General features: G+C 47.2%; 4 protein-coding genes across 11 annotated transcripts; 3 read left to right on the forward strand and 1 right to left on the reverse strand.

Annotated features, from left to right (window-relative positions):
- Nucleotides 1-15,460: 15,460 nt before the first annotated feature.
- LOC128595587 (galectin-10-like) lies at nucleotides 15,461-22,320 on the forward strand. The gene is made up of 4 exons (XM_053604341.1): nucleotides 15,461-15,581; nucleotides 18,268-18,344; nucleotides 18,807-19,017; nucleotides 20,887-22,320. The coding sequence occupies exons 1-4, from the start codon at nucleotides 15,567-15,569 to the stop codon at nucleotides 20,998-21,000; spliced, it is 417 nt and encodes a 138-aa protein (XP_053460316.1). The 5' UTR covers nucleotides 15,461-15,566; the 3' UTR covers nucleotides 21,001-22,320.
- A 3,246-nt stretch (nucleotides 22,321-25,566) lies between these two features.
- On the forward strand, nucleotides 25,567-27,576 carry EID2 (EP300 interacting inhibitor of differentiation 2). The gene has a single exon (XM_053608111.1). It carries the CDS (start codon nucleotides 25,578-25,580, stop codon nucleotides 27,168-27,170), a length of 1,593 nt encoding a protein of 530 aa, XP_053464086.1. The 5' UTR covers nucleotides 25,567-25,577; the 3' UTR covers nucleotides 27,171-27,576.
- A 9,539-nt stretch (nucleotides 27,577-37,115) lies between these two features.
- EID2B (EP300 interacting inhibitor of differentiation 2B) lies at nucleotides 37,116-41,354 on the forward strand. Its single transcript, XM_053604826.1, has one exon. The coding sequence runs from the start codon at nucleotides 37,339-37,341 to the stop codon at nucleotides 37,846-37,848; it is 510 nt and encodes a 169-aa protein (XP_053460801.1). The 5' UTR covers nucleotides 37,116-37,338; the 3' UTR covers nucleotides 37,849-41,354.
- A 10,646-nt stretch (nucleotides 41,355-52,000) lies between these two features.
- On the reverse strand, nucleotides 52,001-66,238 carry SELENOV (selenoprotein V). 8 transcript variants are annotated; one of them, XM_053604821.1, is made up of 6 exons: nucleotides 61,071-66,238; nucleotides 59,360-59,384; nucleotides 59,187-59,240; nucleotides 58,989-59,063; nucleotides 58,798-58,897; nucleotides 52,001-53,221 (listed from the first exon to the last, which is right to left on the reverse strand). In XM_053604821.1, exons 1-6 carry the CDS (start codon nucleotides 62,516-62,518, stop codon nucleotides 53,205-53,207), a joined length of 1,719 nt encoding a protein of 572 aa, XP_053460796.1. In that variant the 5' UTR covers nucleotides 62,519-66,238; the 3' UTR covers nucleotides 52,001-53,204. The 8 variants fall into 8 exon arrangements, 4 of the variants coding, with proteins under 4 accessions (XP_053460796.1, XP_053460797.1, XP_053460799.1 ...); XM_053604822.1 differs by lacking the exon at nucleotides 58,989-59,063; XM_053604824.1 differs by lacking the exons at nucleotides 58,989-59,063; nucleotides 59,187-59,240.
- Nucleotides 66,239-70,140: the final 3,902 nt, after the last annotated feature.

Consider the following 70,140-nt stretch of genomic DNA (forward strand, 5'->3'; position numbering starts at 1 on the left):
TCTATTTTTTTTTTTCTACTTTTAGTAGAAACAGAGTCTCACACTTGCTCAGGCTGGTCTCGAACTCCTGGGCTTAAGCAATCCACCCACTTCAGCCTCCCAGAGCGTTGGGATTACAGGCATGAGCCACCGAGCCCAGCCAAATCCCACTTATCCTTATAATCAGAGTTGAGCCTGACCTCTCTCCCCTCCTGCAGAACCCTCATTGTAGTTGTTTCTCCTGAATGAGGTCTTTCTTACCGTCTTTAACACGTGTCAGGAAAATTTTTTCTTTAACAGTGAGAGGAACAGAACAGAAAGTTACTGAAGATACTCACACACTCCCAGGGCTTAGAGATAAAGCACACAGCATCAAGTTCCAGAGATGAAGGACAGTGGCTTCTAGAGGCAGTTTGGTTTTGGGACACCATACCTCAGTATCAGCAAGTCTGTGGCAAAATGGAAGCTTCGAAACTCCACCCAGAGGAGGGACCTGAACAGCAGAGAAGGGCAGTGGGATTCAGGGATGCTGCATACATATGCTAAGGAGGATTAAGTGCAGAGGTCCTGGAGTGTGCATCCCAGCGGAGAAAGGGCACTTTGTTGCAACTAATCGGCGCAGAAAAGGCATCATTTAGCAATTCGCCCACCTGAAGTGTGCCTTGCTGAATTTCACAGAGGTACCATTTGCACCAGCAACCCTTCCCTCCCTGCTATTTGCCCAGCTCTGCTAATGAAATATCTAAGCAGGGGGAGAGGGAACCTGGTTTGGAACTAATCTTCCATAGCTCAGTAGAAGAAAAGAAAGCGGGGCACAGTAGCTCACACCTGTATCCCCAGCACTCTGGGAGCCTGAGGCAGGAGGATCCCTTGAGTTCAGGAATTTGAAATCAGCCCAAGCAAGAGTGAGACTCCATCTCTACTAAAGACAGAAAAACTAGCTGGGCATTGGGGTGGCTAGTCCAGCTACTTGGGAGGCTGAGGCAAAAGGATCTCTTGAACTTGGGAGTTTGAGGTTGCTGTTGAGATATGACGCCATAGCACTCTAGCCCGGGCAACAGAGTAAGACTCTGTCAAAAAAAAAAAAAAAAAAAAAAGCTCTCCACACACAGAGTCTCTCTCTCTCTCTCTCTCTCTCTCTCTCTCTCTCTCTATATATATATATATATATATATCTGCCATATAAGAATAGAGTAAAAAGCAGTCACCTGAAAGTCAAGAAGAGGGCCTACACCAGAACCCAACCACACTGGTAACCTGATCTCAGATTTCTAGCCTCCAGATCTATGAAAAATAAATGTCTGTTGTTTAAGTGACCCAGATTGGTATATTGGTATTTTATTATAGCAGCCTACACTGACTAAGAAAGTATGCTTTGGGGCGGCGCCTGTGGCTCAGTGGGTAGGGCGCCGGCCCCATATACCAAGGGTGGTGGGTTTGAACATGGCCCCAGCTAAACTGCAACAAAAAATAGCCAGGCCTTGTGGCAGGCGCCTGTAGTTCCAGCTACTCTGGAGGCTGAGGCAAGAGAATCCCCTAAACCCAAGAGTTGGGGGTTGCTGTGAGCTGTGACTCCACAGCACTCTACCTAGGGTGACAAAGTGAGACCCTGTCTCTAAAAAAAAAAGAAAGAAAAGAAAGTATGCTTTGAAGGAAAACAATAAACCGTGTTAAGAGTGTTGCAAGAGAAATACACACTATTTAAAACTAACAATGAAGAAAAGAATGCTAAGAAAGATTTAAGGCGCTGGTTTTGATCAGCTGAAAATGACAAATACAGAATTAGCTAGATTGAGAGGAGGATTTGTTTTTTTTTGTTTGTTTTTTTTTTTGTAGAGACAAAGTCTCACTTTATAGTCCTGGGCAGAGTGCCATGGTCTCACACAGCTCACAGCAACCTCCAACTCCTGGGCTTAAGCGATTCTCTTGCCTCAGCCTCCCGAGTAGCTGGGACTACAGGCGCCTGCCACAACGCCCAGCTATGAGAGGAGGATTTGTTTATCTTACAAAATCCAGTCAGAGGCAAAAAAAAAATGGTTGTAAATATTTCAACTTTAGGCAAGCTTATCTACAAAAGAAATATATATGACTATCACGGAATACTCCATGAATTTTGTTGGGAGTCACACAGTTCAGTCTTTGGTTCTATTCTCTCTCTATGCTCACTTGCCTGGTAATCTCATCCAATCTCATGGCTTTAGGGGTGGCACCTGCAGCTCAAAGGAGTAGGGCGCCAACCCCATATGCTGGAGGTGGCGGGTTCAAACCCAGCCCCAGCCAAAAACTGCAAAAAAAACAAAAACAATCTCATGGCTTTTATGTACAATTGATGGTTTCCAATTTAGTTGTTTTTTTTTTTGTTTTTGTTTTTTTGAGACAGAGCCTCAAGCTGTCGCCCTGGGTAGAGTGCAGTGGCATCACAGCTCACAGCAACCTCCAACTCCTGGGCTCAAGCAATTCTCTTGCCTCCACCTCCCAAGTAGCTGGGACTACAGGCTCCTGCTACAACGCCTGGCTATTTTTTGGTTGCAGCCAATATTGTTGTTTGGCGAACCCGCCAGCTCAGGTGTATGTGGCTAGCACCTTAGCTGCTTGAGCCACAGGCGCCGAGCCTCCAACTTAATATTTTCAAGCCAATCACCTCCAACATATATCTATTAGTACAGATGCTCCACCATTTCCAGACCCATATATTATATTCAACTGCCTCCTCAGTATCTCCTTTTGTTTTTTCTTTAGAGACAGAGTCTCACTTTATCACCCTCGGTAGAGTGCTCTGGCATCACAGCTCACAGCAACATCCAACTCCTGGGCTTAGGTGATTCTCTTGCCTCAGACTCCCAAGTAGCTGGGACTACAGATGCCTGCCACAACACCCAGCTATTTTTTTGTTGCAGTTTGGCCGGGGTTGGGGTTGAATCCGCCACTTTCAGTATATGGGGCCAGCGCCCTACCCACTGAGCCACAGGTGCCACCCAGTATCTTCTTTTTGATGTCTAAAAGATACCTCAAGACAGGCACAGTGGCTCATGCCTGTAATCTTAGCACTTCAAGAGTCTGAGGCAGGAAGATGACTCCAGCCAAGGAGTTTAACACCAGCCTGGGCAATATCAAGACTCTGTCTCTACAAAAATGAAAAAATTAGCCAGGCATGATATTGTGTCCCAGCTACTCAGGAGGCTAAGGCAGGAAAACTGATTAAGCCCAAGAGTTAGAGGCTGCAGTGAGTTATGATGATACCACTGTACTCTGAGCAGCAGAATGAGACCCTTTCTCAAAAAAACAAAAAATCTCAAATTTGACATACCAAAATAAATCTTCCTCGTAAAATTTTCTTCATCTTAGTTGATAACAACTCCATCTTCCCATTTGCTCAAACCAAAACTCTTAAAGTTATCTGTGATCCTCCTTTCTGTCATCTCCACAAAGAATCCATCAGCAACTCCCATTTACTCTAAATTACATGGGGGGGAAGGGCAGAGCAAGATGGCAAACTATAAACATCTCACTACTAGCCACATGGGAGGGGGGGAGCAAGGAAGCAAGGGAGGGAGGAGGGATAGAAAAGAGAAGAAGAAAAGAAGCAAGCAGACCCGGGTCTTAAGAGTAGATTCTGAACCAGGCACAGTGGCTCACACCTGTAATCCCAGCACTCATGGAGGCCAAGGCAAGTGGATGGCCAGAGTTCCGGAGTTCAAGACCAGCCTGAGCAAGAGCAAGACCCCGTCTCTACTGAAAATGGAAAAACTAGCCAGGCATCATGGTGGGTGCCCATAGCCCCAGCTACTCAGGAAGCCCAGGAGTTAGAGGTTGCTGTGAGCTATGATGCCACAGCACTCTACTGAGGGTGACAGACTGAGACTGTCTTTAAAAAAAAAAAAAAAAAAGAGTTGATTCTGACTTATTTGCCTTAGATGGGAGATGGCATTCTGGGCAACTCTTTGAGGGAGGTGGGTGTTTTTGACAAGGAAAAGGAGGGCATTCACTTTCACTGTACTTTCTCCTCCTTATACCCTTGATTGCGTATCAATCAGGGCAGGCCCATCGTTAAGGAATGAACAAGCATCATCTCTAGGGGTTTTGTTTGTTTGTTTGTTTGAGACAGAGTCTCACTATGTCACCCTCGGTAGAGGGCCATGGTGTCACAGCTCACAGCAACCTCAAACTCTTAGGCTTAAGTGATTCTCTTGCCTCAGCCTCCCAAGTAGCTGGGACTCCAGGCGCCCGGCTATTTTTTGTTGCAGTTGTCATTGTTGTTCAGCTGACCCAGGCTGGGTTTGAACCCACCAGCCTCGGTATATGTGGCTGGCATCATAGCCACTGTGCTACGGGCGCCAAGCCTCATCTCTAGCTTTCATGGAGTTGTTTCTCTGCCACCGATTTTCCTGGTACATTCACCTACGTGTTCTGCCTTCATGGGAACTCTATGAGCAATAGCAGTGTTGACTGATTCTTCAAAGTGCCCTCCAAAGCGTGCTGTATAGATTTTTTTTCTCCCATCAATATTATTCAATGGTCCCAATTTTTCAATATTAATCAATTGCCTCCACCATGGCATGGGATTCACCTTTTTATCTTTTACCTTCGTGTTAGGTGAAATTACTCTAAGCCTCGATATTGTTTACATGTTCCTCATTTCTGGTGAGTTAGCACACGCTCTCAGCCACTTAACGTTTTAATTTCTTCTATGATTTGGCCTATTCCAGTCTGATTCGAACATTTCAGGACCGGGCATCATTTTGTGGTGTTTTGGGTGTGTTGCAAATATTATCATTCATGTTTGAATTGTGGGTTGCAAAATTTTCTCGTAATTTGTCATCAGAACAGCTCGGCTACTAGACTTCATTAGACTCACAATGACTGCCTGCTTGCACTAGGCATTCCTTCTCCAGAACGTTCCTTTCCTTATTTTTTTTTTTCTTTTTTTTTTTTTTTTGGCCGGGGCTGGGTTTGAACCCGCCACCTCCGGCATATGGGACCGGCGCCCTACTCCTTGAGCCACAGGCGCCGCCCTCCTTTCCTTATTATACTGACTAAACTTTTCAGCCTAGTTGAAAATCTCTTCTTGTTTCATTTTCTCTTCTGGTCATAAAACCATTAATAGATTCTGAAGAAATGCCCAGGTCAAATATATTTCTCCCTCTCAATCACCTGATGATTTCCAAGAAATGCCATCAGGTTTATATTCCAGAAAGAAGTTATAGGAAAAGATACATATTTATTGGATAAAGATTTATCAAGCATCAGGTAGCGCCTGTGGTTCAGTGAGTAGGGCACCAGCCCCATATGCCAAGGGTGGCAGGTTCAAACCCAGCCCCGGCCAAACTGCAACAAAAAATAGCCGGGTGTTGTGGCGGGCGCCTGTAGTCCCAGCTGCTGGGGAGGCTGAGGCAAGAGAATTGAGTAAGCCCAAGAGTTAGAGGTTGCTGTGAGCCAGTGTGATGTCATGGCACTCTACGGAGGGCGGTACAGTGAGACTCTGTCTCTACAAAAAAAAAAAAAAAGATTTATCAAGCATCTACTACAAGCAAGTCATTCAGTCATAAACACGATGGATAAACTGCCTGCTATCTATGAACTAGCACAGCTTAAGAAGTGATTTTTTATTTATTTATTTATTTTTTGTGGTTTTTGGCCAGGGCTGGGCTTGAACCCACCACCTCCAGCATATAGGACTATCATATATGGGACTACAGGCACCCACCACAACGCCTGGCTAGTTTTTCTATTTTTTAGTAGAGATGGGGTCTTGCTTTTGCTCAGGCTGATCTCAAAACTCCTAAGCTCAAGCAAAACTCCTGCCTTGGCCTCCCAGAGTGCTGAGATTACAGGCGTGAGCCACCAGCCTGGCTAAGAAACGTTCTAATTAGAGAAAAATCAAGTGAAATACTCCCATGTCATTGCAGCACGAGTCGCAATGTTCGGGATATGGAAACACCCTAAGTGTTCATCAAAGAATGAATGAATGGATAAAGAAAATCTGGTTGACATCTAATGAAATTCTATTCATTATTAAAAAACGAAATCCTTAGGGCGGCACCTGTGGCTCAAAGGCATAGGGCGCTGGCCCCATATACCGGAGGTGGTGGGTTCAAACCCAGCCCTGGCGAAAAACTGCAAAAATACGAAATCCTTGCCCGGGGGGCAGCACCTGTGGTTCAAAGGAGTAGGGCGCTGGCCCCCTTTGCTGGAGGTGGAGGGTTCAAACCCAGCCCTGACCAAAAAAAGAAAAAGAAAGAAAAAGAAATCCTTAGCCATAGACCTTCTGGTCTATTAAGAAAAAAAAAAAAAAAATGAGGGCCAGCGCCAAGGCTGCGAGGTGCTGAGGGAAGAGGCGCCGCCGCAGCGACCCGTTAGAGCGGAAGCGTTGCAGCCGCTGCCGCTCTCTTAGCTGTCCGGGCCCGGCAGGTGGGAGGCGGGAGCCGGAGTAGCGAGGTGTGCGCTGACTGCAACCGGCAGGATCCTTCCTGGGCATCAGTAAACAGGGGAACTTTTATGTGACGAGTGCTGCAGTCTCCATCGGAGCCTAGGGCGCCATATCTCCCAAGTAAGACATCTTAAAGACACACCTTGGCCTCCCACAGTGCTTCAGATGGTTGAAACCTTGTATAATAATGGTGCTAATTCTATATGGGAGCATTCTTTGCTGGACCCCGCCTCTATTAGGAGCAGAAGACGTAAAGCTAATCCACAGGATCAAGTACCCAACTACCTTCAGGCGTGAGAACCGGGAATCTTGAAACCTGTTTGAGACTGTTATCTTTAGGAGCACAAGCCAACTTCTTCCATCCTGAAAGAAAACATGAATTGATTAAGATATTAAATTAAAACTGAGTTATGTTCAAGAAGACTTAAAAAAAACAAAAGAAAGAAAAGAAAACGAAATCCTAGGGCAGCGCCTGTGGCTCAGTCGGTAAGGCGCCGGCCCCATATGCCAAGGGTGGCGCGTTCAAACCCGGCCCCGGCTAAACTGCAACCAAAAAATAGCCAGGCATTGTGGCGGGCGCCTGTAGTCCCAGCTACTCAGGAGGCTGAGGCAAGAGAATCGCTTAAGCCCAGGAGTTGGAGGTTGCTGTGAGCTGTGTGATGCCATGGCACTCTACCGAGGGCCATAAAGTGGGACTCTGTCTCTACGAAAAAAAAAAAAAGAAAACGAAATCCTAGTCTTGGCGCCTGTAGCTTAGTGAGTACGGTGCCAGCCACATACACTGAGGCTGGCAGGGTCAAGACCTGCCCAGGCCTGCTAAACAACAATGACAATGCAGCCAAAAAATAGCTGGGCATTGTGGTGGGTACCTATAGTTCCAGCTACTTGGGAGGCTGAGGCAAGAGAATCACTTGAGCCCAAGAGTTCGAGGTTGCTGTGAGCTGTGACGCCACAGCTCTCTACCCAGGGTGACGAAGTGAGACTCTGTTTCAAAAAAAAAAAAAAAAAGATTAGCCAGGCGTTGTGGTGGGTGCCTGTAGTCCCAGTTACTTGGGAGGCTGAGGCAAGAGAATCGCTTAAATCCAAGAATTTGAGGTTGCTGTGAGCTGTGATGCCATGGCACTCTACCAAGGGCAACAGCTTGAGACTCTATCTCAAAAAATAAAGAACAAAGTAAACCAAACAAAGTAGAAGGAAAGATATTAGAAAATACGCTAGTAAAATGCAATGAAATTAAATATTTTCTATTAGGATTCATGTTATTAAAAAACTGCTGAGACCCACTAACATTTTTTTTTTTGAGACACCCTCTATAGAGTGCTGTAGTGTCACAGCTCACAGCAACCTTAAACTCTCCGGCTTAAGCAATTCTCTTGCGTCAGCCTCCCAAGTAGCTGGGACTACAGGTGCCTGCCACAACACCTGGCTATTTTTGTTGTTGTTGTTTAGGAAGCCAGGGCCATGTTTGTACCCGCCAGCCCCAGTGCATATGAATGGCGCCCTAATTACTGAGCTTACAGGCACTGAGCCTTTTTTTTTTTTTTTACACAGAGTCACTCTGTAACTATTGGTAAAGTGCGGAACCATCATAGCTCACAGCAACCTCAAACTCTTGGGCTCAAGCTATCTATCCTCTTGCCTCAGGCTCCAGAGTAGTTAGGACTACAGGTGCCCACCACAATGCCTAGCTAGCTTTTCTATTTTTTTTTTAGTAGAGACAGGGCCTCACTCTAGCTCAAGCTGGTCTCCAACTCCTAAGCTTAGGTGATGCACCTGCCTCAGCCTCCCAGAGTGCTAGGAAAACAAGCGTGAGCCACCATACCCAGCTAAGACCCACTAACTTGTAATTGCCCGTTAATGGGTTACAACTCAGTTTGGAACATTGACCTTTTTTACATTTTTTTCTCTTCCTCTTTTTTTTTTTTTTTTTGGCTGGGGCTGGGTTTGAAGCCGCCACCTCTGGCATATGGGGCCCCTGCCCTACTCCTTTAAGCTACAGGCACTACCCTTTTTTTCATTTTTTAAAATGTCAGATTATTATGAGGGTACAAACCATTAGGTTACATAATTCCCACATGACAGATAAAAGTCAGAGCAGTAGTTGTATCCTACACCCGGGGGGGGGTATCATATATCCATGCAGTCATTGTGCCCATTGGGTGGAAAGCTATTACATCCCTTCTTCCCCCTTCTTGAGTTTAATTGAGATCTTCCTTTATAGCTGGGCTCGGTGGCACACGCCTGTAATCCTAGACCCTGGGAGGCCAAGGCGGATGGATTACTTGAGCTCAGGAGTTCGAGAACAGCCTAAGCAAGATTGAGACCCTGTTTCTACTGAAACAGAAAAACTAGCCAGGCGTTGTGGTGGGTGCCTGTAGTCCCAGCTACTCTGGAGGCTCAGGCAAGAGAATCGTCAAAGCCCAGGAGTTGGAGGTTGCTGTGAGCTATGACATCATAGCACTCAACCCTGAGGCAACTGAGTGAGACTCTGTCTCAAAAAAGAAAAAAAGAAAAAGAGAGATCTTCCTTTGTGTGTCTACCACATTTTCTTAATCCACTCATCAATCGATGGGAACTTAGGTTGATTCCATACCTTTGGGATCGCGAATTATGATGCAATAAACATAATGAGTGCAGGTGTCTTTTTGATATAATAATTTCTTTTCCTCTGGGTAGATACTCAGTAGTGGAGTTGAGGATCAAATGGTATACCTACTTTTAGTTGTCTAAGAAATCTCCACACTGCTCTCCATAGAAGTTGTGCTAATTTACATTCCCATCAACAGTGTACAAATGTTCCCTATTCACCACATCCATGCTGGATGCTGAGTAGGTCTATTGCAATTATGCATTCTGGAACTATTGTTTTTTGACTTTTAATAGTGGCCATTCCGGGGTGGTACCTGTGGCTCAAGGAGTAGGGTGCTGGTCCCATATGCCAGAGGTGGAGGGTTCAAACCCAGCCCCGGCCAAGAACCAAAAAAAAATAGTGGCCATTCCAACTGGAGTAAGATGATATTTCATTGTGGTTTTAACTCTGATTTCCCCGATGATTAGTGATGTTGAGCATTTCTTCATGTTTGTTAGCCTTTTGTGTATCTTCTTTTTTTTTTTTTTTTGGCCAGGGCTGGGTTTGAACCCACCACCTCCGGCATATGGGACTGGCGCCCTACTCCTTGAGCCACAGACACTACCCTGTGTATCTTCTTTTGATAAATGCCTGTTAATGTCATTTGCCCACTTTTTTTTTTTTTTTGAGACAGAGTCTCACTATGTTGCCCTCCATAGAGTGCTGTGATGTCACAGCTCACAGCAATCTCAAACTCTTGGACATAAGCGATTCTCTTGCCTCAGCCTCTTAAGTAGCTGGAACTACAGGCGCCTGCCGCAATGCCCAGCTATTTTTTTGTTGCAGTTATTATTGTTTAGCAGGCCCAGGCTGGGTTCAAACCGGTGTGGCCGACACGCTAGCTGCTGAGCTACGGGCACTGAGCCGTATTTGCCCACTTTTTAATGAAGTTGTTTGTTTCCTTCTTGCTGAGTTGTTTGAGTTCCTTATAGATTCTGGATATTAGTCCTTTCTGGGTCACATAGTTTGCCAGTATGTTCTCATAGTCTGTAGGTTATCTATTTACTGTTTTATTTCTTTTTTATTTTTATTTTTATTTTTTTTTGTGGTTTTTGGCCGGGGCTGGGTTTGAACCCACCACCTCCAGCATATGGGACCGGTGCCCTACTCCTTGAGCCACAGGTGCCGCCCTGTTTTATTTCTTTTATTGTGAAGAAGCTTTTTTGTTTTTGTGACAGAGTTTCACTCTGTCATTCTGGGTTGACTGCTATGGCACACTCTTGGGCTCACATGATCCTCCTGCCTCAGGCTCTGAAATAGCTGGGACTATAGGCACACACCACAATGCCTGGCTAGTTTTTCTATTTTTAGTAGAGAAGGTGTCTCACTCTTGCTTAGACTGATTTTGAACTCCTGAGCTAAAGCGTTCTACCCACCTAGACCTCCCAGAGTGCTAGGATTACAGGCTAGAGCCACCACACCCAGCCACGTTATGCAGAAGCTTTTTCATTTAATTAAGTCCTATTGGTCTACTTTTGTTTTTATTGCACTTGCCTTTGGAGTCTTAGCCATAAATTTTTTGCCTATGCCAACGTGTAGAATAGGCATTGGAGGATTAATATCCTCTGAGGTAAGTAATGTTGGTGGCCCTGTCAGCCAAAAGCAAATCGCTTCTAGTTGCTTTTACTAACAAGTACAAGGGGGGAGGAGGACCACGCACATACACGTTTTCCAGTTCAACAGATGCATACCATGTACCAGGGGATGTGTTAATTTGCTCAAGCAATGAGATCCCATCTGGTATAGTAGCTGCAATTGGAGTTGCTATCTGGCGAAACTTATGATAACCCACTGTCATCCTCCAGGAGTTAGTAGTTTTCTACACAGGCCAAATCTGTGAGTGAAGGGGAATGGGGTGATGATCACTACTGCTGCACCTTTCAAGTTCTAATGGTTGCATTAATCTCCCCAAGTCCTCCAGGAATGGGAGATTCCTTTTGGTTTACTCCTTCTGTAGGGAGAGGCAGCTCTAATGGCTTCTATTAGACCTTTCTTACTATAAAAGCCCTCATTCCAAGAACCACTGTGGGATTCTGCTAGGTGCTGAGTTTGTCTACTGCAATCATGCATTCTGGAACTGGTGAAATAGCCACAGGAAGGGCTTGGGGACCTGCTGAACAGCTAACACATGCTCTCCAATTCCTTCAGTTCATTATTGTCCTGGCCGAACTTTAAAGTCCAACTTAAAATCTGGTTTTGTTTCATTTTCACTTCTACTTAGAAAACCTTAAGTGCATTCTAAAGTCCATAGTCTAAACATATTTGATTTCCGAATTCCCTGGTGGTTTCTGAGAAATGCTATCTGGTTAGTAAGTATTTCAGAAAGAAAGGAAGCTTTCATATTATAGGAAAGACTTTTTTTTTTAATTAAAGGAAGAGTTAACTAGACATTCAGAGTAGACAAATAGATAATTGCCTGCTCTCAATGAGCTAGCAGGGAATGGGATTTGGTCGATTCATGGTTGTTTTATCAAAATAAGGCTATAGAATCCTATTTCCAATAGGGACAGGAAAGGGTATAATAGAAAGAGAAGGGGAAAGATTGTCACAGAGATTTCTAGATTGATGGGATTTGGAGCCTGAATAACTGAGAGAGTAGCAGAGTGGGGAGGGGCTGTGTCTGGGCTGAGGAAGGCTGAGTGTGAAGCTGTACTCTCTAAATGGAATACAGAGAGGTGGGCTTCCAGGAGGGCTGCCTTCCTCCCTACCTGGACACCAACACTCACCTGTCCCTTGAGAACCAAGAAGAAAATTAATATGCACCCTCCCCTCAGCCCAGGAATGGAGGATATACCATTTTGTTTCTGGAATGATTAAGACGAGAAATAGAAAAAGCTAATATGGGCTGGGCAAAGTGGGTCACGCTTGTAATCCTAGCATTCTAAGAGACCAAGGCAAGTGTATCCCTTGAGTTCAGGACCAGCTTGAACAAGAGTGAAACCCTATCTCTAAAAACAGAAAAAATTGGCTGGGCATTGTGGTATGCACCTGTAGTCCAAGCTACTTGGGAGGCTGAAGCAGGAGGATGGCTTGAGCCCAAGAGTTTCAGGTTGCTGTGAGCTAAGCTGAAGCCACGGCACTCTAGCGTGGGTGACAGAATGAGACTTTGTCTCAAACAAAAAAAAAAGGAAAATCAAGTGTTTTAACTTTAAAAAGTGCCTTTCTCCCATCCATGCTCCAGGCTAAGAAAGGGAAAAGTCATTTCACAGATGAGGACCTGCAGGGTCAAATAGAGGATTAGGCAGATACTTCTTGGTAGAGTGTCGATCTTGGTCAGAGATGGATGCAAAACAAAACTTGCGACCCAGCCTCTCGAAGACAGCCTTCCCTGCAGCCTCATTCTCTCTACCACAGACCCTGAGCAATGAGAACGCCATTGCCAGCCCCTGCTTCCCTCCCACTCACCGTAGGAGCCTGGGTGTGGCTCTCAGAAGACCTTTCCTGACTCCTCATCTCTTTCCTAAAAGCGACTTCTCCCTAGACTATCTTCTTTGGGGAGAACTCTGGGCCAACCCTAACCATCCGAGATATTTTAAAGACTTCTATCCACAAAGGTTCTTGATTTCTGCTTCCCCAGTGAGTCTGTGTATCCACTGGGCTCAGTTACTCCTTTTCACCAATCAAAAATGGAGACATTTGCTTTACATTTAAGTGAATCCATGGTCTTTCTGAGAATTTTTCTTTTTTTTTAATTTTTCCTGTTTAAAAAAAAATGATCAGCGCCAGGGAGATCTGGACATTTTGTTTAGGAAGCAATATTTGCAGGCTAGGGTGCAATGGCTCATGCCTATAATTCCAGCATTTGTAGGGACCAAGGTGAGAGGATTGCTTGAGGCCAAGAGTTCAAGACCATAGTGAGACCCTAGCTCTACCAAAAAAAAAATTAGCTGGGCATGGTGCTGCACACCTGTAGTCCCAGCTACTCAGGAGACTGAAGCAGAAGAATCACTTGAGCCCAGGAGTTGGAGGTTGGAGCGGGCTGTGATCAGACAACAGCACTCAGCCTGGGTGACAGTGCAAGACCCCACCACTAAAATAATTAATTAAAAATTTTCAAAAGCCGGGCGGCGCCTGTGGCTCAGTCAGTAGGGCGCCGGCCCCATATACCGAGGGTGGTGGGTTCAAACCCGGCTCCGGCCAAACTGCAACAAAAAAATAGCCGGGCGTTGTGGCGGGCGCCTGTAGTCCCAGCTACTCGGGAGGCTGAGGCAAGAGAATCGCTTAAGCCCAGGAGTTGGAGGTTGCTGTGAGCTGTGTGAGGCCACGGCACTCTACCGAGGGCCGTAAAGTGAGACTCTGTCTCTACAAAAAAAAAAAAAAAAAATTTTCAAAAGCCATGTCTGCAATAGCCCCAAAGGGAAACCACTCAGTGTCCATCAGGAGTAAAATCAGTATGTATTCTTGGCATATTCAAAGTCCAGATATAGACAGTAAAAATGAAGGGAGTACAGCCACATCCAACAATATGGATGAATCAGAAAAACAGAAGGTGAACAAAAGATGCATGACCCGAAAAGAAGACCTCCAAGCTAAAGCATATAGAAGCAAACTTCAACAAAGTGGTAAAACCAATAGGAAAGCAAAGAGTAAAGACAGCAGAGTGGTAGCCTGCAGGGGCAGGGAGCTCAAGTGGTTAGGCAGGAACTCGAAGGAGCGAATGGGTGTTGGAAGCATCTCATGTCTTGAATGTGGAGGTGGTTACATGACTGCTGATTTAATAGATACTCATCATAATATACATGTGTTTGGTAACTTGGATCAATTTTTCTATAAATGGTTTTGTTTTGTTTTGTTTTTTGAGGCAGAGTATCACTCTGTCGCCCCCAGTAGAGTCCTAGCTCACAGCAACCTCAAACTCTTGGGCTCAAGTGATCCTCTTGCCCCAGCCTCTTGAGAAGCCGGGACTACAGTCTTCTACCACAACGCCCAGCCAGTTTTTTGCTATTTTTAGTAGAGACCGAGTCTTGCTCTTGCTTGGGCTGGTTTTAAACTCTTGAGCTTAAGCTATCCACCAGCCTCAGCCTCCCAGAGTGCTAGGATTACAGGTGTGAGCGACCTTACCCAGCCTCTATAAATGGTTTAAATTCACAATTCATAAAACTGGAGAAAGATATAATGAGAAATAGGGAAGGAAGGAAGGGAGGGAGGGAAACTCTAATAAATTCCTCCTTTGAATTCCCAATTCAGGCTCGGCACCTGTAGCTCAAGCTGCTAAGGTGCCAGCCACATATACCAGAGCTGGCGGGTTGGAATCCAGCATGGGGCCTGCCAAACAACAATGACAACTACAACCAAAAAATAGCCGGCTTTGTGGTGGGTGCCTGTATTCCCAGCTACTTGGGAGGCTGAGGCAAGAGATTTGCTTAAGCCCAGGAGTTGGAGGTTGCTGTGAGCTGTGATGCCACAGCACTCTACCGAGGGCAACAGTTTGAGGCTCTGTCTCAAAAAATAAATAAATAAATAAATAAATTCTCAACTCACATTTTTTTTTTTTTTGTAGAGACAGAGTCTCACTTTATGCCCCTTGGTAGAGTGCCGTGGCATCACACAGCTCACAGCAACCTCCAACTCCTGGGCTTAAGTGATTCTCTTGCCTCAGCCTCCCGAGTAGCTGGGACTACAGGTGCCCGCCACAGCACCCGGCTATTTTTTTGTTGCAGTTTGGCCGGGGCTGGGTTTGAACCCGCCACCCTCGGCATATGGGGCCGGCGCCCTACGCACTGAGCCACAGGCGCCGCCCCTCAACTCACATTTTTAAGGATGTTTCCTCTTCCTCTACTCCCTAATGAGTACTTAAGGATGCGTCCACAGTCCTTCAGCCCACGTAGAGGCTGTGTTATGGCTGTAGTCACACCACTGCACCTGTACCTGTCCTCAGGTCTGGAAACAAGGAGCTCACGAATCGAGGACTAGAAATTAAGGATTTCTCCTTTCCCCCAGAATCTGCAGGAGAACCAGGGTCTCTGAGGCTGTGATGCCCTGGCCGCCCAGAGAGGAAGGAGAGGGTGTGGCTAGAGCCCAGTGTGGGAGGGACAGAGTGTGGGGTCCTCACCTGGCAGAGCTAAGGGGCGGGTATAGGTGGGGGGTGAGGTGACACAAGGATTTCTCTACCTCTCTCTCCAGGTCCTGCTGAGATCAATTTCTATGCTCTCCCAGAACATCTGGAAGAGAAAAAAGGAGGACTCCCTTCTAGGTCAAAGGCCTTATTGGCAGGACCCTCGCTCCTTCACCACTGTGCAAGTTAGAAAAATGTATACCTTCTGGTGGATTCTGCGCAGAGAGGAAAAGCCTGTGTGAGAGGCATGGAGCCTGGACATTGCACCTGCTTGGCCTTCACCCTGGCTGCCCACTTCCCCTTTCCTCCTTCTCCCTGCTCTCCACCCTGCCCTGCTGGAAACCTTGCTGGGAGGAGCCTGGAATGGAGATAAAGCTGGAATGGCACGGCCACAAGGGACTATTTATATGCTGGGACTCCAGGAGGTTCACACAGAAGACGAGACACAATTTGGAAGAGCTGTCTAGAAGAAGACAATGTGTGAGCTACAGGTGAGTTGAACAGGGACAGATTTAATGATCCCAAGTCACATAAAGGAAGGAAGAAAAAGGGGGAGATTTTATGAGATGAAAATGTGAGCATTTCTATTTTGAACTTTTTCCTGAGAGTTGGGGGTGAATGGAAGAGAGAGCCTCTGGGGACATGATGTGTGAGGTCCCTGTGAGGTATGGCATGTGGACCCTTGACCAGCCTGACCCTATGTCCCCATTTGATGGTGTCTGACTGAGAGTGAGCTCTATTGAGACAAGGTGACTTTGTGCAGGAGGCTGACTGGGATGGGCAGGTGTGAGTGACGGCGAGGTGTGGGACTGTGCTTTGCCTTCATGACAGTGGCTGTGAGCATGCACATGAGTACAACCTGGACAGTACTCAAGCAACCGTGCACGTCCCAGTGCGCAGGAGCATGGGGAGGCTGGTGATACTCAGTTGCATGTCCCTGTGCGACCGTGAGCATGTGTGTGATCTGTGGTATTGAACTGAGAACACATAGGTGAGTTTCTGAAGGTTCTTCCTTGTGTAGCAGTGACTCTGATTAAGTGACTGCAGGTGTTTCCATGTGTGAACCCTGGTTGGCAGAACTGGCAGGGGTGCTGGAGATGTGAGTTCTCTGAGCACTCCTGAGAGCAGAATGAATGAGTAAAGACTGTTCTTCTCAAGAAGAGTTGGAGGAAATGAACACAGACTTGGGGGCACTGGATCTCCAGGCTGGGTCTGCACATGGGGACCATTGGCTCAGCCTTGCCTGCCTCAGGGCTCCCACCCTAGCCTGTCACTTGCCCATTCCTCACCCTTTGTTTGTGCACATAGCAGGGCTATGTTTTCAATTTGTACACCATCTTGAAAGGAGTCATATTGGCTGAGTGCAGTGGCTAACGCATGTAATCCTAGCCATCTAGGAGACCGAGGCAGGTGGATTGCTTGAGCTCGGGAGTTGGAGATCAGACTGAGCAAGAACAAGAACCTGACCCTACTGAAAATAAAAATAGAAAAACTAGTGGTGGGTGCCTGGAGTCCCAGCTACTCGGGAAGCTGAAACAAGAGAATCGCTTAAGCCCGAGAGTTTGAGGTTGCTGTAAGCTGTGACACCACAGCACTCTACCCTGGGCGACATAGTGAGATTCTGTCTCAAAACAAAAAAGGAAAGGACACACATTGCCCGAGATCTGTGTGATGTGAATACATCCCACACAAATGGGTTTCCTCTTCTTTTATTATTTCCCACTGCTTCAAACAAATGTTCTTTAATTCACTGGAATGAATGGGGCGGGGGGGAAGTAAATATTTTTTAAACTTTATTTTCACATCTTCAAGTCTTGTTTTCCCAGGTTTGGAGAGTAGAAAATAGACAAAGGGCTATTACATAGGCCTTCCCCCTTCTGACAGGCAGCCCCACTGAGACCCTGCATGTACCAGGGATTAGGCTAAAGGCTTCAGATATATTAACCAACCTGCTACTGAGGACATCCTACAAAGTAGGTGTGTATCATAATCATCCTTGTACTGGGGAAACTGGAGGCAGTGAACATTCACATAATGGATTGAAGATCTCACTGCCATTAAGAGGCAGATCCAGCATTTGACTCCAGGCACTTGGGCTCTTGAGCTCTTGCTCTGAGCTTGGCCCTCCCATCTCTTCAAGACCTGGCGCAGTGGCTCATTCCTATAATCCCAGCACTCTGGGAGGCCAAGGCAGGTGGATTGCCTGAGCTCACAGGTTTGAGACCAGCCTGAGACCAGCCTGAGCTATAGCAAGATCTTGTCTCTAAAAATAGCCAGGCATTGTGGCAGGTGCCTGTCATCCCAGCTACTTGGGAGGCTGAAGCAAGAGAATTGCTTAAGCCCAAGAGTTGGAGGCTGCTGTGAGCTATGACACCATGGCACTCTACCCAGCCCAGGGTGACAGAGTAAGACTCTGTCTAAAAAAAAAAGAAAAGAAAAAGACCATGGCTGGGCACAGTGGCTCACACCTGTAATCCTAGCATTCTGGGAAGCTGAGGTGGGTGGACTGCCTGAGCTCAGGAGTTAGCCTAAGAGTAAGACTGACTTTACTAAAAATACAAAAAAGTAGCAGGGCATAGTAGTAGACACCTGTAGTCCTGGTTACTCAGGAGGCTGAGGCAAAAGGATTTGTGAGCTACGACACCATGGCACTCTACCCAGCCCAGAGTGACAGAATAAGACTCAGTCTCGGAAAAAAAAAATAATAATAATAAAATAAAATAAAATATATATATATATACACACACACACACACACATATATATATATATATGGCCACGAAAGGGAGGGGGAAAAGAGAGTCCAAGAGTTTGTCCTCTGACCTCTAGGCTACTGGCAACTGTTACAGGAAGGGGACCCACACCTGGCCTTAACCCTTTTTTTTTTTTTTTTTTTGTAGAGACAGAGTCTCACTTTACGGCCCTCGGTAGAGTGCCATGGCCTCACACAGCTCACAGCAACCTCCAACTCCTGGGCTCAAGCAATTCTCTTGCCTCAGCCTCCCGAGTAGCTGGGACTACAGGCGCCCGCCACAACGCCCGGCTATTTTTTGGTTGCAGTTTGGCCGGGGCTGGGTTTGAACCTGTCACCCTTGGTATATGGGGCCGGCGCCTTACCAACTGAGCCACAGACGCCGCCCCCGGCCTTAACCCTTATCCACCCTGATCCCCATGGCAGGTGCCACACACGCAGTTTGTGACCTTGCCTATTGGCTCTTCTGTGACAATCAAAGGAAGGACTCTCCTCCCTTTTGTGTGAGTATCCTACAGCCCATGAGTGAGGGGGTGAAGGAGAAGAGAGAATATTAGCTGAGGGGATTACCTCGTGTCTGAGTGATGTTAAAATGTCTGATTGGCAGGATGGTGGCACAGGGCAGCCGCAACTCTTGGAGAGCCCTCCAGCACCAGGCGTCAAACTTATTGCTGCTAGACTGTGGGCAGGTCTTAGAGTCCGGGCAAAGAGACCCCTTAGGAGGCTGAGGCTGGGGGATGGACAACTGACAGGTCCAGCTCAGTGACTTTGGCTTAATCTTAGCCTTGGGACATGGCATCTCACCGTACAGGGCAAGATGAGCTGACACAGCCCCACAAGGACAAGGAACACTGAGTCAGCCAGGGAGGCCTTCTGCCCATTGTGAGGAAGAGGACTGGGCGTGTGTAGTGTGATACCCCCCAGGGAAGGGACCTGCCCAACATGCTGTGTGCTTTGCCTTTCAGCAAGGCCCCAGAACTGCAGGTGGATTTCCACACTGGAACATCCGTGAAGTCAGACATCGCCTTCCATTTCCGAGTGTACTTTGGCCATTATGTGGTCATGAACAGCCGTGAGAATGGGGGCTGGAAGTGTGAGAGGATTTCCTCTCAGATGCCCTTTGAGGATGACAAACCATTCAACATTCGCATCCTGGTGCTGCACAACGAGTACCAGGTGAGTGTCCCCTTGGCGTCTGCCACTCTGCCTCCACCCCCAGCCAGGCCCTGAGGGTCCCATGGGGTCCATCTCCCATAACTGCTCCTGTCCCCGGCTTTTGGTCACAGAGTACCCCCTAATTTGGGGGGGGATGGACAACTGATAGGTCCAGCTCAGAGACTTTGGCTTAATTTTAGTCTTGGAACAGGGCATTTCACCATACAGGGCTTTTCCCAAATCTCAGCCCTTTTCCCAAATCTGACCACAGTCAAGGTCAGCCCCATTTCCCCCAAGGTGGAGAATCTCCTCTGTCTTCATCTGTAGCTATCATTCCTATGAATGCTGTTATTTAAATTTTCATATAGCTAAAAGGCAAAAATATGCAGATGAGGCCAGGCAGGTGGCTCACACCTCTAGTCCCAGCACTCTGGGAAGCCTACCGTGGGTAGATGTCTTGAGCTCAGGAGTTCAAGAACAGCCTGAGCAAAAGCGAGACTTCATCTCTACAAAAAAAAAGAAAACTTACTAGGGAGTGGTGATGGTTGCTTGCAGTCTCAGCTACTCAGGAGGCTGAGGCAGGAGGATCACTGGAGCCCAGGAGTCTGAGGTTGCTGTGAGCTATGACACCATATACCTCTAGCCAGGGTGACTGAGTGAGAGTCTATTTGAAAAAAAAAATACAGATAAATAAAATCATCTTAATCAGTCCAAAACTAAACCTTCCTCTCATCCCCGAACCCCAATCTTCCTCCTCCCCGCTAGCTTCTCTATTTTCCTTCCAGAGATGATCTATGTTTATGCAAATACTTAACACTTCTTTTTAAACAAATGGTGGTATAATTTTATTTGTGCCTTACACTTTAAGCACTAGAGTTTATTTGCTTTCAAATAAAATATCTTAGAGGTTGAGCAAGGTGGCTCACGTCTGTGATCCTAACACTCTGGGAGGCCAAGGTGGGTGGATTGCCTGAGCTCACAGGTTCGAGACCAGCCTGAGCACGAGTGAGACCTAGTCTCTAAAAAAAAAAAAAAAAATAGCCAGGCATTATGGGGTGCACCTGAAGTCCCAGCTACTTGGGAGGCTGAGGCAAGAGAATCACTTGAGCCCAGGAGTTTGAGGTTGCTGTGAGCTATGACACCATGGCACTCCACGATGGGCGACAAAATAACACTCAGTCTCCAAAAAAAAAGTAAATATCTTAGAGAAATCATCTATCCATAGAGCTACCTCAGGCCAGGCACAGTGGCTCACGCCTGTAATCCTAGCACTCTGGGAGGCCCAAGGTGGGTCGATAGCTCAAGCTCACAAGTTCCAGACCAGCCTGAGCAAAAATTGAGACCCCGTGTATACTAAAAACAGAAAAACTGAGACAAGAGGATCACTTGAGCCCAAGAATTGGAATTTACTGTGAGCTATGTCATGACACTCTACCCAAGGCAATAGCTTGAGAATGTTGTCTCAAAAAAAAGAAAGAAAAGAAGGGCAGCGCCTGTGGCTCAGTGGGTAGGGCACTGGACCCATACACCGAGGGTAGCGGGTTCGAACCTGGCCCCGGCCAAACTGCAACAAAAAATAGCATGGCGTTGTGGCAGGCACCTGTAGTCCCAGCTACTTGGGAGGCTGAGGCAAGAGAATCGCTTAAGCTCAGGAGTTGAGGTTGCTGTGAGCTGTAACACTACGTCACTCTATGGAGGGCGATAAAGCGAAACTCTGTCTTTAAAAAAAACAAACAAACAAACAAAAAAGAAATGTGACCACTGGGTTCTGAAATGTGAATAAGAGTTTTCTGGGTGGACAGTTTAAGTACATACAAGGGCAAAGTGGAACAAAGGCTGAACGTTTGTTTGGTGGCATACTGTATTTCTCACACATTTTCCCTTCTGCAGGTGGTGGTAAATGGCCAACACAGTTACACCTTTGCCCATCGAATCCAGCCAGGGTCTGTGAAGATGGTGCAAGTGTGGAGAGATGTCTCCTTGACCTCAGTGAATGTCTACTAGAGAGGCAGGTGATCTCACCCCTCCCCCATATTTGGTCATTAAAATGTCAGCAAACTTTTCAAGATTTGGTTCTTGCTTTAGTGGGGGAAAAGGAAGTTGTCATCACAAAGAAGGACCTGGAGGTTTCCAGGGAGGCATAAGATTTGGTTCTTGCTTTAGTGGGGGAAAAAAGGAAGTTGTCATCACAAAGGACCTGGAGGTTTCCGGGGAGGCATCAAGAAATCACAGAGACCCAGCTGCTTGGGAGGCTGAGGCAAGAGAATCGCTTAAGCCCAGGAGTTGGAGGTTGCTGTGAGCTGTGTGAGGCCACGGCACTCTACCGAGGGCCATAAAGTGAGACTGTCTCTAGAAAAAAAAAAAAAAAAAAAGAAATCACAGAGAGAGCCAGGCACGGTGGCTCTTGCCTGTAATCCTAGCACTCTGCCACCCTAAGATTGAGTGCTGTAGAGTCATCATAGTTCCAGGAGACCAGGAGTTCCAGACCAGCCTGAGCACAAATGAGACCCCATCTCTACTAAAAATAGAAAACTTAGCCAGACTTGGTGGTATACGCCTATAGTCCCAACTACTCAAGAGGCTGAGGCAGAAGGACTGCTTGAGCCCTGGAGTTTGAGGTTGCTGTGAGCTATGATAATGCCACTGCACTCTAGCTTAGGGGAAAAGCAAGACCCTGTCTCAAACAAAACAAAACAAAACAAGAGGTTAGAAGGAGTAAATGACAAGGTCATTGAGATACCTAAGACATTAGTAACAACATTCTTTTCATAGGACTTAGTATATGTCAGACATTCAGAACCAAAATCCTTACCCAATTTCAAATGGCAGAACTGAAATGTTAAGTAGGTGTTTATAGCCACTGAGCCATAATTGGTGGCTTGGGGCCAGGCACTGTGCTTCATACCTGTAATCCTAGCATTTGGTTGTGCTTTGTTTTGTTTAATTTTGAGAAAAAGTCTCACTTTGTGGCCCTCCATAAAGTGCAGTGGCATCATAGCTCACAGCAATCTCAAACTCTTGGGCTTTAGCGATCTCTTGCCTCAGCCTCTCAAATAGCTGGGACTGCAGGCACCCCCTACAATACCTGGCTAAATCCTAGCATTTTTGGAAGCCAAGGTGGGTGATCACTTGAGCTCAGGAGTTCGAGACCAGCATGAGCAAGAATGAGACCTTGTCCCTACTAAAAATAGAAAAATCAGCCAGGTATGGAGGTGCACACCTGTGATCCCCACTACTTGGGAAGGTGAGCTCAGGAGTTAGAGGGTTACAGTGAGCTATAATGATGGCACTGCACTCTACCTGGGGTGACAGAGAGACTGTCTCAAAAAAAAAAAAAAACCTACTAGATGAAAACATAGGAAAACAGTTTCTTTTCTTTTTTTTTTTTTTTTAGAGACAGAGTCTCACTTTGTCACCCTTGATAGAGTGCCATGGCGTCATAGCTCACAGAAACCTCCAGCTCCTGGGCTCAGGCGATTCTCTTGCCTCAGCCTCCAGAGTAGCTGGGACTACAGGCGCCCGCCACAATGCCTGGCTATTTTTTTTTTTCTGGGTGAGATGGCAAAATGGGACTGGTGAAATCCAGTCACGTGCCCATCATAGCACCTCCTTTGTCATAAAATGTTACCTGTGAGATTTTATCTATTTATTCACTTATTTATTTATTTTTATTGTTGAGGATTCATTGAGGGTACAAGAAACCAGGTTACACTGATTGCATTTGTTAGGCAAAGTCCCTCTTGCAATCCCCCAAAAGGTGTGTCACACACCAAAGCCCCACACCCCTCCCTCCTTCCCTCTCCCTGCTCTTCTTTCCCCATCCTTCCTCCTTCTTTCTCTCTCTGCTCTCCCCTTCCTCCACCCCCACCGTGTCCTTAATTGTCCTCATATCAAAATTGAGTACATAGGATTCTTGCTTCTCAATTCTTGTGATGCTTTACTAAAAATAATGTCTTCCACGTCCATCCAGGTTAATACAAAGGATGTAAAGTCTCCATTTTTTTAATGGCTGAATAGTATTCCATGGTATACATATACCACAGCTTGTTAATCCATTCCTGGGTTGGTGGGCATTTAGGCTGTTTCCACATTTTGGCGATTGTAAATTGAGCTGCAATAGACAGTGTAGTGCAAGTGTCCTTATGATAAAAGGATTTTTTTCCTTCTGGGTAGATGCCCAGTAACGGGATTGCAGGATCAAATGGGACGCCCAGCTATTATTTTGTTGCAGTTCAGCCAGGTCTGGGTTCGAACCCACCACCCTCAGTATATGGGGTCAGCGCCCTACTCACTGAGCCACAGGTGCCGCCCGGAAAACAGTTTCTTGACACTGATCTGGGCAATAATTTCTTGGCTATGGCCCCAAAGCCACAAGCAACAATAGCAAAACTAGACAAGTAGGATTATTACAGCAAACTAAACTAAAAAACTTCTTTCCAGCGGGTCTTGGTGGACGCCTGTAGTCCCAGCTACTCAGGAGGCTGAGGCAAGAGAATTGCCTAAGCCCAAGAGTTGGAGGTTGCTGTGAGCTGTGATGCTATGGTACTCTACCGAGGGCGATAGAGTGAAACTCTGTATAAAAAAATAAATAAATGAAAAATAAAAATAAAAATAAAAAACTTCTTCCCGGCAAAGGTAACAATCAATAGCTAAGAGACAACCCATGAAATGGGAGAAAATATTTGCAAACCATACATCTGATAAGGGGTTAATACCCCACATATATAGAAATTCAAACAACTTAAGATCAAAAAACCCAAATAACTTGATTTTTCTTGTCCAAGCTGAGCAATAATGCAAGACCCAGCCCTGCCTCTCAAAAAAAGAAAAAGAAAAAAGAAAGAAAAATTGGGTAAAAGAACTGAAAGGTAATTTCTCAAAAGAAGAAACACAAATGACCAGCAGGTCTATCAGTAAGTGCTCAACATCATTGATCATCAGAGAAATGCAAATTAAAAAGACAATGAGATATCACCTCATACCTATTAGAATGAATATTATCCAATAGAAGCAAAAGGTAACAAGTGCTGACGAGGATGTGGAGAAAAGGGAACTCTATCCTGTAGGTGAGAATGTAAATAGGTACAATCATGATGGAAAACTGTATGGAGATTCCTCAAAAAAAAAATTTAAAAATACATCTACCATCTGATCCAGCAATTCCACTTCTGATTATGTATTTAAAGGAAATGAAATCAGTATGTTGAAGAGTTATCTGAATTCCCATGTTCATTGCACCATAGGCAGGATATTCATTGACAGACGATGAATGAATAAATAAAGGTTCATTAGCAGATAAATGAATAAAGAAAATGTAGAGGCCTGTAATTCTAGCACTCTGGGAGGCCAAGGTGGGTGGATCACCTGAACTCAGGAGTTTGAGACCAGCCTGAGCAAGAGCAAGACTCTGTCTCTACTAAACAAAAGAAAGAAAGAAAGAAAGAAAACCAGCCAGGCCTTGTGGTGGGTGCCTGTAGTCCCTGCTATTTGGGAAGCTGAGGCGTGAGGATAGCCTGAGCCCAAGAGTTTGTGGTTAATGTGAACTACCTAGGACTGACTCCACAGCACTCAGTCCTAGGGTGGCAGAGTGTGACTCTGTCTCAAAAAACAAAAAAAAGAATTGTGATTCTCCAGGCAGCCTGAATGTGGGAACAAAAGGGAGCCACCTTAAAGGAGCTACGCACTTAGTGATTGCAGACATGGTGGTGGAAGCTGTGTTTGAAGCAGCAAGTAGGCTGGATGTGTTTTATACATTTGGTGCTTGAACCAGAAAAATAAAAAGGCAGACTCATGGTCTGTGGATTAGACCTCCATGCTTCAGAATAGCTCCTCCTGATAGCGGAGAGAACAATGAGTCACTAAAGTCATCTGCTGATGTTCATGAATGATGGCAGATGGGTATTTTGCATCATCAGCAAAATCAAAGGTGGAATTTCTTCATTATTATTTTTTTTTTAGAGACAGAGTCTCACTTTGTCACCTGGCTATTTTTTAATTGCAGTTTGGCTGAAGCTGGGTTTGAACCCACCACCCTCAGTATATGAGGCCAGAGCCCTACTCACTGAGCCATAAGCACTGCCCGGTGGAATTTCTTTATATGACACTTTTTTTTTTTCTTTTTTTTTTTTTTCTTTATATGACACTTTTCACATTAACTAGAATAAGGGAAAGAGGAGAGCCAATATTTAAGATGCACATTGTAATATTATGGGTCCCATAAAAAGAATGGTAATGAATATATAACTGTCAAGAAAATCATGTATTTATAACCTCAATGAAAAACTAAATTTCATAAAAATAATGTTATGCAAATGAAACCAGACACAAGAGTGTATAAAGTTGAAAATACAGACAAAACTAAACTATCAAATACAGTAAACTTTGATTTTAGTAAAATGGGAAAAAAGCAAAATAATTACCATAAATGATAGAATAGTAGTTACTTCTGGATACAAAGGAGAGAATATACAGGGTGGCACCTGTGGCTCAGTGAGTAGGGCACCAGCCCCATATACCAAGGGTGGTGGGTTCAAACCCGGTCCTGGCCAAACTGCAACAACAACAGGGAGTAAGCATGCGCAATGCTCCTAGGTTGCGCAGTGGATCCACTGTCGCGCACGCGTTCTGCACCCGCCGTTCTCCGGTGCGCACTGCGTTCACGCATGCGCCTGTGTGGACGTCGGTGCTCGCGCTGTCCCGTTATTCCAGGTTTCTTTAGAGCAGCACGGCTGACTCTGCGGTCCAAGATGTCCGAGCTGCCCGCAGACATCACTGTCCTGCAGACAGACAAGGCGAGTGGTGACGGAGACGTCCGGCAGAAGGAGGTAGGCTGCGGGAGCCCGGAGCTGACCGCAGCGCAGACTGAGGAACGCACCGAAAGCTCGAGGGCAGAGGCTGCGGCTCCGGAAAGACAGATGGAGGCAGCTCCGGAAAGCGCAGTGGCGGCGGCTCCTGAAAGCCCGATCGAGGCGGCTGCGGAAAGCGCAGTAGCGACGGCTCCTGAAAGCCGGATCGAGGCGGCTGCGGAAAGCGCGATGGATGCCGCTCGGGAAAGCGTGATCGAGGCGGCTGCTGAAAGCGCGATGGATGCGGCTCCGGAAAGCTCGGTGGCGGCGGCTCCTGAAAGCCCGATCGAGACGGCTGGGGAAAGCGCGATGGAGGTAGCTCCGGAAGGCGCGGTGGCGGCGGCTCCTGAAAGCCGGATCGAGGCGGCTGGGGAAAGCGCGATGGAGGTAGCTCCGGAAGGCGCGGTGGCGGCGGCTCCTGAAAGCCGGATCGAGGCGGCTGGGGAAAGCGCGATGGAGGTAGCTCCGGAAGGCGCGCTGGCGGCGGCTCCTGAAAGCCGGATCCAGGCGGCTGGGGAAAGCGCGATGGAGGCGGCTCCTGAAAGTTCGATCGGTGCGGCTGCGGAAAGCCAGATGGAGGCGGCTGCGGAAAACGCAATGGAGGTAGCTCCGGAAAGCGTGGTGGCGGCAGCTCCAGAAAGCCGGATGGAGGCGGCTGGGGAAAGCCCTATTGAGGCGGTTGGGGAAAGCGCGATGGAGGCGGCTCCTGAAAGCCTGATTGGTGCGGCTCCGGAAAGCCCGATGGAGGCGGCTGCGGAAAGCGCGGGGGCGGCGGCTCCGGAAAGCCCGGTGGCTGCGGCCGGTGAGGGCCCAGGGGCGGCGGCCCCAGAGGGCCTTATGGCGGCGGCCAGAGAAAACCGGGGGGCGGCGGCCAGGGCAGGCCCAGTGGCCAGAGAAAGCCCGGCGGCAGCGGCCAGGGATCCCCGGGTGGCAGAGGTCGCCCGATTGTTCGGGGAACCAGTGGATGAAGAGGTTCCCGAGGCCAGGCCCAGGTCCAGGCACGGGAACGCTGGAAGCCTGGCTGCGTTACCGTATCTTCGCCTCCGTCACCCACTTAGCATTTTAGGAATTAATTACCACCAGTTTCTCCGTCATTATCTGGAAAATTACCCGATTGCTCCCGGCAGAATCCAGGAGCTTGAAGAACGCCGCAGGCGATTTGTGGAAGCCTGCAGAGCAAGGGAAGCAGCCTTTGATGCCGAATATCATCGTAATCCTCAGAGGATAGATTTTGATATTTTAACATTCACTATAGCTCTGACTGCCTCTGAAGTTATCAATCCTCTGATAGAAGAACTTGGTTGTGATAAATTTATCAATAGAGATTAAGTGATGAGACTACAAGAGAATCTCTGCATTCAAGACAGTCTAGCCAATCCTGTAACTTGATGTTAAGAAGTCAGAGTATAGTGAGAATAAGGCGATGTACAGTTTTTAAAAAAAAAAAGGCTTATCACAAAAAAAAAGCATCACAATAGAAATAGAAAACATGTCGAAAGCATTATAACACTTATGTAACGTTCTTTGAATTTGTAATTGATCCACATTCTTTTCCCTGCCTTATGGAAAATGTCTATCAACATTGCTTTATTAAAGAGCAAAGAATGGGGCGGCGCCTGTGGCTCAGTGAGCAGGGCGCCGGCCCCATATACGGAGGGTGGCGGGTTCAAACCTGGCCCCGGCCAAACTGCAACAACAACAAAAAAATAGCCGGGCGTTGTGGCGGGCGCCTGTAGTCCCAGCTACTCGGGAGGCTGAGGCAAGAGAATCGCCTAAGCCCAGGAGTTGGAGGTTGCTGTGAGCTGTGTGACACCACAGCACTCTACAGAGGGCGATAAAGTGAAACTCTGTCTCTACAAAAAAAAAAAAAGAACAAAGAATGGTTTTATAAAATTGAGACTTGAGAAAGAAAATAAGACGGCCCATGATGATGAAAGAAATTATCCAACAGCGATGAAAAGAATAAAGAATTACAGCTGAGACTGGAAGGCTACTGCAAGAACTTGAAATTATCATATGTGCTCTCTTCATGTCAAGTTCAACAGTTTTCTGTGTTTGCTTTTGTGTTTTCTGAGGCACTTCAAGTGGCAAGCAAAGTAAATATTGTATATATCATATGATAAATTAAGTTTTCACAAATATCAAATTTCTGGATTTTTTTATTTCCATTTTTAATTTAAGGTTTTTTGGTAAATAATCTATTAACAAGCCAAAATGCATAAAATACACAGTGAAAAGTCTTCCATTCTTATCCTCCTTTGTCCGGTACCCACCACCACAATTCCCCTTCTGCCCTTCAAGTTTCCCTAGTTACACACAAGCAGATACACTTCTGGGTTTGTTTCATTCCTTCACAGAAGTCTGTATTTACTGGTTGGTACTTGCATATTCCTTAAGACTGTATCTTAAAGAGCCTTTCAAACCATTACATATCTTCATTCTTTTTTAGAGCTGCCTTTTATTCCATTTGTGATTATGCTGTAATTTGCTTAACTATTGATGGACATTTAGGTGGTTCTCCTATTTTTCTTTTGGCAAGAATAATTGCAAAGAGTAATCCCATCTTGTGTGTATCATATGCATGTGCACAAATACAGTGTTGCTTTGGTTCTAAATGCACTTTCCATATTCTCTGCTTACGTCGTATCTTACAATTGATGGTGTATAATACTGCATTTTTTCCTTAGGTTTTTATAAAACTAACGATGTGTCTTAGCTTCTTAGAGTTTTTTTGTTACATATGTCATGCGTAGGATGAATTCCCAGGAATGAGAATTCTGGGCTAAAGGTAGTCATTTGAAATTTTATAGTGCTAGTTAGTTTTCTGTACATGTACCGTTTTATACTACCACCAGCATTTGATGAACATGGATGTTTCCTTAAAGCCTAGCCAATACAGTAAACCCTCAAATATAGGGATTTTCCCCATCCCATAGTTGAAAAAATGGTTTATCAGTTTTAATTTGCTTTTATCTTACTGTGAATGGAGATAAGTATCTTTTCATTTAAAAAGTCAGATCTAGGGCGGCGCCTGTGTCTCAGTGGGTAAGGCACCGGCCCCGTATACCAAGGGTGGTGGATTCAAACCCAGCCCCGGCCAAACTGCAACCAAAAAATAGCTGGGCATTGTGGCAGGCACCTGTAGTCCTGGCTACTTGGGAGGCTGAGGCAAGAGAATCGCTTAAGCCCAAGAGCTGGAGGTTGCTGTGAGCTAAGTGAGGCCATGGCACTCTACCGAGGGCCATAAAGTGAGACTCTGTCTCTACAAAAAAAAAAAAAAAGGTCAGATCTATCCCCTTTTCCAAGAACTGTTCATAGCCTTTATCCATTTCTTTCCTGAGTAACTGTCCCTTCTTTATTGACTGTAGTACCTATTTTTGTGTTAGTGATAAAAGGCATGATAATAGCTTGTGATGTGAGTTACAAATATTTTTTTTAACCAGTCTGTTGCTTTTCTTTCTTTTTTTAAAAATATTTTAGAGACAAGGTCTTGCTCTGTCATGTCAGATAAAGTGCAGTAGGATCATTATAGCTCACTGCAACCTCAGACTCCTGGGGTCAAGCCATCTTCCTGCTTCAGCCTCCCAAGTAGCTGGGACTACAGGTGCAAACCACAGCGCCTGGCTAATTTTTCTTTTTTTTTGTAGAGACAGAGTCTCACTGCTGTACCGCCCTCGGGTAGAGTGCCGTGGCGTCACACGGCTCATAGCAACCTCTTAACTCTTGGGCTTACGCTATTCCCTTGCCTCAGCCTCCCGAGCAGCTGGGACTACAGGCGCCCGCCACAATGCCCGGCTATTTTTTTGTTGCAGTTTGGCCGGGGCTGGGTCCGAACCCGCCACCCTCGGCATATGGGGCCGGCGCCCTACTCACTGAGCCACAGGCGCCGCCCGCTAATTTTTCTGTTTAGTAGAGATGGGGTCTCTTGCTCAGGCTTGTCTCAGACTTCTGAGGTGAAGCACTCCTGCCTAGGCCTCCTGGAGTGCTAGGATTACAGGCATGAGCCACTGAGCCTGAGCCCCACTTTCTTTCTTTTTTTTTTAATCCTGTGACATTATGTCTTTGGTTTTCTTTCTTTCCTTTTCTTTTTTGAGACAGAGTCTCACTTTGTCACCCTGGGTAGAGAGCTGTGGTGTCATAGCTCACAGCAACCTCCAACTCTTGGTCCCAAGTGATCCACCTCATCCTCCCAAAGTGGCAAGCAGGACACCAGGCATGAACCACTGCGTCCTACCTGTCTTTGGCTTTCTGAAAGCCTTTTGGGTGGCGAGATTTTTACTTGTTCGCTGTTTTCTTTTAAACCTGCAGGCTTTTGAATCTCAAGGTTTTCTCAGTATGTGTGGATATGGTTTCATTGTTTAGCAGGCCCGGGCTTGGTTCGAACCTGGAACATGTGGCTGGCGCCCTAACCACTGAGCACAGGTGCCCAGCCTCTGGCTTTTTCTTGTTCATTATATTACTACATCAGCCTCAAAGTCTTCTTTCCTTATTTCAAACAAAATCATGTTACACTTAACTCAAGGTCTTTCTATCCAAATGATCTTTTTTTTCAAAAGACCTCCTTTGTACCCTTTGGGAGAGTATTAATGTTTGTCCTTAATGTCCTTAAATTAAGTCTTTTCAGGTCTAATCATTTATTCCTATTTTCTTTCATTTTTTTTTTTTTTGGATAGTACATGAGGATATTTCTGTTATATTTTCTAAAAGCTTACCTGCATTTGAAAATAATTGATTTTTGTATATTTATTCCACAATCTTTTTTTTTTTTTTTTGAGACAGAGTCTCACTATGTCGCCCTCGGTAGAGTGCCATGGCGTCACAGCTCAGAGCAACCTCCAACTTTTGGGCTCAAGTGATTCTCTTGCCTCAGCCTCTCAAAGCTGGGACTACAGGCGCCCTCGATAGCACCCGGCTATTTTTTGTTGCAGTTGTCATTGTTATTTTAGCTGGCCCAGACTGGATTCAAACCTGCCAGCCTCAGTGTATGTGACTGGCCGGTAACCACTATGCTATGGGCGCCAAGCCTATTTGACAGTCTTTTAATGTAGTCAGTTCTCCTACTGTTTAGTTTTTCAAATAATTCTCTTAAGGAAATAGATATATTTAAATAGTGATAGTTTTGTCTCTTATAATTTTTGATGCCTCTAATTTCTTTCTCTTTATTAGTTCCTTAGCTCATGTTTTCTGTCCAGTGGAAAATAGTGGTGAATGATAGTGAACAATCTTTGTCTTGTTCCTGACTTTGTGTTCCTGACTTTTGTATATCCATCTATTATTTGTGTGTGTGTTATCAAAAATGGTTGTTGAGGGCAGCGCCCATAGCTCAGTAGATAAGGTGCTAGCCACATACACCAAGGCTGGCGGGTTAGAACCAGGGGGCCAGCTAAACAACGACAACTGCAACAAAAAAATAGCTGGGTGTTGTGGTGGGCTGCCTGTAGTCCCAGCTACTTGGGAGACTGAGGCAAGAGGATCACTTAAGCCCAAGAGTTTGAGGTTGCTGTGAGCTGTGACGCCACACCACTCTATCTAGGGCAACAGCTTGAGACTCTGTCTCAAAAAAAAAAAAAACTGGTTGTTGAGTTTTGTCAAAGGCCTTTTCAGAATCTATAAAGGTAATCCTAGGGTTATTTTATATCCACCATAATGAATTACATTTAGAGTTACGAGTTATGTATTATCTTTACATTCTTCAAGTTTACTAGGGAAGTGTTATTCTTTTAGTGTGCTCACTGGGTCTCTTTTTTGGGGGGGATGTTTGGTATTCATGTTCATGAGTAGGATTGCTATTTTCTTGTGCACTATGTGTCACTTTTAATATTTATTTATTTTTTGAGATAGGGTCTCAAGCCATCGCCCTGGGTAGAGTGCCATGGTGTCACAGCTCACAGCAACCTCCAACTCTTAGGCTTAGACGATTGTCTTGCCTCAGCCTCCAGAGCAGCTGGGACTACAGGCGCCCACCACAACACCCGGCTGTTTTTTTGTTGAAGGTGTCGTTGTTTTAGCTGGCCCAGCGAGTTTGAACCCACCAGCCTTGGTGTATGTGGCCGGTGCTCTACCCACTGAGCTATAGGCACCACCTATGTGTCAGTTTTAGATACTGATGTTATCATTACATCATATAAATAATTTGGAAGTTTCCTTTTCTAAATTCTGAAACACTTTAAGATCCATTTTAGGGTGGCGCCTGTGGCTCAGTGAGTAGAGCACCGGCCCCATATGCCAAGGGTGGTGTGTTCAAGCCCAGCCCCGGCCAAACTGCAACAAAAAAATAGCCGGGCGTTGTGGTGGGCGCCTGTAGTCCCAGCTGCTTGGGAGGCTGAGGCAAGAAAATCACGTAAGCCCAAGAGTTAGAGGTTGCTGTGAGCTGTGTGACGTCATGGCACTCTACCCAAGGGCGGTACAGTGAGACTCTGTCTCTACAAAAAAAAAAAAAAAAGATCCATTTCTAAGATTTGGTAGAATTTCCTTGTGAGATCACCTGGGCTGGCGGTTGGGGTAGCAAAGGGCAGTAGCTCTTTCATTACTTTCCCTGTCCCCCCCCCCCCATGGTATGAGCTGTAGATATTTAGGTACTTTGAAGAGAAATATGTCCTCACTGAGTTAGAATGTAGCATTTTTCCTGATTTTCTTGATTGCATGCTTTTCTTCATTCTTAAGGGTAATAAGGAAGTTTTTGCAATTGGGAGAAATGTAATACAATATCTGTATAATACATATAAAATCTTACCAAAATAATCTTCGTGGGGGGGCAGGTGCAGTGTCTCATGCCTATAATCCTAGCACTCTGGGAGGCTGAGGTGGGTGGACTGCCTGAGCTCAGGAGTTTGAGACCAGCCTGAGCTAGAGCAAGACCCCTCTCTAAAATTAGCTGGACATTGTGGTAGATGCCTGTAGTCCCAAGGTACTCAGAAGGCTGAGGCAAGAGAATTAGTGGAGCCCAAGAGTTTGAGGTTGCTGTGAGCTATGATGCCATGGTACTCTACCCAGGGTGACAAAGTGAGACTCTCAACAACAATAATAATAATCTTCACGGAGCTTGGGTTTAGCCTCACCATCTCCTTCTCTGATATGCTAGGTATATAAAGATCAAAGCAGTCTCCCCAGATTCCTGAAATCAGCCTGGAGTTTCTATTTATCATGTTGCTCCGGGAGCATGCTTTTTCTGAGGGCTCTTCCAGTATTTGGTGGGAGATAGAAGTCACATGTTTCTAGCCCTGATCAAAGCTAAACTCAAGTCTAGAGAAAAAGGGATTGTTGCCCAAACAGCAAGAACTGTAATAACTGAGATTTCCACAGTCACGAATGACTTACTCCAGCTGGGTCCTTGGGAAAGCAAGGTTCTACCAGGATTGATGAAACCATGGGTTACTTGTGGGGGATGGAAGAGGGGAATTTTCTGTGAAAAAGAAAGAAAAAAAGTAAGAACTCGAAGCCCCTTCATAATGTGTGAGCATGTCTCACTGTGTGTATCCTCTTTGTGTCTGAGTCTGCCAGTCAGTGTAGCAGAGCGGTGTTAGGATATTTGGGGAAAATAGACCAATCGCCCAACTGCAAAGCTACCTCTACTTGTGGGGCTATCGAGGCAATCTGGAGAGATGAATCTGAATAAGACCTATCTGCCATGAAGGATGTCACTATCTGGTAAGCGAAATAATCACTTCTTTAGCAAACACATATTAATGTCTGCCCTGTGTCTGTTCCGGTGCTATCTGCTGAGATTTATTCTCTCCCTGTATTACTTTTAAAACCTCCCACTCTTGACAGTGTGGGCAGGACTTAAAGAGCAAGCACTTAAGGAAGCAAAGGCAAACCCGAGTAATCAGTGAGCACACGTGGCTGTGGGAGCCACAGAGAGGTCTCTGCCTCAATCACAACGTTCACTCATGCAGCTTTCTTTTTTTTTTTTTTTGTAGAGACGGAGTCTCACTGTACCGCCCTCGGTAGAGTGCCGTGGCATCACAAGGCTCACAGCAACCTCTAACTCTTGGGCTTACGCGATTCTCTTGCCTCAGCCTCCCAAGTAGCTGGGACTACAGGCGCCCGCACAACGCCGGGCTATTTTTTTGTTGCAGTTTGGCCGGGGCTGGGTTTGAACCCGCCACCCTCGGCATATGGGGCCAGCGCCCTACTCACTGAGCCACAGGCGCCGCCCCACTCATGCAGCTTTCAACGTGCACTTGTTTAAGGATGCCACTATACCAATTTCTATGTAGATGTTAGGACAATCTCATCCTGTCTTTGTCTCCATAACTCAGTAAGTCTAATTAAGGGAAGTTTCAGAAAAACATGGGGTACAGAACTAGGACTAGAAAACCATCTGCTAACTAGGAAAATCGTATTTCTGAAGCAAATAAAACAGACTTGGGAAAGATATAACTTAGCAAAATATAAATTTGTGTACCCCTCCATTCAACAAATGGTTCCTACACAACTACTCTGTATCGGGTCTACTGGGGGAAGCTATAAAAACATTGGAGACAAGGGTGGCGCCTGTGGCTCAAGGAGTAGGGCGCTGGCCCCTTTTGCCGTGGGTAGTTGGTTCAAGCCCAGCCCCGGCCAAAAACCGCAAAAAAAAAAAAACATTGGAGACAGAACCCTAACGTGGCCAGGCCGCATGGAGCTCACATTCCAGTGCGAAAGACAGACACATCTCTGGACGGTGACAGTTCAGAATGGTCAGAGTTGTAATGAAGGAAAAGCCCAGGGGGATGGGGAACCCTGAGGAGCCTACAGGGAGGGGGACAAAGGGAACTTTCACTCTGCATTTTTTTTGCTCCTTCATAAGATGAAGAAAAGACACATACCTCCTCACATCATGTATTTGAAAATGTCATACCGAAGTGGTTATTTATATTCTTGAGCAGTAGAAAATGCTTATAGGAGTCAGAGGGCAGAGAGGCCGAAGAAACATATAAGTTGCAAAATATGGTCATAAATCCTTCCCATCCCACAGTACACACCTCTTTGTAATATGACTTTGGCATTATTCCAAGTTGCAAAATATGGTCATAAATCCTTCCCATCCCACTGTACACACCTCTTTGTAATATGACTTTGGCATTATTCCACACCTCTTTGTAATATGACTTTGGCATTATTCCATGTCTTATTTCTCTAAGTCATGAATCTAGGTTGGCCTTATGACTTGCTTTGAACAACAGAATGTAACAGGGGTGACATTGGGCAATTTTTGAAGCCAGGCCTTTAGAGACCTTGCAGCATCCAATTTCATTCCCGTGGAATGCTGCCCAGAGGATTAGACGCCATGTAGAGGAGAACATTGGGCCCAGACAACAGCCAGTACCAACTGTCATAAGTGAAGGGATCTCAGACCTCCCAGCTCAGCCAACCCTTTTAAAGTTGCCCAAGTGAACACACAACCCACAAAATCATAAATAATAAATCATTGCTATTTTACTAGACTTAAGTTTCAAAGTGGTTTGTTATGAAGCAAAGACTGAAACAAATATGGTGGTGGCCATCTCAGATCAAGGCCAGGAATGTCCACGATTTGAAGCCAAATGGAGAGGAAAAAATTAGTATTCTCTTTTCATACTTTCTCATAACCATCTCCAGTCAATAATGTGACATCACCTTTTAATTTCCATGGCCCCGGTCAAAGCTCAGTGGCCAGTGCTTCAGAATAGACTCATCCCTAAGGAGAAGGCCTGATTGGATGTGCTCACTAACAAGGAATCACAATTTCTTCAATGGGAGAGATTGAATTAATTGTAACACGACACACCATAGAATGTTATACAGACAGAAAAAAGAATGAGAGCTGTATTAAATTTCATAATATATAGTTAAGTGAAAAAACAGTGCAGAGAAATGTAAATAATATTCTAATTTTGAAGGCGAAAATCTTACAACTGTCACTACAGAGGCAGAAAAATGAAGCTTATGTGCAAACAGAAGCAGAGATGAGAGACCATGTAGAAAGAGAGACAAAGAATGAGAAAGAGAAACAAAAAAAAAGAATGAGAAAGAGGCTCCATGCCTGTAGCTCAGTGGTTAGGGCGCTGGACAAGTACATCAAGGCTGGCAGGTTCCAACACGGCCTGGGCCTGCTAAACAACAGTGACAACTGCAACAAAAAAATAGCCAGGCGTGGTGGCAGGTGCCTGTAGTCCCAGCTACTTGGGAGGCTGAGGCAAGATAATCACTCAAGCCCAAGAGTTTGAGGTTGCTGTGAGCTGTGACGTCATGGCAATCTACCGGGGGTCAAAGTAAGACTGTCTCTAAAAATAAATAAATAAATATAAATGAAATACTGAATAGGCCAGGCCTGGTGGCTCATGCCTGTATTCCTAGCATTCTGGGAGGCCAACGCAGGTGGATCACCTGAGCTCAGGAGTTCCAGACCAGCCTGAGCAAGAGGGAGACCTGCCTCTACTAAAAATAGAAAACCTAGTCCAGAGCATTTTTGTTGTAGGGGCTCCCTATAGTCCAGTTACTGGGTGGGCTGAGGCAAGAGGATGGCTTGAGCTCAAGAGTTTGAGGTTCCTGTGAGCTCTGAAGACACCAAAGCATTCTGTCTCTAAAAAAATAAATAATAGGGCGGCGCCTGTGGCTCAGTCGGTAAGGCGCTGGCCCCATATACCGAGGGTGGCGGGTTCAAACCCAGCCCCGGCCAAACTGCAACCAAAAAATAGCCGGGCGTTGTGGCGGGCGCCTGTAGTCCCAGCTACTCGGGAGGCTGAGGCAAGAGAATCGCTTCAGCCCAGGAGTTGGAGGTTGCTGTGAGCTGTGCGAGGCCACGGCACTTTACCGAGGGCCATAAAAGTGAGACTGTCTCTACAAAAAATAAATAAATAAATAAATTTAAAGGGGCGGCGCCTGTGGCTCAAAGGAGTAGGGCCCCGGCCCCATATACTGGAAGTGGCGGGTTCAAACCTGGACCTGGCCAAAAAAAAAATTTTTTTTAATAAAATTTAAAAAATACAAGGAAATGTCTCGGCGCCTGTGGCTCAAGCAGCTAAAGCGCCAGGCACATACACCTGAGCTGGCGGGTTGAATCCAGCCCGGGACCGCCAAATAACAATGACGGCTGCAACCAAAAGATGGGCGTTGTGGCAGGCGCCTGTAGTCCCAGCTACTTGGGAGGCGGAGGCAGGAGAATCGCTTGAGCCCAGGAGTTGGAGGTTGCTGTGAGCTGTGATGCTACCGCACTCTACCCAGGGCGACAGCTTGAGGCTCTGCCTCAAAAAAAAAAAAAAAAAAACAAGGAAATGTCTTCAATAGGAAAACATTAAAATTGCTCATTTATCATCTCTCCCCTATTGTTCCTTCCTAGACAGACTACCTGATAAGGAACTCTACATTGTTGAGCTGCAATTCGAAATATGATAAGGTCCTTCCCGCACTCGGAGGAACGCAGGCGACCACAGCTGTAACTGCATTTGGGACCCTTAGGGGGTGCCGCATGGGGCTTGCGCATGCGCATGCCCTTTCGCACGCTAGGCGCTTCTGCGCGGGCTGAGACCTACGCATGCGCACAGCCTTCATACACTGTCAGGTTCGTTATTCTGGTATCGGTGAAAACCCTCTGGTGGTTGCAGAGCTCGCTTCGCTATTGAAGATGTCCGGGCTGCCGAGAGAGACGGATGTCCCAGAGATGGGCACAGCGAACGGCGTCAGCGACGTCCTGCAGGCAGCAGTAGGCGGCGGGAGTCGAGCACAGGAGGCCCGGGAAGGCCCAGCTGCCCGACCCATGGCGCGGGTACCGGGCCCTGCTCTCGGGCCCATCAGCGGCAGCGAGCCAGGCCTGCTGTTAATGCCAGGCTTGGGTCAGCAGACGTTGTTCCGCGAGTACCTGGATAATTGCTCCTTGGTCCCCGTCAGAATACTGCGAGATTTCGAGGAACGCCGCCGGCTGTTCGTGGAAGGCTGCAGGGAAAGGGAAGCAGCCTTTGATGCGAATCCCCCTCAGATGGACTTTGATGCTGTGGCTTTTACTCTGGCTCTGTCTGGTTCTCAGGGCGTCAGCCTGGCGGACTAAGGCGACTGATGAAATTGATGAAGAATCAAGTGACTCTTCGGATCCAAAGAAGAGGCCTGTGTCGGTGTAGTTATTGGGGGAAGGAATGCAAACAAGGAAGAGAACATGGCAGTGCACGGTTGAAAGGAGGAAGCACACTCGGTAAAAAAAAGAAATAGGCACTTGAGAATGTCGAAGCTTGTTTTCAAAGAGATCCTGAGACACTTCTGACTCACTCCTTTGTTAGCGATTCTCTATTCCGGCATTTGTGGAAAATGTTTCAAGATTGTTTCAACACCGTAAAGGATAGAGGATGGTTTTGCAAAGATTAGCGCTAAGAAAAATTACCCATAAATGGAACCTGCAGAAATTAACCAAGATGATGAATGAAGTTAAGGAAATACGGTTGTTAAGAATCCAGTTGTGGGGCGGTGCCTGTGGCTCAAAGGCAGTGCGCCGGCCCCATATGCCAGAGGTGGCGGGTTCAAACCCAACCCTGGCCAAAAAAACCACAAAAAAAAAAAAAAAAAAAAAAAAGAATCCAGTTGTGGCTGGCCCGGTGGCTCACGCCTGTAATCCTAGCAGTCTAGGAGGCCGAGGCAGGTGGATTGCCTGAGGTCACGGGGTTGGAGACCAGCTTGAGCAAGAGCGAGACCCCTGTCTCTAAAAAATAGCTGGGTGTTGTAGGCAGGTGCCTGTAGTTCCAGCTACTTGGGAGGCTGAGGCAAGAGAATCGCTTAAGCCCAAGAGTTTGAGATTGCTGTGAGCTGTGACGCCGTAGCACCCTACTGAAGGCGACATAGTGAGACTCTGTCTCAAAAAAAAATCCAGTTGTGTCCCAGTTACTGGGATTGGAGGATTGGAAGGCTATTGAGAGAACTCTGAAATTTTACAATCTGTTCATCTCGTGTCGGTCAATAACTCTTAAGTGTAAGACTAATGTTGGTGTTTTCTTTGGTACTTTAAATGAATAGTAAATATTCAAATAGAAGAAAAAACACATAGTATAAGATAACTATTAGGCAAGTGTGGAAATGTAGTTGTTTTGTTAATTTTAAACTCCTTGATTTATTCTAGAATATGTCATCTATTTGCAAGATTCCAAAAACAAAGTATCAAAAGTTGGCCTGAGAAATCTCTCTCATATGCCTGTCCACCATCTGCGAAATTCAAAACTATTCCTAATAGGTATCATTGAGGGTTTTTTTAATTAATTAATTTATTTTGGTTCTGTTTATTTGTTCTAAACGTCTTTCGACATTTGCCTAATGCTTATGCAAATAAATATCAGTCTAAATATTTTGCATTTTTCCTTTCTTAAATCAAGGTAGCATATAACCTCTTTATCTCTCTTTTTTTTTTTAGCAACTACAATGTAAGACTATTGTAATATGATGAACTAGTCATCCTTTGGACATCTGGGTTGTTTCCAAAATGTTTTAACATTTTCTATATTTTTATATGTGTTTACTCATTTTCCCTAGAGTAGACATCTGTAAGTGGAAACTCTTGACTCAAGGACATAATGCATTGGTTTTTTTTTATAGCAGTAAAAATTTTATAGCAATACCTAGCATAATGCATAGGTATTACTAGCGCGCTCTCCTTGGGACTCTACCAGCATACCATCCATTCATTCAGGCAGTGATGAGTGTGCCTGTTTCTCCACAGCGTGGCCAACCAGACCTGGTTTTGGGAGAATCTGACAGTGAAAAATGGTTTCTCATAGTAGTTTTAATTTGCATTTATCTAATTATGATCAAGGATATATGGTTTCAAATATTTTTTTTATTTTGGGTTAATTTGAGGGTATAAAGAATTAGGTTACAGTGTTTGAATTTGTTAGGTATAGTCCCTGTCATGGTTGTGTTCCTTCCCCAGGAGATGTGCTATGTACCCCCACACTGTGCCCATTAAGTGGGAGCACACCAACCCCTTCCCTCCATCCCTTCACCCCATCCCGCCCAACTTGAATTGAGCTTTTCTTTGTTGTGGACCTGTGCTAGATCATCTACTGGCTTCATATTAGTATTGAGTACATTAGATACTTGCTTTTCCATTCTTGTGATACTTTACTAAGAAGAATGTGTTTAAACTCCATCTAGGTTAATGCAAAAGATGTAAAGTCTCCATCATTTTATGGCTAAATAGTATTCCATGGTATACACATATCACAATTTGTCAGTCTATTCCTGGGTTGGTGAGCATTTAGGTTGTTTCCACATCTTGGCGATTGTAAGTTGATCTGCGATAAACAATTGCAAATGTTGTTCAAATTCTTACAAACCATTTGTTTTTGCTTCTCAATGAACTACCTGTGCATATCCTTAACTCATTTTTTTATTGGCTTGTAAGTTTATTTATATATCAGTCATTAAAGAAGTCAGCCCTTTGTGATGTGAGATGGAAATATAGTTTCTCAGTTCTGAATGCTTTCTGATCTTTTTGTCATGGAAAAAAACGTGTGTTTTTCTTAATGTACTTTCAATTATTTTCTTTTATGGCTTCTAGACTTTTAAGTAATAGTTAGGCCTTTGCCACTCCAGAATCACGAAGAATGGGTGGCGCCTGTGGCTCAAAGAGTAGGGTGCTGGCCATATACCAGAGGTGGTGGGTTCAAACCCGGCCCCGGCCAAAAACTGCAAAAAAAAAAGAATCATGAAGAAATACTGTTAAGTTTTAAATATTAACTTTAAAATGTTTATTCCCTTGGAGTTTTCAGGTTACGGTATTTTCACCCGCATTGCTCTCCTTTGCAAAGTCTATTTGGGTTTTTGTTTATTTTTTCTATTGAGGAACGTTAGGATCAACTTGACTAGTTTCAGTTTGGGAGGTTGTTTGTTTTTTGTTTTAATTTCAGTGTGCTTGTTCATTCTTCTTTGTTTGAAGTATTCCTTTTTTTCTTCTTCCTCTGGCGGTGCTGGCTGTTTTTGATGTTGTTAGTAGAGATGGGGTCTTACTCTGGCTCACTGCTGCTCATATGGGTCTTGAATGTCTGAGCTCAGGCAATCCACCCGCCTCGGCCTCCCACAGCGCTGGGACTACAGGCGTGAGCCACCACGCCCGGCCGGGAAGTTGTTTGTTTTTTTATGAGACAATCTTACTTTGTCACTCTCTGTAGGGTGCAGTGACTTCATAGCTCACAGCAACCTCAAACTCCTACGTTCAAGCGATTCTCTTGCCTCAGCCTCCCTATTAGCTGGAATTACAGGTGCCTGCCACAACACCCAGCTATTTTTTTTGTTATTTAGCAGACCCAGGCCAGGTTCAAACCCACCAGCCCTGGAGGGCTCATGACTATAATCCTAGCACACTGGGAGGCTGAATGCCCTAATCACTGAGCTACAGGTACCCCTAGTTTCAGTTTTTACAAAAGCTGTTAGTATGTTTACTTGGATTGAATTAAATTTATATCCTTTTGAGTGAGAACATCTTTATGATGTTATCTTGCTATCCAGTAATATGATGTCTTTCCATTTGTTCAGGAACTTTTCCATGACCCTGAATGTAGTGGGTTTTCTTCTTTTTTTTTTTTCTTAAGACAGAGTCTTACGGGCGGCGCCTGTGGCTCAGTGAGTAGGGCGCCGGCCCCATATACCGAGGGTGGCGGGTTCAAACCCGGCCCCGGCCAAACTGCAACCAAAAAAAAAAAAAAATAGCCGGGCGTTGTGGCGGGTGCCTGTAGTCCCAGCTACTCGGGAGGCTGAGGCAAGAGAATCGCTTAAGCCCAGGAGTTGGAGGTTGCTGTGAGCTGTGTGAGGCCACGGCACTCTACCGAGGGCCATAAAGTGAGACTCTGTCTCTACAAAAAAAAAAAAAAAAAAAGACAGAGTCTTACTATGTCACCCTTGGTAGGGTGCCGAGGTGTCACAGCAACCTCAAACTCTTGGGCTCAAGCAATTCTCTTGCTTTAGCCTCCCAAGTAGGTAGGACTACAGGCACCTGCCACAATGCCCAGCTATTTTTTTGTTGCAGTTGTCATTGTTGTCTAGCAGCCCAGACCTGGGTTTGAACCCTCCTGCTTCGGTGTGTGTGGCCAGTGCCCTAACCACCGAGCTACAGGTGCCAAGCAAAGGTTTTTATTAATTAATTAATTTATTTTTTGAAACAGTGTCACTGTGTTGCCTTCAGTAGAGTGCTCTGCTGTCACAGTTCACAGCAGCCTCAAACTCTTGGGCTTAAGCGATTCTCTTGCCTCAGCCTCCCAAGAGGCTGGGATTACAGGTGCCCGCCACAATGCCTGGCTATTTTTTTTGTTGTCATGTTGTTTAGCTGGCCCGGCTAGGTTCAAACCCACCAGCCTCCATGTATATGGCCGGCACCATAACCATTGAGCTACTGGCGCCGCTCAGGGCTTGTTGTTGTTGTTGTTGTTTTGGTAGAGACAGAGTCTCACTTTATGGCCCTGGGTAGAGTGCCATGACATCACACAGCTCACAGCAACCTCCAACTCCTGGGCTTCAGTGATTCTCTTGCCTCAGTCTCCCAAGCAGCTGGGACTACAGGCGCCCACCACAACGCCCGGCTATTTTTTTTTTTTGTTTGCAATTCAGCTGGGGCCGGGTTTGAACCCGCCACCCTCAGTATATGGGGCCGGCGCCTTACCAACTGAGCCATAGGTGCCGCCACGCTCAGGGCTTTTTTTAAATATGGTCCTTAGAAAAGTACCAGATGTTGGGGCAGGGCCTGTGGGTCAGTGAGTAGGGCCCTGGCCCCATGTACCGAGGGTGGCAGGTTTGAACCCGGTCCCGATCAAACTGCAACAAAAAATAGCTGGGCTTTGTGGCGGGCACCTGGAGTCCCAGCTACTCAGGAGGCTGAGACAAGAATTGCAGAAGCCCAGGAGTTGGGGGTTGGTGTGAGCTGTGATGTCACGGTACTCTACCAAGGGTGACATAGTGAAACTTTGAAGAAAAGAAAAAGAAGAAAACCCACCATGTTCAGGGTCGTGGAAAAGTTCTCTATTGAGGGCGATAAAATGAGACTGTCCCCCCAAAAAAAGGAAAAGTACCAGATGTGTTTTATAGTTTCCTTTATATAGTTTTTGCATACGTTTGTTTTAAGATATTCCAAGATTGGGGCGGCGCCTGTGGCTCAAGGAGTAGGGTGCCAGTCCCATATGCCGGAGGTGGCGGGTTCAAACCTAGCCCCAGCCAAAAACCACAAAAAAAAAAAAGATATTCCAAGGTTGGTGGGTTTCTTGTTTATTGTTCGTGGCTATTGTGTGAATGTGATTTGTTTTTCTTTTCTATTTTTTTTAAGCAATTTTTTTTTTGTTTTTTTGCAGTTTTTGCCTAGGGCTGGGTTTGAACCCGTGACCTCCGGCATATGGGGCCCGAGCCCTACTCCTTTGAGCCACAGGCACCGCCCTTTTTTTGAGACACAGTTTCACTCAGTCGCCCTAGGGTAGAATGCCGTGGCATCGTAGTTCACAGTGACCTCAAACTCTTGGGCTCAAGTGATTCTCTTGCCTCAGGCTCCCCAGCAGCTGGGATTTACAGGCACCCCTCACAATGCTATTTTTTTGTTTTTAGAGACAGGATCTTGCTCTTGCTCAGGCTGGTCTTGAACTCCTGAGCTCAGGCAGTCCATGCACCTCAGCCTCCCAGTGTGCTAGGACTACAGGCGTGATCCACCTGCACCCCAGCCTCTCTTACTGTTGGTTACTTTTTCTTTGGTATACAATCCTATCATTTACAAAGAACAATAGTTTTACCTCTTCCTTTCTAGTTTTTAATATCTCTGATTCTTATATCTTGCATACTTGCTTTGGCTAGAAGCTCTAGCCCAGTATAAATAACAACAGAGTGTGGTGGCACCTGTAGCTCAAGCAGCTAAGGCACCAGCCACATACACCAGAGCTGGCAGGTTCAAATCCAGCCTGGGCCTGCCAAACAACAATGACAATTACAACCAAAAAATAGCTGAGTGTTGTGGCAGGCACCTGTAGTCCCAGCTACTTGGAAGGCTGAGGCAAGAGAATCGCTTAAACCCAAGAGTTTGAGGTTGCTGTGAGCTGCAACATCTCAGCACTCTACCCAGGGCAATAGCTTGAGGCTCTGTCTCAAAATAATAATAATAATAGAGTGAGAAGACACTCTTGTTTTTTCTGGCTTTAGTGGGAATGCTTTTAGTGTTTTTGGTTTGAATTAAGTACATTATATCATGTTGAGGAAGTATACATCTATTCTTATTTCTTCTTCAAGAATGGTTTAGAATTTTGGGGGATGTTGTTGTTGTTGTTTTTGAGACTGAGTTTCAGTCTGTAGCCCTGGGTAGAGTGCGCTGGTGTCATAGCTCACAGCAACTTCAACCTTTTGGGCTTGAACAATCAATCCTCTTGCCTCACCTCCTGAATAGCTGAGATTACAGGCGCCTGCCTCCACATCCAGCTAGTTTTTCTTTTCTTTTCTTTTCTTTTTTTTTTTGTAGAGACAGAGTCTCACTTTACTGCTCTCGGTAGAGTGCCATTCGCGTCACACGGTCACAGCAACCTCCAGCTCTTGGGCTTATGTGATTCTCTTGCCTCAGCCTCCTGAGCAGCTGGGACTACAGGCGCCCGCCACAACACCCGGCTATTTTTTTGTTGTTGCAGTTCGGCCTGGGCTGGGTTTGAACCCGCCACTCTCGGTATATGGGGCCTGCGCCCTACTCACTGAGCCACAGGCGCCGCCCTCTTTTTTTTTTTTTTTTTGCAGTTTTTTGGCCAGGGCTGGGTTTGAACCCGCCACCTAGAACATATGGGGGCCGGTGCCCTACTCCATTGAGCCACAGGCACCGCCCACGTTTTTCTATTTTTAGTAGAGATAGGGTCTCACTCTTGCTCAAGCTGCTCTCATACTCCTGAGTTCAAGCAGTCTACCCATTTCAGCCTAGGATTATAGGTTGAGCCACTCAGCCCGGCTGGCTTAGAATTTTATTAAAGGTCAGTTCCATGTTTATGGATTTCTTTTCTCCCTTGATAATATTTATATGTTGAATTATATTGAGAGGCTTTCTACTAGTAATCTTTGAATTTGGAATAACCTTCACATTATTCCTTAGTATGATATTGGATTCTGTTTGTTAAGATTTTATATGAATTCATAAGTGAAGCTGGTTTATGATTCATTAGCCTTTTCAATGTTTAAAATAATCAGGCGTCCTCAAACTTTTTAAACAGGGGGCCAATTCACTGTCCCTCAGACCGTTGGAGGGCCGGACTATAGTTTAAAAAAAAAAACAACTGTGAACAAATATCACTGCACATACCTTATTTTGAAGTAAAAAAAAACAAAACGCGAACAAATACAATCACACCACCTCATGTGGCCCGCGGGCCGCAGTTTCAGGACCCCTGTAATCAATAGTATCCTCGTTTCATATAAAGAATATAAAAGCATTTTTTTCCTGCTCTGCAAAAAGCAGCCATTGGAATTATCTGGCTGTAACAGTTTCATAAATTTTTCTTTTTCTTTTTTTTTTTTGTAGAGACAGAGTCTCACTTTATGGCCCTCGGTAGAGTGCTGTGGCCTCACACAGCTCACAGCAACCTCCAACTCCTGGGCTTAAGCGATTCTCCTGCCTCAGCCTCCCGAGTAGCTGGGACTACAGGCACCCACCACAACGCCCAGCTATTTTTTGGTTGCAGTTTGGCCGGGGCCGGGTTTGAACCCGCCACCCACGGTATATGGGGCCGGCGCCTTACCGACTGAGCCACAGGCGCCGCCCTCTTTTTCTTTTTTTTTAAATTTTGTTTTCAATTTCAGCTGGCTTTCACTCATCTTAGTATGAAGGGGTTTGTTTGTTTTGTTATTTTTTTTTTCTTTCTTTCTTTAGCGATTCTCTTGCCCTTTGCCTCCCAAATAGCTGGGACTACAGGCACCTGCCACAACGCCTGGCTTTTTTTTTTTTTTTTTTTTTGGTAGAGACAGGGTCTCACCTGGCTCACTGTGGCTCATGCTGGTCTTGAACCTCTGAGCTCAGGCAATCCACCTGCCTCGGCCTCCCACAGCACTAGGACTACAAGTCTGAGCCCCCATGCCTGGCCTAATAAATTTTTCTTAAGAAAACGGGCTGGGGACGGCTCCTGTGGTTCAAAGGAGTAGGGCGCTGACCCCATATGCCAGAAGGAAAGGGTTCAAACCCAGCCCTGGCCAAAAACTGCAAAAAAAAAGAAAAGAAAAGAAAACTGGGGCTGAGGTTTTTTTTTAGGGGGAGCGGGGGGAGACTAGCTCATTGATAATTTTTCTTTCTTTTTTTTTTTCTTGAGACAAAATCTCACTTTTTCGCCGTCAGTAGGGTTCCATGGTGTCACAATTCACAGCAACCTCCAACTCCTGGGCTTAAGCGATTCTCTTGCCTCAGCCTCCGGAGTAGCTGGGACTACAGGCGCCCGCCACAACGCCCAGCTATCTTTTGGTTGCAGTTTGGCCGGGGCCGGGTTTGAACCCACCACCCTCGGCATATGGGGCCGGCGCCCTGCCCACTGAGCCACAGGCACCGCCCTTACTGATTTTTTTTTTAAACAGAGTCTCACTTTGTCGCCCTCAGTAGAATGCTATGGCATCACAGCTCACAGCAACCTCCAACTCTTGGGCTTAGACAGTTCTTTTGCCTCAGCCTCCAGAGTAGTTGGGACAGGTGCCCGCCAAAGGTCCAGCTATTTTTGTTACAGTTTGGCCGGGGCTGGGTTCAAACCCGCCACCCTTGGTATATGGGGCCAGTGCCCTATTCACTGAGCCACAGGCACCGCCCCTTTCTAGTGATTTCTAACTTAAGTACATGGTGGTCACATGGTTCAGATAATACAGATTATCTGAAACTTATGGAGACTTTATTACAATACCTTGTCACTTTTTATAAATATTTAATTTGTGCAGAACATGTATTATTGGGTGTAATTATGTACATTTGTTCATTAGATCAGGCTTGTGATTTGTATTGTTTATATGTTCTATATCCTGAATTTTTTTGTCAGTCTGGTGTCTCTAATTTAGATGTGTTTGCCAATTTCACACTGTAGTTCCCTCAATTTTTGCCTAATGTATTTTTAAGCTGTTATTAGGTGCATATAGTTTAGAATCGTGTCATTCTCCTGGCTAATAAAAAATATGTATTATTGGCTCGGCGCCTTTCATTGCTCAGTGGTTAGGGCACCAGCCACATACACCAGGGTTGGCAGGTTCAAACCCGGCCTATGCCTGCTAAACAACAATGACAACTATAAGAAAAAAATAGCCAGGCATTGTGGCAGGCACCTGGAGTCCCAGCTACTTGGCAGGCTGAGGCAAGAGAATTGCTTATGCCCAAGAGTTTGAGGTTGCTGTGAGCTGTGATGCAACAGCATTCTACCAAGGGCAACATAGCAACACTCTGTCTCAACATATATATATATGTGTATATATATATATAATATATATATGTATATGTATTATTCTGTAGTTATTACCTTTTTATCTGCAGGGCAGTTCTGACACTGCCTGGAATTAAGGGCAGTCTCCACAGGTTTAAGGACTCAGTCCTTCACAAGACTGTTCTCACTTCAGACACCAGCTACAAGCTCAGGGCTTCTATTGCCCTTACTCCTAACTGGCTACAAATTCAAGAGATCTCACCATCCCCTCAGTTTTAATAATTTGTTAGAATGACTTAGAGAAATCAGAAATGTGCTATATTTATGGCTACAGTTTTATTTTAAGTTTAATAGCATACAAATCAGGACCAGCCAAAAGAAGAGTCACATACAGCAAGGTTTTGCAAAGTTTCTAAGTCCTTTCCCTGTGGAGTCAGAACACATCAGCCTTCTGGCACATAGATTTGTAGTAATACACACAGAACAGTCTTAGCCAGGAGAGCTCAGTACACTTGAGCATTCAGTGTGCAAAATTTTACTGGGGGTACATTTCAAAATGAAACTGGGGTTTCATTATGTAGGCATGATTGAGTGAATCACTGGGCATGCAACTGAACTCAATCCCCAGCTTCCTCCCCCTCACAGAGGGTCAGGCTGATACCACGTGGCTCAGTGTCCAACTTTTTTTTTAAATTGAGACAGTCACTTTGTTGCCCTCAGTAGAGTGCTGTCCTGTCACAGCTCACAGCAACCTCAAACTCTTGGGCTCAAGCAATCCAGTTGATAGAATCCCATTACCGACCTGCCCAGGTAGAACTAGCCCGTCCAGGAAGGATGGAGTGCATTTCCCAGTCATCCAACTTCCTAAAAATCACAAGGTTGGTTTCTGGTATTGCCAGCTCCCCAGCTCCCATTCTGAGTCATCTCATTAGCAAAAACTAGAAGCCCACCTTTAATCACCTTTTTTTTTTTTTTCCTTTTTGAGACAGAGTTTTACTCTGTTGCCCTGGATAAAATGCCATGGCATCATAGCTCACAGCAACCCCAAACTCTTCAGCTCAAGCAATCCTGTTGATATAATCAGACTACTGACCCGCCCAGGTAGAACTAGCCGGTCCAGGAAGGATGGAGTGCATGTCCCTCCCAGGAAATAGTGAATGGACCCATCCCTACCTCTCGGACCCTTTCCTACCCACCTGCCCAGGTAGAACTGACCCAACCAGGAAGGACTGAGTGTATGTCCATTCCAGGAAATAGTGAATGGACCAATCCCTTTCTGTGTGACTCTTTAAAATCCCTATCCACCATAGCCCACTTGAGAATTTCTTCCGGGTCAGAAATTTCACCCTGCCTGCGCCCAGGTGGGATAAAAGCCACATTGATCACACAGACCCGGGACTCCATTTTCCTTTTGTCTCGTGCCTCAGAATACTCTTTCATCTTTAGGCCTGGAACCTCTCACCTGTTACCTCAGCCTCCTGAGTAGCTGGGACAACCGGAACCTGTCACAATGCCCAGCTAGTTTTGCTATTTTTAGTAGAGATGGGGTCTTGCTCTTGCTCAGGCTGGCCGTGAACTCCTGAGCTCAAACAATCCACTCGCCTTCTCCCAGAGTACTAGGATTACAGGACTGAGCCACTTTTCCTCACCTTTTCTGTCTAAGCTAAAAGCTATGGTCCAGGGCCCACTGTGGATAATAATACCCCCATCACTTGGAAAATAGCAAGGATTTGAAGACTCCTTCCCAGAACCTGGAAAAAATTGGCCAACAACCAAATTTTCTTTCTTCCTTTTTTTTTTTTGGCGACAGAGTCTCATTTTATCACCCTTGGTAGAGTGCTGTGGCGTCAGAGCTCACAGCAACCTCAAACTCTTGGGCTCAAGCAATTGTTTTGTCTCAGCCTCCTGAGTAGCTGGGACTACAGGCGCCTACCACAATGCCTGCTTATTTTTTGTTGCAGTTTGGCCAGGGCCGGGTTCAAACCCTCCACCCTCAGTATTTGGGACTGGTGCCCTACTCACTGAGCCACAGATGCCGCACCCAACTAATTTTTTTTAGGGTCGGGGTTTCAGTCTAGCTCAGCCTGGTCTCAAACCTGTGAGCCCAGGCAATATACCCACCTAGGCCTCCTGGAGTGCTAGGATTCAAATTTCCTATTACATAACAATATCTAAAGGTATTTACCTTCATGACTGATGTTAATATTTTTATTTTGGTTAGTATTTGCCTGAGGTATGTCCCTGTGTGTACAGAACTATTCCTGTTTTACAGTTTTCTTTGCTTGTCAGTGTCTTCCATACTTAACTTCCCGTTAGCATCCTTTTCCTCTTCCTGAAGTTCATCACTGGGAAGTTTCTTTTTTTTTTGGCCAGGGCTAGGTTTGAACCCACCACCTCTGGTATATGGGGCCGGGTCCTACCCCTTTGAGCCACAGGCACTGCCCCATTGGGAAGTTTCTTTACAGAGTTTGCTGGTAGTGAACCACTACCCAGAGCTGGTCAAATTTGAGGCCTGAGGGCAGTCTCCTCCCTACCACCAAGTCTCCCTGAGACTCCCAACACCACCTACAGGGAGTTAGGGTCCAAATACAAAATCAGAAGAATCCACACAAGAGCACTCTCATTTCTGACACAGTTGGCATCAACTTTGTGGGGGGCAGGGGATGTCCCAAAACCATGCCTTGGGTTTTGTGTTTGTTTTTGTTATTTTGGGGGTTTTTTTGTTGTTGTTGTTGAGACAGTTTCACTATGCCGCCCTTGGTAGAGTGCTGTAGCATCACAGCTCACAGCAACCTCAAACTCTTGGGCTTAAATGATTCTCTTGCCTCAGCCTCCCATGTAGCTGGGACTACAGGCACCCACCACCACACCTGGCTATTTTGTTGTTGTAGTTGTCATTGTTTGGCAGGCCCAGGCCAGGTTCGAACCTGCCAGCTCCAATGTATGTGGCTGGTGCCCTAGACACTGAGCTACAGGCACCAAGCCTTTTCTTTTTTTTTTTTTTTGAGAGTCTCAAGCTGTCATCCTGGGTAGACTGCCATGGCGTCACAGCTCACAGCAACCTCAAATCTTGGGCTTAAGTGATTCTTTTGCCTCAGTCTCCCAAGTAGCTGGGACTATGGTTGCCTGCCACATGCCCAGCTATTTTTTGGTTGTAGTTGTCATTGTTGTTTGGCAGGCCCAGGCTGGATTCAAACAGGCCAGCTCCAGTATATGTGGCTAGCACCCTAGCTGCTGAGCTACAGGTGCCGAACCCACACTAAGGTTTGGTGACGACTAAAATAACTCACAGAGGGCGGCGCCTGTGGCTCAGCGGGTAGTGCGTCGGCCCCATATGCCGAGGGTGGCAGGTTCAAACCCAGCCCCGGCCAAACTGCAACAAAAAAATAGCGGGGCGTTGTGGCGGGCGCCTGTAGTCCCAGCTACTTGGGAGGCTGAGTCAAGAGAATCGCCTAAGCCCAAGGATTTGGAGGTTGCTGTGAGCTGTGTGATGCCACGGCACTCTACCGAGGGCGAAAAGGTGAGACTCTGTCTCTACAAAAAAAAAAAAAAAGGAAAATAATTCACAGAACTCACTGGAGGCTATTATAACATGGTTACTGTTTCTACAGAGAAAGGATACAGATTGGCACCAGCCAAAGAAAGAGACTCAGGGCAGAGTCTGGGAGGCCTCCAGGGCAAGAAGCTTGGTTTGTCCTCCACATGTGTTACCCTCCCAGCACAATGTGTGACAAAGGATACATGCAGTATTACCAGTCAGGAAAGCTCACCCAAGCGTCAATGTCCAGACTTTGTATTGGGATTTTGTTATGTAGGCATTATTGATGAACTGATTGCCCATATGGCTGACCTCAGCCTCCAGGTCAATTGATAACCATACAAGTCCCCATCCTATACCACTTATTGGCCTTTCTGATATAACCAGATGCCCTCCGCCTCAACATTGTTGGGTGTGGCTGGCTCCCCTTTAACATCCAGTTTGACTAGAGCCTTTCTCCTAGCCTAAACAAACACACTCCTATCAGATATGACCTAGATTACCTCCCAGATGCTGAAGACAAAGGCCAGACCCCCCTTCATGCAAAGCCAAATGTTTTTATTTTTGAGACAGAACCTCAAGCTGTTGCCCTGGGTAGAGTGCTGTGACATCACAGCTCACAGCAACTTCCAACTCCTGGGCTCAAGCGATTCTTCTGCCTCCACCTCCCAAGTAGCTGGGACTACAGGTGCCCACCACAACACCTGGCTATTTTTTGGTTGCAGCCGTCATTGTTGTTTGGCAGGCCCGGGCTGGATGTGAACCCACCAACTCAGGTGTATGTGGCTGGCGCCTTAGCCGCTTGAGCCACAGGTGCCAAGCCAAGGCCAAATGTTTTAACTATGTGACTACTAAAACTACGTTTGTCAGAAAAATGCCTTTATTTCTCTGTGATCCTTGAAAGATGGTTTTACTGAATTTGTAATTATAAACTGACAGTCATTTTCTCTCAAACTTTGAAAAGATTTTCCTCTATCTTCTGGTTTCCATTGGTAATATTGAGAACTCACCAAAAAGCCCAATTGTTTCCTCTTTTTTTTTTTTATTTTTTTTGTAGAGACAGTTTCACTTTATTGCCCTCGGTAGAGTGCCATGGCATCACACAGCTCACAGCAACCTCCAACTCCTGGGCTTAGGCGATTCTCCTGCCTCAGCCTCCCGAGTAGCTGGGACTACAGGCGCCCGCCACAACGCCCGGCTATTTTTTTGTTGAAGTTTGGCCGGGGCTGGGTTTGAACCCGCCACCCTCGGCATATGGGGCCGGCGCCCTGCTCACTGAGCCACAGGCGCCGCCCTGTTTCCTTTTCTAATAGACTTTATTTTTTATTTTATTATATTTATTTATTTATTTGAGACAGAGTCTCATTTTGTCTCCCTCAGTAGAGTGCTGTGGTGTCAGAGTTTACAGCAACCTCAAACTCTTGGGCTCAAGGGATTCTCTTGCCTCAGCCTCCCAAGTAGCTGGGACTGCAGGCACCCACCACAGTGCCCGGCTCTTTTTAGATATGGAGTCTTACTCTTGCTCAGACTGGTCTTGAACCCATGAGCCTAAGCAGTCCACCTCTGCCTCAGGCCTCTCAGAATATTAGGATCATAGGCCTGAGCCACCATGCCCGGAAACTTTATTTTTTATAACAGTTTTAGGTTCACAACAAAATAGAGCAGAAGGTACAGAGATTTCCCATATGCCCCCTACCCCCACACATGGATAGCCTACGCCATAATCAACATCCCACCCCAGGCTGGGTTTAGTGGCTCACACCTATAATCCCACCACTTTGGGAGGCTAAGGCGGGAGGATCCCTTGAGCTCAGGGCTGTTAGACCAGACTGACCAAGAGTGAGACCCTGTCTCTATTAAAAATAGAAAAATTAGCTGGGCATTGTGGTGGGTGCCTGTAGTCCCAGTCACTGGAGAGGCTAAGGCAGAAGGATCATTCCAACCTAGGAGTTTGATGTTGCTGTGAAGTAGGCTTACACCAGGGCACTCTAGCCTGGGCAACAGAGTGAGACTCAAAAAAAAAAAAAAATTTTTTTTTTAAGTGGGTTCTGGAGGGTAGTGAGTTTGAAATGCTAATGGTTTGGTACTGGCCACAGTCCCTGTTTCTCAACCTGGAAAAATGCCAATAAGATGGGCCGTTTTCAAAATTCATCCTGAACCAGGGCATGGGAAATGAAGAAGCCACAAAAGAAACAAACTGGCCTTGACAGCAAGAGGAATTGAAACCAGACTACCAGGAGCAACAGGATTAGCCTTATACTACATATTCCCCCTCCCACTCACCCCCAGGGCCAGAATGTCAAAGACACTGATACTGGGAGCACTGTAGCAGGCGACTTTCACCAATCTTAGCAGTGAGTATGGAGACAGGAGACACAACTGGACCAGACACAGGGAGGCAGGCTCTGTGTATTTCCCTCTTCAATGCTCCCTGCTCCCCACCATACCCCAGTCCCAGCCACCATCAGAAAAGGACCTGACGTGGCAACATTTCAGCCCTTCTCGTCATCCCACTGAGGCTCCTGAGATGGGAGAGAAGAAAGAAAAACATTTAAAACATTGCTATAACAATAACAATGGCAACTCCATAAAACATAACAGTGTTTATATAGCATTTACTATTGTAGGGTTCACTATGGATTACAATGTACACATTAAGCACACTCCCTCCACAGGGCCTTTGCACTTGCTGCTTCCAGTATCTGGAATACTGTTCCCCAAATGGCCACATAGTCCAATCCCTCACTTCTTTCAAGTGTTCAGATACCACCTTCTCGATGATGTCTTCCCTGCACACTCTCAGCACTCCCCTCTCCTTTTCCCTGCTTTATTTTTCTTCTTAGCAGTATCAGCTTCTAAAATGCCTTCTATTCACCCGTGTCTGATTCCCCTACTAGAACATCAGCCCTACTAAGCAGGGGGGTGTGTCTGTTTTGTTTATTTCTGTATCCCCAGGGCCCAGAACAGCATCCAGCACATAGTAGCTACTCAGCAAATACCTGTTGTACATTAAAACAAACAAACAAAAAAAAATCAGGGCGGCCCCTGTGGCTCAGTGAGTAGGGCGCCGGCCACATATGCCGAGGGTGGTGGGTTCAAACCCAGCCCCGGCCAAACAGCAACCAAAAAATAGCCGGGCGTTGTGGCGGGCGCCTGTACTCCCAGCTGCTCGGAAGGCTGAGGCAAGAGAATCGCGTAAGCCCAAGAGTTAGAGGTTGCTGTGAGCCGTGTGACGCCACAGCACTCTACCCGAGGGCGGTACAGTGAGACACTATCTCTATGAAAGAAAAAAAAAAAAAATCAATGAGGTAATCCGGCGGCACCTGTGGCTGGCTCAACGGAGTAGGGCGCCGGCCCCATATGCCAGAGGTGGCGGGTTCCAACCCAGGCCCGGCCAAAAATCGCAAATAAAAAAAAAAATAAGCTATTATAATCTCTGCTTTACAGAGAAGGAAACTGAAGCACAGAGACGGGAATGGCTCAAGATGGCTCAGCGAGAGAGCATACATCCCCTTGGATGGGACTCAGTGATTGGTTCCCATCAGGACATGTGATCAAATCTAGGCCAATGATAACCTTTTGCAGGATTTATGCCACCAGGAGGAGGAGCCTGGCTGAGAATAAAACTACCCCAGGAAAAAAAGCAGAACTCAAAGGAAAAATCAGACTCTTAATGGCAACCTTTTAATGCCTGGATGCAGCCATTCCTGAAGCCAACCACATTATACACTTGATGTTATTCTCATGTGTTAATATTATTTTGTCTAAAGCCAGTGAGAGCTAAGTTTTCTATTGCAATCGAAACAGTCCTGACTTTTTCCAATAACAACAGTGGGCACTTACAAAATACTGCCTTTGGTAAGCCCTTACCTCACATCAAACCTCATTCCACTTCAGGCTGGCCTGGCTGATAGATCCAGGATTTCAACATCAGTTTCTATGACCCTTGAACCTGCATGTGTAACCACAACCCTATTCTCCATATTAGCAGATGTGAGAAACTCCTCTCTCAGTTTGGCTGCTATAAAAGTAGACTTACTAAGTCTACACGCCCAGCACATAACATAGCAGGGATTAAAAAAAATCCTATTTATAATTCTTTAAGAACTGTTTTAGAACCTGTGAACCTTGCCAGGATCCTGATTCTACAAACCAACTATTAAAAGATATTTGTGAGGGGGCAGCACCTGTGGCTCAGTCGGTAGGGCGCCAGCCCCATATACCGAGGGTGGTGGGTTCAAGCCCAGCCCCGCCAAACTGCAACCAAAAAATAGCCGGGCGTGGGCGGCGCCTGTGGCTCAGCGAGTAGGGCGCCGGCCCCATATGCCGAGGGTGGCGGGTTCAAACCCAGCCCCGGTCAAAACTGCAACAACAACAAAAAAAAAAGCCGGGTGTTGTGGCGGGCGCCTATAGTCCCAGCTACTCGGGAGGCTGAGGCAAGAGAATCACTTAAGCCCAGGAGTTGGAGGTTGCTGTGAGCTGTGTGAGGCCACGGCACTCTACCGAGGGCCATAAAGTGAGACTCTGTCTCTACAAAAAAAAAAAAAAAAAAGATATTTGTGAGGCCAGGCACGGTGACTCACACCTGTATTCCTAGCATTCTGGGAGGCTGAGGCAAAAGGATCCTTTGGGCTCAGGAATTTGAGACCAGCCCAGGCAAGTGAGACCCCCATCTCTACTAAAGATAGCTGGGCCCCTGTCATACCAGCTACTCAGGAGGCTGAGGCAGGAGGATTTTTTGAACCCAGGAGTTTGAGACCAGCCTGGACAAGACAGCAAGGTCCTGTCTCTATAAAAAAAATAAAAAATTAACCAGGCATATTGGCAGTTGCCTATAGTCCCAGCTACTCAGGAAGCTGAGGCAGGAGGATTGCTTGAGCCCTGAGTTGGAGGCTGTAGTGAACTATGATTGCACCCATGAATAGCCAATACACTCCCGCCAGGGCAACATAACCAGACCCTGTCTCAAAAATTAATCAATGAAAAATGAAAATTAGGGTGGCGCCTGTTGCTCAGTGAGTAGGACGCCGGCCCCATATGCCAAGGGTGGTGGGTTCAGGCCCAGCCCCGGCCAAACTGCAACAGAAAAATAGCCGGGCATTGTGGCGGGCGCCTGTAGTCCCAGCTGCTCGGGAGGCTGAGGCAAGAGAATCGCGTAAGCCCAAGAGTTAGAGGTTGCTGTGAGCTGTGTGACGCCACGGCACTCTACCTGAGGGTGGTAGAGTGACACTCTGTCTCTACAAAAAAAAAAAAGAAAAATGAAAATTATAGCTTCCACTTATATTAAATTGTAGAAAAGGCAAACCAATCTATAGTGACAAAAAGCAGATCATCCATGGCTTGGGAAGGGACAGAGAGTGGGAGAAATTGCGAAAGTTTCTTAGGAAACTTATGGTGGATGTGTTCACTATTTTGATTTTGGTGCTGGTTTCACAGGTACATTCATATGTCAAATCTCATCAACTTGTCCACTTTGAACACACACTGTTGGCTTTTTTTTTGGCCGGGGCTAGGTTTGAACCTGCCACCTCCGGCATATAGGACTGGCGCCCTACTCCTTGAGCCACAGGCGCCGCCCCTGAACACACACTGTTTCTTTTTTTTTCACTTGTCTCTCCTGGGTAGAGTGCCATGGCATCATAGCCCACAGAACCTCAAACTCTTGGGCTTGAACAATGCTCTTGCCTTAGCCTCCCAAGTTGCTACAGATGCCTACCACGACAACTGGCTAATTTTTCTATTTTAGTAGCAATGGGGTATTGCTCTTGCTCAGGCTGGTCTTTAACTCCTGAGCTCAAGCAATCCGCCAGTCTCAGCCTCCTAGAGTGCTGGGATTACAGATGTGAGCCACGATGCCTGGCCATATATTGTTTTTTATATATCATTTATACTTCAATATAGTTCAAAATAAATGTAAAATACATATCTATGCAGTATATGCAACAGATGAAATATAAAAACCAGAAGCAGGTTGCAAATGTGTATATAGTATAAACATCTCTAAAAATCCGGTATCAGTGGTAAATAAATTATTGTGCATACACTTTAATACTTTAAACGACATTACCAGCAGAACTAACTGCCCTCGTGGACCCTGTGTTCTATATCTGCAATCTACAGCAATAGATACTAGCCACATGTGGCTACCGTGCACTTGAATGTGGCTAGTAAATGTATCTAAAGAATAGATTTTTATTTTTTTTTTGTAGAGACAGAGTCTCACTTTATGGCCCTCGGTAGAGTGCTGTGGCCTCACACAGCTCACAGCAACCTCCAACTCCTGGGCTTAAGCGATTCTCTTGCCTCAGCCTCCCGAGCAGCTGGGACTACAGGCACCCACCACAACGCCCGGCTATTTTTTGGTTGCAGTTTGGCCGGGGCCGGGTTTGAACCCGTCACCCTCGGCATATGGGGCCGGTGCCCTCCCGACTGAGCCACAGGCGCTGCCCTAAAGAATCGATTTTTAATATATTTAATTTTAATTAATTAATTAATTAATTAATTAATGTGTGTGTGTGTATGTGTGTGTGTGGTTTTTGGCCTGGGCTTGGTTTGAACCCGCCGCCTTCAGCATAGGGGACCAGCACCCTACCCCTTTGAGCCACAGGCACCACCCTAATTAATTTATTAATAATTTATAATTTATAAGCCACTTGCTACTATTGACTAACATTTTACAATAAAAAGCTAAAAAAAAATTGCAATCAAGGTGCGGGTTGGCCTCAGTGCCTGTAGCTCAGTGGTTAGGGAGCCAGCCACATATACTGAGGCTGGCAGGTTCGAACCCAGCCCAGGCCTACTAAACAGTGACAACTACAAAAAAAAAAAAAAAAAAGCCAGACGTTGTGGCGGGCACCTGTAGTCCCAGTCCCAACTACTTGGGAGGCTGAGGCAAGAGAATAACTTAAGCCCAAGAGTTTGAGGTTGCTGTGAGCTGCGATGCCACAGCGCTCTACTTAGGGTGACATAGTGAGACTCTGTCTCAAATTAAAAAAAAAAAGGTGTGAGTTGGGCACAATAAGTAAATAAATACAAATTTTAAGCTGGGTAAAGTGGCTCACACCTGTAATCCTAGAATTCTGGGGGGCCAAGGCAGGTGGATTGCTTGAGTTCATGGGTTCAAGACCAGCCTGAGCAAGAGGGAGACCTGTCTCTAAAATATAGCTGGGCGGGCAGCTCCTGTGGCTCAGTGAGTAGGGCACCGGCCCCATATACCAAGGGTGGCAGTTTCAAACCCGGCCCCAGCCAAACTGCAACAAAAAATGGCCAGGCGTTGTGGTGGGTACCTGTAATCCCAGCTACTCAGGAGGCTAAGGCAAGAGAATCGCCTAAGCCCAAGAGCTGGAGGTTGCTGTAAGCTGTGATGCCATGGCACTCTACCAGAATGAGAATCTGTCTCTAAAAATAAATAAATAAATAAAATAAAAATAAAAGATAGCTGGGCATTGCAGTGGGCTCCTGTAATCCCAGCTACATGGGAGGCTGAGGCAAGAGGATCACTTGACCCCAAGAGTTTGAGGTTGCTGTGAGCTAAAAGGCCTTGGCACCAGAATGACAGTGAGACTGTGTCTCAAAAAAAAAAAAAAAAAAAAAAGGCAGCTCAGTGGGTAGGGCACTGGCCATGTACACCAAGGCTGGCAGGTTTGAACCCAGTCCTGGCCAGCTAAAACAACAACAACTGCAACAACAACAAAAAAACTGGGCATTGTGGCAGGCACCTGTAATCCCAGCTACTTGGGAGGCTGAGGCAAGAGAATCGCTTAAACCCAAGAGTTTGAAGTTGCTGCGAGCTGTGATGCCACAGCACTCTACCAGGGGCAACACAGTAAGACTCTGTCTCAAAAAAAATAAATAAAGGGTGGTGCCTGTGGCTCAAAGGAGTAGGGCGCTGGCCCTATTTATTTCCTGACCTGAGTCATCTCATGGAGTCCTCTCAAAACCCCATTTTACAGATGAGGAAACTGGAGGCTCAGAAAGGGATGTAGGTGATTGGTCATTTTTTTATAACTGTGAGGACTGGCTAAGCTACAGTGGGGTCTAAGACACGCTCTGCCCAGCCCCCATCCCTCCCACTGCGCTCTGGAAGCTCCCCGCTCACCTCCAGCTCCACCATTCACCTGCTGCCTCTTCTTGATCTCCTCATCAATAATGTTCACAATTTTCTGCAGCCTGATCTCGTCCACAAAGCCATCACCATTCTGGGCATAGCAAAGAGGACAATCATGCCAACCCCCCAGGCCCTACCACCCCCCTCCCTTCCTCCCTGCCACTACCCTTGCTCAGAATCACCTTCTTGGAATGGACCAATTTCCCGTCCACAAACACTTCAAATTCCCCTGTAGCCTGGGCAGCTCTGCCCTCCTCCTGGGGAGGGAAGGTTGCATGGGAGATGCTGAGAACTCCCTTCTAAATTCCTTGGGGAATTCAGAACTCTGACCCACAGCCCCGACCCCCTCCCCCGCCCCTACAGGCTACCAGTACACTTACGAAGAGCAGACGATTTGGAAAGTGGTGCTCCAGAGTCTTTCTCAACAGAATGTACTGGGGGAAGGAGATGGGGTCATGCGGTCACAGGATTATGAGCTCACAGGGAAGGGGACACAGGAACTCATGTGTTTATGCCCCATACTCCCCACACCTCCAAAGCCAAAGCTACTCACCTGAAGGCCATAGCTTCAGAGGCCACTGGAGGCCGAGGACAGGAGGAGGGAGGCAGAGAGAGACCAGGACAGTCATTGCATCAGTATCTCCCAAGCCCAGGGTGACCTTATGGACACTGAGTCAGATCATGTCCCTCCCTGGCTCAGAGTCCTTCAGTAGCATCACCTTACTTGGGAAAAACCTATAGTCCTTCCCAAGGCCCACATGCTACCAGGGTATCTGCCCCCTCATCCCCATGTCTCAATCTCTTCCCACTCCCCCCACTTTATGCACCCTCCTCCAACCAGAGACCTCCTAGCTCCTCTTCTAACACCCCCCAGACACACCCTGCCTCAGGGCCTTTGCACTGGCAGTTCTCTCTGCAAAATGCTTTTCCTGTCCCCACACAGCTCCTTCTCTCCCCTCCTTCAAGTCTTTGCTCATATATCAGCTTCTCAGCGAGGCCATCCTGACCACCCCAACTACAGTTGCAACTCCCAAGACGTCTTTTATCCACAGGACTGATCACCTCCCCACATAAGAGATCATTTTCTATGTGTTATATCATTGTGTATCACCTGCCCCTTCCCACCAGCATGTTAGTACCACAAGGACAGGGATCTCTGTCTCGTTCACTGCCATGTCCCTGGTGCCAAGAACAGGGCCAGGAATATGGTGGGTGCTTAAGAAGTAGTTGTTGAATGAATGAATGAATGAATGAATCCATGGAGTCAGAGGAAGAGCTAGAAAGGAGAGATGGGGAGAAAAAGAGAAGGGAGATGAGGGAACCAAGATAGAGAGAAGGAGAAAGAGATACACATATAACCCAGAGAAGGGAAAAGAGAGTGAGGAGGGAGGAAAGACCAGAGTGAGAGAGATGGCTGACTGAGATGGGAAAGGGGGAAAGTGAGTCAGGAAAGATCAGGGCAGAGAGGCTTCCAGGGCAGGAGAGAGGCCTGGGGATTAGAGAGAACTAAGCCCCCATCATACTGGCCGAATTCAGCCCCAGGTCTCAGAGAGGTCAAGAAAGATTATTACTATTACTGTTGTTACTTTTGCAGGTGACCAAAGAGAAGCTCTGCTCTGGGTCCACAAATGAGAACTCTGGCCTTTGCACTTGCTGCTGCCACTACTTTGTTACCTTGACCACCTTCCCCCAGTCTCCTTAGCCCCTTTTTCTTCTCCTACTTCTCCTCCTCCCTTCCTCCCTCCCTCCTCTTCTTCTTCCTGAATGAGAAGTGAGAGTTCAAGCACCAGAAGGGCTGCCCTTGACCACCCAGTCTAAAGATCCCACCCTCCTCCTCCCTCCCTGGGAGCTCATCTCCCTTCACAGAAGGTAGCTGACTACAGGCCTGTATCCCAGCACGCCATCCCTTGAACAGGTCCGGCACGCGACCGCAGGGCACTCAGAAATGAATGAGTGAATGAATGAATGAGAGAGGATGAATGAAACGCAGAGCAGAGCAGAAATTTGAACCCAGGTCACTCCACCCCCAAAGAGAACAAGGGGGGCGGCGCCTGTGGCTCAGCGGGTAGGGCGCCGGTCCCATATGCCGGAGGTGGTGGGTTCAAACCCAGCCCCGGCCAAAAAAAAAAGAGAACAAGGGATGGAATCAACTTTCCAACTCCTGGGTGCTGTCTGACTTCCTCCCCTGATCCTATAGCAGGTCCAGACCCTGACCTACCCCGCCCAGCCTTTTCCCCATGGAGAGGTTGGGAGCAGCCCCTTACCAGTAGACCACTCGAATCAAGATTTTGTTGTCCATTTGAAAGTTCTCACTGGTGGAGGCTGTTTCGGTTGAAATCGGTAAGGCGAAGTCCGAGGGGATGGGGATAAGAGGGGGGAGGTGCTTCAATTTAGAGGCCGATGGGTTGGCCTTCTGGATGGTCTCTAGGATGAGCTCCGGGGTATCAGGGCGGAACGGAATGATCGCAGGAACCGGCTCTTGGATGGGCCTGGCTGATAGTCTGACATCTCTTAGTCTTGGCGCTGGAGCAGGATCCTCGTTAGGCGATGGAGGCGACTCCAAAGCAGGTTCCCAGGGCGGATACAAAAGTAGGGCGGGGTTCGGGTGGGATTCTGTGGCAGAGACCTCGGCGACTACCCGGGCTTGGTCCGGGGTCGGGGCAGGGGTCAGGGACGGGGCTCGGGCCGGAGCTGGAGACCAGGCCGGGGCTGGGGCCTGGGTTGGAGCAGGGGCGGAGGCCGGCGGCGAGACCCGGACTGGGGCCTGGGATGGAGACCAGGCCGGGGCTGAGGCCGGTGGTGGGATCCGGATTGGGGCTGGGACGTAGGCCGGGGGTGGGACCCGGACTGGGGCCTGGGCTGGAGACCAGGCGGGGGCCGAGGCCGGGGGCGGGACCCGGGCTGGGGCGGGGGCCGAGGCCAGGGGTGGGACCCGGACTGGGGCCTGGGCTGGAAACCAGGCCGGGGCTGGGGCCGGGTTTGGAGCAGGGGCAGAGGCCGGGGGCGGGACCCGGGCTGGGGCCTGGGCTGGAGACCAGGCGGGGGCCGAGGCCGGGGACGGGACCCGGGTTGGGGCGGGGGCCGAGGCCGGGTGCCGGACCCGGGCTGGGGCCTGGGCTGGAGACCAGGCGGGGGCCGAGGCCGGGGACGGGACCCGGACTGGAGCCTGGGCTGGAGACCAGGCCGGGGCTGGAGCCCGGGGTGGAGCAGGGGCGGAGGCCGGGGGCGGGACCCGGACTGGAGCCTGGGCTGGAGACCAGGCCGGGGCTGGGGCCCGGGTTGGAGCAGGAGCGGAGGCCGGGGGCGGGACCCGGACTGGGGCCTGGGCTGGAGACCAGGCGGAGACTGGGACCCTGGTTGGGACGGGGGCCGAGGCCGGTGGTGGGACCCGGACTGGGGCCGGGGCTGGGGACCACGCCGGGTTCAGGGCCGGGGTTGGGATTGGAGCTGAGGCCGGGGATGGGACCCGGCCTGGGGCCTGGGCTGGAGACCAGGCTGGGGTCGAGGTCCGGGCCGGGGTTGGTGCGGGGAATTGGGCTGGGGGTGGGACCCGGACCGGAGTCGAGGCTTGGACCGGAGTCAGGTTCCGGATTCGAGGCTGGACCGGGGTCGTGGTCTGAGCCTGGGTTGGACTCTGGGCCGGGGTTGCAGCCCGGACCGGAGTTGAGGTCCGGGCCGAGGAGGGGGCAGGGGCCCGCGCCTGGTTATTCATGGGGGTTAGGTGGGACCCGATAACCCGTGTTGGGGGTCCCGCCCCTCCCTCCTTCCTAGGACACCCAGAGCACCTCCCGCACCAGGATTCTAAAATGGGGCGACTACAAGGGGGCACTGTTACACAGTGTTCCACTCGGGGCGGAGGTTCTATAGCTCTGAGCCGGGAGATGGGGCGTGACCGGTAGATCTCTTGGAATAATTTCCACCCTCCTTAACTACCATCACCAGAGCAAGAAACACGGAGATTGGGCTCGGCGCCAGTAGCTCAGCGGTTAGGGCGCCGGCCACATACACCTAGGCTGGCGGTTCGAACCCAGGCTTGGGACTCCCAAACAACAATGACAACTACGACAACAACAACAAAAATAGGAGTAGGGCGCCCGCCCCATATACCAGGGGTGGCAGGTTCAAGCCCCGCCTTGGCCAAAAACTGCAAAAAAAAGAAAAAAAAAATAGCCGGGCGGTGTGCTGGGGCGCCTGTAGTCCCAGCTACTCGGGAGGCTGAGGCATGAGAATCACTTAAGCCCAAGAGTTGGAGGTTGTGTGAGCTGTGACACCACAGCACTCTACCTAGGGCTACATAGTGAGACTGTCTCAAAAAAAAAGGACGCAGATTGCCCTGTGGCTGTAGTATACCTTTATTGAGTTTTAAGGAAATGACAGTGCGGGAAGACAGGGCCCTGGAGTGAGGGGCAGCGGCCATTCTTTTCTTGAGTGTGTGTGTCAGTCTCACTTTGTTGCCCCTTGTAGAGTGTCGTCTCACAGCAACCTCAAGCTCTTGGGCTCAAGTGATTCTCTTGTCTTAGCCTCCCAAGTAGCTGGGACTACAGGCGCCCCCCACAATGCCTGGCAATTTTTTTTTTTTGCAGTTTTTGGCGGGGGCTGGGTTTGAACCTGCCACCTCCGGCATATGGGGCTGGCGCCCTACTCCGTTGAGCCACAGGCGCCGCCCACCTGGCTAATTTTTTTTAGAGTCGAGGATCTCACTCTAGATCTGGTGTCTAACAGTGAGTTCAGACAATCCACCTCAGCCTCCCACAGTGCTAGGATTACAGGCGTGAGCCACTGCACCCAGCCTTTTTTTTTTTTTAATTGAGGTAGTTTCACTCTTTTGCCCTGGGTAGAGTGCTGTGTCATCATAGTTCACAGCAACCTCAAACTCTTGGGCTCAAGCAATCCTCCTGCCTCAGCCTCCCAAGTGGCTGGGACTATAGGGGCCCAGCACCACACCTAGCTACCCTGTTTCCCTGAAAATAAGACAGTGTCTTATATTAAGGTGTGCTCCCAAAGATGCACTAGGTCTTATTATTTTCAGGGGATGTCTTATCTTTCCTGTGAGTAAGTCTTATTTTCAGGGAAACAGGGTATTTATCTATTTTTAGTAGAAACAGGGTCTCTCTCTTGCTCAGGCTGGTCTTGAAGTCCTGAGCTCAAGAAATCCTCCTGCCTCTGCCTCCCACAGTGCTAGGATTACAGGCATGAGCCATAGTGCCTGGCCCATTCACCAATGGTCTTTTTTTTTTTAACCAATGGCCTTCTTAATCATGTAAAGACACTTGGACTCCATCCTGAGGCCTGGGGAGTCATGGAAGGGATTTTTAGTTAACACTCTGGGCAGTAAAGGATAAACCTTACCTAAAAAGGCTGGGTGCCTGTAGCTCAGCGGCTAGGGCACCAGCCACATACACCAGAGCTAGCAAATTCGAACAGGGCCTGCCAAACAACAAGGACAACTGTAACCAAAAAATAGCCGGGTGTTGTGGCGGGCGCCTGTAGTCCCAGCTACTTGGGAGGCTGAGGCAAGAGAATCGCTTAAGCCCAAGAGTTTGAGGTTGCTGTGAACTGTGACACCACGGAACTCTACCGAGGGTGACATAGTGAGACTCAAAAAAACCTGCCTAATGAGAGGTCTAGCCAGCCTTTGTCCTTGGCTCCTGAGCAGTAATCTCTAAGCCCTTGGAATGTCCTTGCTGAAGAGTATCTTTGGTTTACCTGGAGTTTATGTGGAGGAAGTGTTGAGCCACACCAGATAGTCTATGCTAACAATGTGATTTGTGGTGGGGACTTTGGGCCACACAGTGTCAGCTCACCCTGCTATCAGACACATGGGCAGTCAACTATGTTGACTTAACTGAGCCCCAATAAAAACTCTAGACCGGGGCGGCACCTGTGGCTCAAGGAGTGGGGCGCTGGTCCCATATGCCTGAGGTGGCGGGTTCAAGCCTAGCCCCGGCCAAAAAGAAAAAAAACCTCTAGACCCAGGTGCACTTTCCTTGTTGGCAATACTCATGTACATTACCACAGAGTTGCTGGGAAAAGTCAGTGCTGTCCATGACTCCACCAGGAGAGGACACCCAGAAGCATATACTGAGAATGTGCCTGGACCCTCTCCCCTTGGCTGATTTTTTATTTCCTGAGAAATAAAAATGTCACCCTGGATAGAGTGTCATGGCATCACACCTCTCAGCAACCTCCAACTCTTGGGCTTAAGCAATTCTCTTGCCTCAGCCTCCCAAGTACCTGGGACTACAGGTGCCCGCTACAACGCCCGGCTATTTTTTGTTGTTGTTGTTTAGCTGACCTGGGCTACCTTGGCTGATCTTAATCTTCATCCCCCTCCTGTAATACACCATGCCATGAGCTAACAGCTTTGAGTTCTGTGGGTACTTCTAGGGAATTATTGACCTGAGAGGCTGGGGGCAGTGGTTCACACCTGTAATCCTAGCACTCTGGGATGCCGAGGCAAGAGGATTGCTTGAGCTTAGGACTTCAAGACCAGCCTGAGCAAGAGTGACTCCATCTCTACTAAAAATAGAAAAACTAGCAGGGCATTGTGGCAGGTGCTTGTCATCCCAGCTACTCGGGAGGCTGAGGCAAGAAGATCTCTTGAACCCCAGACTATGAGATTGCTGTGAGCTATGTGTGATACCACGGCACTCAGCCTAGGGTGATAGGATGAGACTCTGTCTCAAAAAAAATAATAATGCTGCCAGGAACATTTGTATGCATGTCTTTGTATGTACATATCTTTTTCTCTTGAGATACCTAGGACCAGAATTACTGGGTCATATAATATCTGTTTAATTTTTTAAGAAGCTGACAAACTGTTTTTCAAAGTGGCTTCACCATTTTATATTCCCACCAGCTGGGTATGAGGGTTCCCATTTTCCACATCCTTGCCAACGTTTGTTACTGCCATTTGTTTGGGTGTATTTTTTTTTTTCTTTTTTGAGACAGAATCTTGCTCTGTCACCTGGGCTAAAGTGTCGTGGTATCAGCCTAGCTAACAGCAACCTCAAACTCCTGGACTCAAGCAATCCTCCCACCTCAGCCTCCCAGAGTGCTAGTATTATAGGCGTGAACCACCACATCTGCCCAGTTACCGTCATTTTGATTTTAGTCATTCTGTGAAGTGGCTATGAAGCGATATGCTAATTATTTCTTGAAGAAACCAATTTTTGTTGTTCTTTAGCACTGGGCTCTAACGAGGCTGGGCTCCAACCCACCAGCCCCAGTGCATATGACCGGTGCCCTAACCACTGAGTTTTCCAGCCAGAAACCAATTTTTTATCCCATAGAGTTCCCATAGTCTGGAGTGTTCATCCCTGGTATTTTTTTTTTTTTTTGTAGAGACAGAGTCTCACTTTACCTACTTTGGTAGAGTGCCATGATGTCACAGGACTCACAGCAACCTCCAGCTCTTGGGCTTCCAGGATTCTCCTGCCTCCGCCTCCAGAGCAGCTGGGACTACAGGCGCCCTTCACAACGCCGGGCTATTTTTTTGTTGCAGTTTGGGCGGGGCGGGTTTGAACCCGCCACCCTCAGTATATGGGGCCGGTGCCCTACCCACTGAGCCACAGGCGCCACCCATCCCTGGTGTTTTTTAACATGTCCTTTTATCTCCCGAATTTCCTATATCTCAGTATGAGATTGAACCACCTTTTTACCTGAGTAGATCTCAGCAGACTTCCCCGAGGCATAACAGAATCAATCTGCTATTCCAAGTGCTACCTATGAGAAGTTTTGTCTGGTGATATTAGAGAGGACATTGTGAGGTATTCCCAAAAAATATATGCACATGAGGACATGTGGGGAGTTAAATACAACAAAGGCGTGCACAGTGAAAAGAGTCTTCTCAGAAATTCTTGAATGTGCTGTGGGAATGAAGGCAGAGGCATCTTTCAATACTTGGTGACACTGGTAGCTTTGCCCTGTGACCAGGCAATCTCTCTTCTGGTTACATATCTCTGGCAGACTCTATTCTGTTCAAAATATTCATTGTCCCTCCCTGACAGAGGATTATAGTACTGCCCCACTGACATCAGGCTTAGCTATGAGACTTGCTTTAGCCAATGAAATGTGAGCAGTTTTGGGCGGTGCCTGTGGCTCAGTGAGTAGAGCACCAGCCCCATATACCCAGGGTGGCGGGTTCAAACCCAGCCCCGGCCAAACTGTAACAAAAAAATAGCCAGGCGTTGTGGTGGGCGCCTGTAGTCCCAGCTGCTCGGGAGGCTGAGGCAAGAGAATCGCGTAAGCCCAAGAGTTAGAGGTTGCTGTGAGCCGTGTGACGCCACGGCACTCTATGGAGGGCGGTACAGTGAGACTCTGTCTCTACAAAAAAAAAAAAAAGAAATGTGAGTAGTTTTGTTTTCTTGTTGTTTTCTCATTCCCTCTGTTGCCAAGTTAAGCGCTGGCTTCACCTAGCTCACAGCCACCTCAAACTCCTGGGTTCAAACAATACTCCTGCCTCAGCCTCCTGAGTAGTTGGAACTATAGGCATGCATCACCCCACCCAGGTAAGTTTTCCATTTGTGGGAACTCAGCTGGCCTCAAGCTCCTGAGCTCAAGTGATCCTTCTGCGTTGGACTCCCAGAGTGCTAGGATTACAGGCGTGGGCACCATGCCCAGCCAGAGCAGAAGTTTTCAGAATGTCAGCACATGATTCACTGTTCTCCCCTCTTCCATAGAGCCCGGCAACATTCCAGATAGGAGCTGCTCTGTCAGTCTCAGCCCTGGAGGAAAAGCAACAGGGAGCAGAGCCTGGTGGCCTGGAGGTGTGCCATGAACAAGAAGTAAACCTGTGTTTTTGTAAGCCACTAAGATTTGAGTAAGGGTCATTTGTTATTGCAGTGAAACCTAACTGTCTCAGCTTGGGCTGCTATAACCAAATGCCAGGCCAGGTATAGTAGCTTATGCTTGTAATCCTAGCTCTCTGGAAGGCTGAGGTGGGCAGATTGCTGAGGCTCAGGACTTTGAGACCAGCCTGAGCAAGAGCAAGACCCCATCTCTACTAAAAACAGAAAAACAAGGCGGCGCCTGTGGCTCAGTCGGTAAGGCGCCGGCCCCATATACCGAGGGTGGCGGGTTCAAACCCTGCCCCGGCCGAACTGCAACAAAGAAATAGCCGGGCGTTGTGGCGGACGCCTGTAGTCCCAGCTACTTGGGAGGCTGAGGCAAGAGTCGCTTCAGCCCAGGAGTTGGAGGTTGCTGTGAGCTGTGTGATGCCACGGCACTCTACCAAGGGCCATAAAGTGAGACTCTGTCTCTACAAAAAAAAAAAAAAAAATAGAAAAACAAGCCAGGTGTTGTGGCAGGTGCCTGTAGTCCCAGCTCCTGAGGAGGCTGAGGCAAGAGGATTGCTCAAGCCCAAGAGTTTGAGGTTGCTCTGAGCTATGACAACCCAAGGCAACCGAGTGAGACTATGTTGCAAATAAATAAATAAAATTTAAAATAAAAAATATATACCAGGTAGGGAACAGTGGCTCACATCTATAATCCTAGCACTTTGGAAGGCCGAGGTGGGTAGCCTTCTTAGGCTCAGGGGTTCAAGACCAGACTGAGCAAAGTGAGACCCTGTCTCTAAAACTAGCCATGTGTTGTGACAGGCACCTTTAGTCCCACCTGTGTGAGAGGGTGACAGAAGAGGATTGCTCAAGCCCAAGAGTTTGAGGTTGCTGTGAGCTATGACTCCACAGCATACTATCCAGAGTGACAGAAGGAGTCTCAAAGAGAAAAAGAAAGAAAAATACCATTATCTGGGAGGTTTAAACAATACACATTTATTTCTCACAGTTGTGGATGTTGGAAGTCTAGGACCAGGGTGCCAGCATGGTTGGGCTCTACTCAGAGCCCTCTTGCAAGCTGCAGACAGCTGACTTCTTTTTTTTTTCCAAATTTTTTTTTTTTTTTTGGTGTGGTTTTTGGCCGGGGCTAGGTTTGAACCCGCCACCTCTGGCATGTGGGACCAGCGCCCTACTCCTTGAGTCACAGGCACCGCCCTTATAAATATCTGCCCTCATAGAGTTGAAATTCTTTTTTTTTCTTTTTTGTGATTTTTGGCCGATGCTAGGTTTGAACCCGCCACTTCCGGCATATGGGACTGGCACCCTACTCCTTGAGCCACAGGCGCCGCCTCAGCTGACTTCTTTTACCTTCAGGAAGATAGCTAGCTAGCTCTTTGGCTCCTTCTTGTAAGGGCACTCATCCCATTCATGGGAGTTCCACCTTCATTTTTTTTTTTTTTTTGAGACAGAGCCTCAAGCTGTCGCCCTGTGTAGAGTATTGTGGCATCACAGCTCACAGCAACCTCCAACTCCTGGGCTCAAGTGATTCTCCTGCCTCCGCCTCCCCAGTAGCTGGGACTACAGGCACCCGCCATAACGCCCGGCTATGGGTTCCACCTTCATGACCTAATTACCTCCTAATGGCCCATCTCCAAATATCAACACATTGGGGATTAGCTTTTTTTGTGTGTGTGTAGAGACAGAGTCTCACTTTATGGCCCTTGGTAGAGTGCCATGGCATCACACAGCTCACAGCAACCTCCAACTCCTGGGCTGAAGCAATTCTCTTGCCTCAGCCTCCTGAGTAGCTGGGACTACAGGCACCCGCCACAAAGCCCGGCTATTTTTTGGTTTGCAGTTCAGCCGGGGCGGGGTTTGAACCCGCCACCCTCGGTATATGGGGCCGGCGCCTTACGGACTGAGCCACAGGCGCCGCCCGGGGATTAGATTTCAATACATGAATTTTGGAGGGGACACATTTAGCCCATCCTGACTGATGTGACAGCCCAGAGAATTCAACCACTGGGCTATTGAAGCATGGATACAACAGATTTTTATTTATTTTTTTGTTTTGTAGAGACAGAGTCTCACTTTATGGCCCTCAATAGAGTGCCGTGGCCTCACACAGCTCACAGCAACCTCCAACTCCTGGGCTTAAGTGATTCTCTTGCCTCAGCCTCCCGAGTAGCTGGGACTACAGGCGCCCGCCACAATGCGTGGCTATTTTTTGGTTGCAGTTTGGCCGGGGCCGGGTTTGAACCCGCCACCCTTGGTATATGGGGCCAGCACCTTACCAACTGAGCCACAGGCGCCGCCCGATACAACAGATTTTTAAAACAGTTGCAAAACCCAAAAGGAAAAGAAACATGCATGTATACCTATCTGGTACAATACCCCCCTCATTATCTGCAGTTTTCCTTTCTTAGGTTTCAATTATCCTCAACTGCAGGCTAAATATATTAAATGGAAAATTCCAGAAATAATTCCTAAGTTTCAAATTGTGTGCCCCTGCAAAGTGATGAAATCTTGTGCTGTCTGTTCCATCCCATCCAGATCA

This window comes from Nycticebus coucang, chromosome 10 (genome assembly GCF_027406575.1).
Source record: "Nycticebus coucang isolate mNycCou1 chromosome 10, mNycCou1.pri, whole genome shotgun sequence".
NCBI lineage: Eukaryota > Metazoa > Chordata > Mammalia > Primates > Lorisidae > Nycticebus > Nycticebus coucang.

What these genes read in the sequence shown, in the direction of transcription:
- LOC128595587 (XM_053604341.1), top strand. An exon ending in AGGACTCTCCTCCCTTTTGT is followed by an intron (nt 18,345 to 18,806) that starts GTGAGTATCCTA and finishes TTTGCCTTTCAG; the next exon opens with CAAGGCCCCAGAACTGCAGG. An exon ending in TGCTGCACAACGAGTACCAG is followed by an intron (nt 19,018 to 20,886) that starts GTGAGTGTCCCC and finishes TCCCTTCTGCAG; the next exon opens with GTGGTGGTAAATGGCCAACA.
- EID2 (XM_053608111.1), top strand. Translation starts at nt 25,578, where the DNA reads ATGCTCCTAGGTTGCGCAGTGGATCCACTGTCGCGCACGCGTTCTGCA.
- EID2B (XM_053604826.1), top strand. Translation starts at nt 37,339, where the DNA reads ATGCGCACAGCCTTCATACACTGTCAGGTTCGTTATTCTGGTATCGGT.
- SELENOV (XM_053604825.1), bottom strand. Translation starts at nt 62,518, where the DNA reads ATGAATAACCAGGCGCGGGCCCCTGCCCCCTCCTCGGCCCGGACCTCA.